The sequence below is a fragment of the Akebia trifoliata genome, chromosome 1 (assembly GCF_017979445.1).
Source record: "Akebia trifoliata isolate Shusen 1 chromosome 1, ASM1797944v1, whole genome shotgun sequence".
NCBI classification, from domain to species: domain Eukaryota; kingdom Viridiplantae; phylum Streptophyta; class Magnoliopsida; order Ranunculales; family Lardizabalaceae; genus Akebia; species Akebia trifoliata.
This window is the reverse complement of record NC_141375.1, coordinates 15,724,899-15,796,987: the sequence shown is the minus strand read 5'-3', so window position 1 is coordinate 15,796,987 and position 72,089 is coordinate 15,724,899. Positions and strand designations below refer to the sequence as shown.

The 72,089-nt window shown below is 34.7% G+C and overlaps 1 protein-coding gene and 1 long non-coding RNA gene across 7 annotated transcripts; both read left to right on the top strand.

Moving 5' to 3' along the window:
* The first annotated feature begins 17,129 nt into the window (after window positions 1-17,129).
* On the top strand, window positions 17,130-49,359 carry LOC147410775 (uncharacterized). Of its 6 annotated transcripts, none has more exons than XM_086439956.1 (7): window positions 17,130-17,526; window positions 18,599-18,862; window positions 31,334-31,420; window positions 36,442-36,624; window positions 36,750-36,836; window positions 36,918-36,989; window positions 47,227-49,359. In XM_086439956.1, exons 2-7 carry the CDS (start codon window positions 18,674-18,676, stop codon window positions 48,985-48,987), a joined length of 2,379 nt encoding a protein of 792 aa, XP_086296082.1. In that variant the 5' UTR covers window positions 17,130-17,526; window positions 18,599-18,673; the 3' UTR covers window positions 48,988-49,359. The 6 variants fall into 6 exon arrangements, with proteins under 6 accessions (XP_086296082.1, XP_086296090.1, XP_086296101.1 ...); XM_086439975.1 differs by lacking the exon at window positions 17,130-17,526 and adding an exon at window positions 24,894-25,381 and having other exon boundaries at window positions 18,763-18,862; window positions 36,445-36,624; XM_086439971.1 differs by lacking the exon at window positions 17,130-17,526 and adding an exon at window positions 24,894-25,381 and having other exon boundaries at window positions 18,770-18,862.
* LOC147410776 (uncharacterized) lies at window positions 37,136-45,585 on the top strand. The gene is made up of 3 exons (XR_015177707.1): window positions 37,136-42,858; window positions 42,977-43,026; window positions 43,142-45,585. It is a non-coding gene; the product is annotated as an uncharacterized LOC147410776 (long non-coding RNA).
* Window positions 49,360-72,089: the final 22,730 nt, after the last annotated feature.

Sequence of the window (72,089 nt, the reverse complement as noted above, 5' to 3'; positions counted from 1 at the left end):
CCCTAATAGAGTTCTAATTAAATAATAACTCTATTTAATAGAATTCTAACTAAAATATAACTCTACCTAAAATAATTCTAATTAAAGTACAACTCTACCTAAAACAATTCTAATTAAAATATAACTCTAACTAAAAGAATTATAATTAAACCTTAACTCTATCTAAAAGGCACTTAAAAAAATCTATAAATAGGGGTCCTCATACCTTATTTTCGTATCAAATAAAAAATCCTAAGAGAAGTAAGTCAAAAAACTTCCCTACCCTCCCATAAATCTTAATTTTGAAGTCCCAACTCCTTACCTAACACCCATACTTCGATTTTAGCTTGAAAAACACTTAAAAACCCTTCAAAAACACCCCCAAATCCATAACAAATTCAAAGAATCCAGATTTAAGAAAGAGATACCTTGCCTCGAAGCTCAGAGATCAGATCTGGAGACAGAACAAAGCAAGAAAAACTATACGAGAAGCTATTCTATCAGATCTGAGGGTATAAAATTGTTGCGTTCGGAAAAGGTGAGTATTTTTATTTTTCTATTATTATTTAGGTCTTGTTAGGATTGTAGTTTTATTTGGGAATTAGTAGAGACCGGCGTTTGTCGGGCGGGGTTGGTGCCTAACACCTTCCAACTCCTTAACGTGATCCCCAGACCTGTATTTTTCTTTCGTAGATTAGTTTATTTGCCTTTTTGAGTCAAAATTTGATTCCTAGACCGTAATAACTAGGTGGCGAATCCCAAACGTCAAAGGTCAAAAGCGGATCCGCGCACCCTGCCGATCGAGGCGCTTTCAGCATGAACGAATAAGCATACTAAATCATTTTAACATATGCAAAATTTTACAGAATAAACTACTATTAACTAGTACATATAGCCAGGGATGAGCAACTAAACATTTTAAAATTGACATTACATCAATCAACAGTACTCACTATAGTATTTTCTTTATATACAGATCTAATAGACCAAATAGAAACATTAAACATGCATTTCATTTTATATATCAAAGTAAAGCAATAGATACATAATACACTATGGTGGAGTATTGAAATTAGAGAGTTAGGATTCACGACTGGATCGCTCCTAGTCAGGACATGATGTTACAATTCTTCTCTGACTTTTAGTTCCTGATTTTGTGGCCGGTCGCTGCACTTACCACGTTTGGTTGACCATTTATCCAGCTCAGGCTGACCGTTTGACGTGACCGTAAGTAATGGACTTCTTTTCGATATGTCAGAACGTTCGACTACTATAGATTGTTAGTGATCATTGACTAATCATCTTCGTCTATACCTATCAAGCGTGCATGTGATTCCCAAATATACAAACCATTCATATATGACCAGCTTTACATTACAAGTTCACTGGTAAAGATAGAGAGGAATAAATCCGGATTCCAGTTGTGATTCCACTCTCATACGTGTCCCATACCACGTATGAGCTTGGTGGTCCCTACTGTACATCTCAGGATAGTATACCACTCCGGATGATATGACGCACTATCCCTTCAGGCATTCACAGACTCTTTAACAGCTTACAAAATAGCTACATCTATATATATATATATATATTATTTGTATTTGAAAACAAAAGAGAAATTAACAATACAAGGTTGAGAATGGATATCCAGTTTCCTACCATGCAAGTGTGGTTACTCAGCCTAAAATAAATAATAGAACAAAAAAGTAAACAACGCCTCGCGCTAACAGAAAGTAAATAAACATACAATCAATAACATTATCCTTAGATATTCATTCACCAACCTACACACAACATAACAATGTAAAATACAGACATCACCCCTCGGGTGTGACTTTGACATTTTACCGTTTTATACCCTTTTTTTCTTTTTTCGATTTTTACCATTTTTAATATTTCAAACAAAATATCCACTTTCTGATATTCATCAACTCAATTTGAGTTCATTGAATATTAAATCATTTTTTCCAATTATAAAATTTATTTTCATCAATAATATCGAAAAAGTACAACACTTAGATCAAACGGGGTCCGAGCGGTGCACAGGACCCAACTGACAGAAATAGGTCGTTGAAATATCCTACCCACGTATAATTTATTAAAAAATACAATTAAACATATCAAATATGTAAGTTCTAGCGTGAATTTGAATTAACCGATTGAATTCTATATTTTTTCAAACTCACCACAAATTTTTAATAAAAACCTAAATGCAATTTTCACAATCTACGATTACGAATAGAAATTGAGAGTTCCTTACTATCTTTATGCGAAAGGATCGAAGCACGTGCGCGAAAATCGATGCGAACGACGTAGAAATCGAGATGGATCAGATTTCAAAGCGACTAATTTTTGAATCTGACCTGGTGGTTTTGAAGATCTCGATGTCGTCGTCATTTTTTCCTTCTACAGCGGAAAGCGGTTTGACACCAAAATAGGCGAAATCTGAGGTTGAAGTTTTGAAACTCCCGGATATGAATATGACTGATTTTTGATAATACGAAGTGAAAAAGAAAGTGAAACGAAAAAAGGTTTGGTGGGTTTTTTAGAGAACGAGACTGCGGACATTTCTCCCTTCTACGTCGATCGTCAAAAGCAGACCGTTTGCGATAGATCTAGGGTAGAAAAGTTGAAAAAAAAAATAATTATTTTTTTAAATTGCGTTAGCTGGTTTTGGGTCATATAAAACGAAGGTGAAAGTGAAAAAAATTATTTATATATATCTTGGGACGAAATCAGTATTTTGCCTATTGTTTCGATCGATGATAAGTTGACCGTCCGGACTCAAATAGTGACGAATGAATACTCTATTTCGCCTAATTTTTTATTCCAGATCTAATGGTGTAGTCAATTTCTATAAATTCTGTCTCTAACAAAAGTTTACATTTTTGGCCTGAGGTAACCCTTGAAATTGACGTCATTTTTATTTTTGATGATAAATCGACTTCCTGATCTCCAAAAATGACAAATAAATATTCCATGTTCAATAATTTTTCATTATGAATCCAATGATGTAATCGAATCTTAATAATTCTTGCTCTCACAAAAAGTCATTATTTTAGCCTGGTCCGACTCAATAATCGAGGATTTTGTAATTTTTATATTCGGACTTGCATTTGAGCTGTTTACAGGCTAAAGTATGTTTTTTGATCATTTTTAATCCCATGGTGAGGTCAGATTTCCTTAAAAATGATTAGAAACCTCTTAAAGTTTTACCTATAAGTCCTACTTTCAAGATTTTCTCAAAATTCCATTATTTATTTTTCTTGAGATACGAATTAAAAACTCGGGGTTTTACAATGGTCCAATCAAGGGTCCCTTTTGGGTGATCTAAAATAAATTGAGTTTTTAATGAATATTGAATCGAGAATAGGATGATAGTTGTTGAGATGGGGAGATGACTCTTTTTGTTCTTTTGTTATGAAAAAACAATTCAATTTTGATTTTACCAAGCAATACAAAAAACCTTTTATTTTACCCAAAATTGATTTTTTTAAACAAAAAAAATGAAAAAAAAGAGAAATTAAAAAAAAAAACTATTACTAATTATAAAAAAAAAACTAAAAACACAGCCTATAAAAAAAAACTTTTGCCACACCAACTTGTTTGCAATCAAGTCAATAATTAAAAAAATATCAAAATATGGTGTGCTGCAAGTAAAGTTGGTGTGACAATAGAGAAAACAAAAAAAAAATCTCCCCTCACTAAAACACCCAAAAATAAAAGATTGACTTTTGTATGGAGGTCTCTTAATCAAAACCAAGAAATTGTGTCAAAGAATCGATTCTTTGATCAGATTTTGGCTAAAAAGATCTGTTTTTTCAAATATTTTCAATCAAAATTTTCAAGATTTTTGATCAATAAAGTGTATTGATAAAAATATTGATCAAAAATCGCATCAAAACCGCCCCAAGATTTTTTATAAATAAATTATAGTCGATTTATGTGGGTTTTATCAAGAATTATAGCCATTACAGCATCAAAACCGCACTAAAATCAGACGAGTTTCAATAAAAAAATAGCCCCTTTTTTTTTCGGCATAAATAGAGTAGCTCCAAATTTCTTAGAACAAAAATAGTGAAAATGGTCGTATTTACGATACAGGTATTGCAATTGTGAGAAACAAATGCATTTGGGCATTGAAACGATCCTCTCACGTCACCTCTCGCTCTTCTCCAAACCTATCGATAAATTCTCCTTCTACAATTAATCGAGGCCGTTTATTTGATCTATCACAACCCCCACCTTTTGGATCGATCTTCTTCAATTTCTTCTTCAAATCTTTATACAGCAAGAACTTATATCTCCACTCTAGTAACGTTTTTAAAATCTGATTGCTCATACTTTTACCAAACTTCATGTTGTCTCGTTGATTTAGAATGAACAGGATATATGACGGAATCTGACACAAACTTTGGGGAAAAACTAATAGCAATAATGGTTAATGGGGGAATAAAGAGAGAGAGAGAGAGAGAGGGGAAGGAGAGATGTTTTTTTCTTGTTGTTTTCATCCTCTTCTTTCTCATTGGAGAAGAAGATAGAAATAGGAAAAACACGTTTTCGCTATTGACACCCCAAGAAAAAAATATTTTTTTATGATTTTTTTTTGAGATTTTTTTTCTTGGAATCCTCTCCTCATCACAAACAATATTAAAAAATATAATTTTTTTTATTTCTTAGCGCATCACTCACAAATAATTTATTTGAGAAGAAGATGAAAAATAAAAAAACATTTTCTGCTAACGGCACCTTATGCATAAAAATACTTTTTTTTTCTTGGAATTCTCTCTTCATCATAAACAACATTAAAAAAAGAAAATTTATTATTTCTTAGCACATCACTCACAAATAATTTATTTTCATAACTTATCACCTATGCATCTTAACATGCTACAAAAAAGATTGTCATTCAAAAAAAAAAATCTTTTAAAAGTCTATGGCTCCTCATCCGAACCACCATCATTTCGTCCTCAATTCATATGTCAATCTGAATATTTCATTATTTAAAGTCATTATAAATGTCCCTCGATTAAATCATAAAAAAATATTATATGTCAAATCAAAGTATCCAAAATCGAACCAAAGGATACCAATAAAGGATAATACAAACCCAAAAATAATTCAAATAAAAAAATGGTCAATACCCATTTTTTCACATCATAATCCTCTCAATATCCTGCATTATTTAGGGTCATCTCAAATGACCCTAAATCATAACAAATGATAGTTCATAATAATACACTAAAAAATGATGCAGGGAGAATAAAATACCATCCCAAAAATAAACAAATCAGATAAACTAAAAAATAAACAAAACAAACAAAAAAAACTAGGTTTAAATAGCAATGTTCCCATACTTGGGGCTTTTCAAGTTTGATTCTCAATAATCCCTAGTGGAGTCGCCACTAAAAGCACCTTTGATCCGCTGGACATACGGATCCGCTTTTGATTTTCGAAGTTTGGGAGTCGTCACCTAATTATTATGGTCTAGGAACTGAGCATTGACTCAAGATGGATAAAAATAACTAATCTATAAAAAGAAACTAAGTCTGAAAATCACTTTACGGGGTTGGAAGGTGTTAGGCACCAATTTCGCCCGAAAAATGTCGGTCTCTACTATTTTCCAAGAAGATTACATTGCTTAAAAAAACCTAAAATAAATAAATAAAATAAAAAAGATAAACAGAAAATATACATATAGGATCACAAAGATTTGTTCCCTCAGAACTGGTAGAATGGTTCTTCGTAAGATACGACTCGTTTTGTTTGTCATTGGATCCGCTTCAGATCTCCAAGATGAAGTGCCTCGTTAGATCTAAATATTTCATAAATCTTTCTTATGAATTTCTGGGTGTTTTGTGAAGATTTTCTGGGAGTTTGTGAACAAAAACTAGGGTTTGGATGATAGGTAAGGGGTTATGGCTTCAAAATTAGGGTTTTGGACAGACTAGAGAGACTTTTTGACCTAATTTTTTTAGGATTTATTTTGACATACGAAATTAGGTTGTGGAGGCTCTATATTTATAGAGTTTTTTTAGAAAAATTAAGGTTTGACTAAGTCTCCTTTTAGATAAGATAAATTAGGATTTTGACTTTAGTCTTATGAGATTGACTTGGTCTTTTTAGATTAGGGTTTTAATTAGGATTTTTACTTTAGTCTTATGAGATTGACTTAGTCTTTTTAGATTAGAATTTTAATTAGGGTTTTGACTTAAGTCTTATGAGATTGACTTGGTTTATTTAGATAAGGGTTTTAATTAGGGTTTTGACTTAAGTCTTATGAGATTGACTTGGTTTAGATTTTTTTTTAAATTAATTTTATTAAGGTTTTACTTTACGTTAATTAATATTTTATTTATTAATTTTAAATTTTAAAATTTTATAAATTAGAAAATTATCGTTTTACCCCCGAAGTGAACTTTTGCGTTTCAAGTTGGTTTTCAATGTTCCAATATGTTTTGAAATCGATTTTTCGTAATGAATTCAATGGGATTATTGGTTTGTGTCATTTACGAATTTTTTGACATGAAATGATCGCAAATCCTATGAGGGGTATTTTCATAATTTTGTCGAATCTGGTGAAAATTGACGAAATAGTTTATTTGGTTTCACTTTGTTATTTTATGTGTTTGGTCATTTTTTAGTGATTTTTATCGTAAAGCTTCTTTTTATCTGTGAAATGATGATTGCTATGTTTTTGGAGTTATATTTTCTTAGCGTAGCATGGTTTCTACAATTTTGTTAGTTTGAGATACCTCATCTGAATTTCTGAAGCATATCTAATAACAAAATAGAGCATTGGATTAATCATCCATCATTGGGAATCGTTGTGATCGGGTTGACGAGTTGATTAATCAGGCAAGTACGAAAATGGGGTGTCTACACAAATCACCTATTTAAGACTTCCATCTTAAAAAACACATTTTCAATTTGAATATCACTTTTGGACGCTTGGCCAAAAATTCACAAGCTTTTGACAACTTTAACCAACCATTGATGATTTTGTCCCGAATTATCTACATAACCTAATTTTGACCAATTATTATTATTATTTTAAATACTTTTATAAAATGAGTTTTGATATTTGAATTTTATTTCAAAAAATTACTTTTATTTCTTCAAAGAATATACAAAAATTTGGTTGAGTTGAGAAAGAAAATGGTTTGAATTTTATAAATTCGTAAGGATCACATTATAGACACGACATCCTTGATTTTGTTAAACAAGGGTGTGGACTCTCTTTGAATGTGTGTGGTAGCGAGCGGATATCTAAGAGTTAATATTTACTTTATGTTATTATGAGGTGATGGTTGCATGTTTATATATGATTCTGTTATCGCGAGACAATGTGTATTATTTTGTTTTTACAAGTTGGGTCGTTGCATGGTAGGAAATTGGATGTCTATTCCACACACTTGAATATTTCATTTTATTTTATTTTCGAAATAAAATATATTTATAGATAGTTATTTTAGGATTTGTTAAAGAGCTTGTGAAAACTTGAAAAGATAGTTTGTCATATCATGATTGGAGTGACATACTATCATAAGATGAATGGTTGCAATATTAAATTCTTATATAATATGGGATGCATAAGGGATTAATATCACAACTGAGATCCAAGACGTACTTCTCTATCTTTACCGATGAATTATGTGATGCAATAGTAGTGGACGGTGTAAAGATGTTTTAGATAACTATATGTTCGCTTAATAGACTTAGATAAAGATAACAAATCATGGATCATTAACTGTCTAATAGTAGTCGAATGTTTTGACACATCATGAAGAAACTTGTTTCTTATGGTTATATAGTCAACGACCAACTTGAGCTAGATAAATAGTCATCCAACTGTGTGTAAGTGCATCGATTGGCCTACAAATCAGAAATTAACGGTGAGGTTTCACGTTGATTAAGCGAGGAACAAAATTCATAATCCTGACTAGAATGGTATCCAATCGTAGTTCTCAACGCTCTACCATTGTTTGTATTTAATTATTGAATCTATTTTATTTTAATTTAAAAAATCTGAATTTTATCTGGTTAACTATTTTAAATAGTGATTGTAATTATATTTCTAACATATTTACTTTATGATTCAGAATTGTTTCATTAAAAGTTGAAGAATAAGGTTTTAAAGTTGAATAGTTATAGGTTGATGAAAAGAGTTATTTATTTTCTAGATTGACTTACATTTTATTTTAAAATGTTTCATAAGATTTTGAAGCTCAGTATTCTATTTGTTATTTTGAAAATAGAACTAGTAAGTTGACAAAGGATATGGATGTTTAATACTTTTTAGTTATAGTATGATTTACTCATTTTGTTATTGTTTACACGGAAAAACTTGCATATCTTTCTAAAATGTTTTAGAATGATTTCTCCCATATTTCAGTGATTTTTAGTTTGAAATATCTATTTCATGTTGGGTAACTCTCCTTTTACTTATCATATCCTTCATCTTTTTATTTTTTACGAATTTTGGAATTACTTTTGAGGAGCAAATTTAGAGTTAACACTTAGAGTTCATTACTAATGAATTACAACCCCCGTTTGCTTAAGGATATTTTAGGATTTAGTTATTTGTTTCATTTTGTTAACAATGTGTATTTAAAATATTGTGAGTGAATCATAGGTTAGAATTAAAGTTGTTTATGCACTGTGATATTCTTTAGTTATATATTATTTTTTTCTCCTACTTATTATTTTTATCACTATAGAATCGTATTTATGTTAAAATCACGTTTGAGTAGAGTTTTCAAAGGAATCATGGGGATTCGTGTTAGATTTTTGAGGTGTCATAATACTAATGCACTACAAAGGGGGTACCCATTTCAAATGAGGGTTTTCAACAATCACTTCATCGCTAACTAGATCGAAAGGGGTTAGGGGCAAAACCCAAAATAAGAAAATTTTGTCTAATGTGTCACCTCAGAATGCTTAAGACTCCAAACGTATGAAGCAAACACACTTTCCAGACAAGAAGGGGAAGGTCGACTATTCAAGGCATATTCATTCCTCATTTCCAACTAGAACAAAGTAATCCAAAGCTTCTGTAGAATGAGGCTTGGAACTAGTTTGCAAGGAAAGAACTGATCAAACAAACATTGAAAGGCACAACGGTCGATATTGTTCATTTGAACGCCCTAATGACCTCGTAGGAAACTTACTAAATGGTAGGAGTTGGCATTGAACAAAGAAACCATTTGCCCTTCACTGAGACTTGCCTTGTTGCTCAAGTCTAACGCAACTTTTTCATTCAAGGTGTATGTAAAGATTTGGGAAACGTCCATCGAGATGTGTACATAAGGGCTAAATATTACACCTTAAGAGTAATCCATGACGTAAGGTCCACAATGGACCTGGTGCCACACCACCTCTAGATGTGAGGAGACTCAAGGGAGTATATGTTAATACGACCCTGCCATCTTTCAAAGTATTGTCAGCTCGCATTACAACATTAAAAGCGGTAAAGCGCAGGCACTAAAGTGTTCTCATATCCACTCCTAAAGAAAATTGTGTGAATGAAGGTTAAAATGATGCAACTGCCATTCGAAACCTTTAGATCAACCTTGAAAGTATCTAAGTAACGATACAAATGTCCCAAGAAGACTATACCAAGTGGGAAGCGTAGTCTTTTAGTCATCTAAATAGTGAGTAGGAAGAGAAAAGGAAGAACATTCTTGTGTGAATCACACTCAGTGACATGGTGCGAGAGCCAATATGCGATAAAGGCTTCAAGGTTTAGCGACGAGTCATAAGTTGTGCCATTTACAAAATCTGAGGAAACTTCTTACCCTTAGAAATGCCCTATGGCACCCCGACAAGCGCTAACACAAATCCTAAGGTCAAATCTCGAGGTATTAGGTGGTACCTCAAAATTTTGACATGGACCCCTCTGTTAATGTTAGTGTTCCACCGAACTTGAAAATTTTAATAAGCCAATAACCCACAAATCCTGTATAGAAATATGCAAACACAGAAATAACAACGGAAGACTAAATACATCGAACATGTAAGTCAATCAGAGTGCGGAAGTTTAACAATATACAAGATTACAAAAATACCCTTACTCTAACATTAACCTAATACTCGTCTCAAAATTTATATACATCCTGAACGAAACTGACAATACTAATGGGTATAGCCTTAATTCTCACCATGTAACATACAATGGTCGTCGATCTGACCAGCCAGATACTCTTCACTTGTTGACTCTGCGCCTACCTTGATAACTGCAAATTCTGAAGTTAAAAAAATAGGAAGAAAAGGGTGAGTAATAATGGTTACTCAATAAGTCCACAATCAATTTCTACTAATAACCTCTTCAAAACATGATTGAGTAAGCATACTGAATATTTTAATACTTGTAACGTTTTACAAAGTAAACTACAATTAACTAGTACATATAACCAAGGATGAGCAGCTAAATATTTAAAAAAAATCACATTACATCAATCGACAGTACTCACTATTATTTTTATTTTTATACAAATCTAATAGATAATATTTAAATAGTAGATATGCTTTTCATTTTATAAATCAAAATAAAACAATTGATACATAATACACAATGGTGGAGTAGTAGAATTAGAGAGTTGGGATTCACGACTGGATCGCTCCCAGTCGGGACATGATATTCCATAATAAAGTAGTAGTTCTTAATTTTGTGACTAGTCGTTGTTTACCACACTTGCAGGACCATTTATTTGACTTAGGCTGATAGTTTGACATGTCCATAAGTAATGGGTTTCTTTTCAATGTCTAGATTGTTCATGATCACTAACTAATCATCTTCGTCTATGCCTATCAGGCGTGCATGTGATTCCCAAAATATGCAACTCCATTTGTGTACGACCACCTTTACAATACAAGTTCATTGGTAAAGATAAAGAAAAATGAACCCGAATTTCAGTTGTGACTCCATTCTCATGCGCGTCTCATACCACGTATGGGCTTGATTTATCCCTACGGTACATCTTAGGATAGTACATTACTCCGGATGATACGACACACTATCCCTTCAAGCATTCACAAGCTCTATAACAGCTCACAATATATATATCATTTTTCTTTAAAAACAAAAGAGAAATTAACATTACAAGGTTGAGAATGGATATTTAATTTTCTACAACATAACTGTGGTCACGTGGCTTAAAATAATAACAAAATGGAAACATAAACTGTGCCTCGTACTACAGAAAGTAAATAAACATACAACCAATATCATTATCCTTAGATTTTCGTTCACCAACCTACACATAACACAACAATGTAAAATGTAAACACCACCCCTTGGGCATGATTCTTACATTTTATCGTTTTATCGCTTTTCCTATTTTTCGACATTTTTTTAAACACAACATCCCTTTCTCAATCTTTCAAAGTCATTTTGATCACTCAATCGAAAAACTACCAAAGTTTACTCAAAACAGGGTCCCGACGATGTACGAAACTAAAACTGTCAGAACGGTGAAAATTGTTGAAAATTGACTGTCGAAAACTTAATTTTTCAAAGTTATTGAAATTGAAAATACAAGTCTTGAACATGAGATTCGACATCATATAATTTTTATAGTGTAATTCAAAGTAATGTGAAAAATATTGACTTTTGAAAATTTGACGAAAATATCAAAATTTACATTTTGTTCTTAAAACTAACAATTGGATTTTGATCATTTGAGATTTTGATCTTGAAATGAGGGGCAAAACCTTAATTTCTTTAAATAAAGTAAAGTAAATGAAAAGTAAAAATTAAAGAGGACATTTACTTAAATATTTTTAATGAAATAAAGGGTGGAAATACACTTACAAGTGAAAGGGATTTCAAAACAAAATGAAAAAGTTGTTTCTGTCAACATTTTCCAAAGCATAGTAGGATCATATTTTTGGGTTGGTAGCACACGGTAGGACCGTGGTTATTGGACGGTAGCACATGGTAAGATCGTTAGCAAGTTGAAATCACGCGAATTTTGGGGTTGTCGTCAATTTTTCGAATTTTTTTCACTCGTTCTTCGATCATTTAACCCACCCACGTATAATTATTAAAATAAGGTGAAAACACATCAAACAATAACGGTCTTGACGTGCATTTAAAATAAACGAAGCAACATTCTACGATTTAAAAACACACCACAAGTTTTGTTAAAATCCTAAATGCAAGTTTTCGAAATCTACGGCTACTAATAAGAATTGAGAGTCCCTTACAAAGTTCGTAGTTGTTGGACACAATGAGTTAGCTCAGAAATCAAGGATTGACAGTGAGGAACTCGAGGTTGGGTGGATTTGGGGACTAAACGATTGGGTTAGTTGCGAAACCCTCGATGAAGGTGTTCTTTTTTCCTTCTACGATGGAGAACAACTACTCCTCTACCCGGATGAAACTTTGAGTGAATGTTAATGAAACCCACTTGCTGGTTTTCGTCTAAAAATGGAAGGAACGAAAGAGAAATGAGGATCAAAGGTGATAGAAATGTAGCACTCGCCATTGACGATAACTTCTTCTTTTTCGTCGAGCCTCAATGATCCCTTGTTCTCAACAAATCTTAAGGGGAAGAGAGTAGAAACCCTTAGGTAGAGAATCTCTTGGGTTTGGGTTCTTTAGAAAATAAGAGAATGAGTTAAAAAGAAAGTCACTTTCTTTTATAAAAGGAGTTGATGGCATTTTTGGTATTTTTCATTTATTTTTATTTTCGACGGTAACTTAATTATTCGGACTCAAAAAATGACAAATGAGTATTCCATTTTAAATAATTTTTCGTTGCGGACCTAATAGTGTGATCAAAATTTTCTGATTCTCACTCTAATATAAATTCACCCTTTTTAGGTCCCACCCGACACAAAATTTGAGGATTTTACAATTTTTTCATTCGAACTCGAATTTGAGTGTGCTTACAGGCTAAAGTATATTTTTCAACTATTTTGAATCTAATGGTGGAGTTAGTTTCTGTTGAAAATGAACAGAAACACATCCAAGTATTCTACTCTAAGTCCCTCTTTTAGAATTTTTCTCAAAATATCACCATTTGATTTCTTTGAGACACTATTTAAAAAACTCGGGGTATTACACATATGCAAAAGGGTTGACTTTGGAGGAAGAAAATGCCTCAAGTAGAGTGACTTTGATTACTTGTTCTTGAGGGTCCAGGTGCAAATCAAACTTATCCAACTCTCCCATGATTGGAAGACTCAATAGTACAAAGATGTTTTCAAGAGTAATAATTATCTCTCCCCAAGCGAGGAAAAATGTATGGGTCTGAACGCTCCATCTACTTATCAAACTAATTAGGCTAGGAGTTTACTTATCAATCTTCAGACAAATCGAAATGCATATGGCATCATAGATGCTTACCTGCTTTAACTTCTAAGTAGACATCTCGTGTTGCATCATGGCCATCACCCAATTTACCGACGCCTCTAAAGGTGAAGTGTAACTATCAAACTTCACTGGTGATAAAACAAAGTTGTTATGACTAGCAGGGAAACATACGATGACTTTAGTAAAAGTAGTGATGCCCTCGTCGTTCCCCAAATTCAAGGAGATCTAGACATGATGATCAGATGCGAGAGAACATAAAATTGGTCTTTTAATGTTCATCGTGTACTATGTCTCTAAAAAGGACACGAACATAATATAAAATTAAAATTAAAATTAAAAACCTATTTTAGATTTGCAAATAGGATCATTCTAGTAAGGATTGAGGGACTAATATTCCAGATTTTAGAAAACCAAAGCAAAATGATGTGATTTTGGAAAAAAACTAAATTTTATCAAAAATAATTAAATTAACTAAAAAAATTCTGAATTGGAAAACATTTAAAGAGATTGAATCCACCAAGAATAATTAATTTAATTCAATTTATTTTCAAGTTCTTTTTTTGGATAACTTAAATCATGAAATCGATAAAGGTTCTTTATTCTACAAGTTTAACAAATAAAACTCATTTTTTTTATAAATCTAAGAATTGACTAAGATTTCTTTTCCTTCAAAACTTTTATCGTCTAATGAGTCTACATTACAACGAGTAGCCAATATAAATTAATTATGCTTGAAATGAGGAATAAGGAGAAATAAATAACAGAATTTTAGAAACAAGATTTGGTGAAGATGAATCTATTAAGAACTTTGAAAAATATGCAAAAAATCTAAAAATAAAAATAAAAATAAAAATAAATTAAACATCTATGCGTCATTAATATTTCTAGATTGAGAGATTAACCAAGATTCATTTTAGAAAATCAACAAATAAACGGATGAAAAATAACTTATCTTTTATGAATCTCTAAAATAAATCTTAAAAAAATATTTGTCTTACAATTTGTAGAAAATAATATATAAAACCTAAAATAAAAGAGAAAAAGAAGATATTATGAGATGAGAGACAGAGACAGGAGTGTTAAATTATGAGAGAATCCAAAAACTTTGAGAGTAAATGTCTTTTTATAAATAAAAACTAGGACTGCTTTGACAACACATTTTTTCTTTTTGTTGTCTAAATTAGATCTCCTTTATGAAATAGAATTATCTTTCCCTCTGAATTAGAATTTTAGCACCTTTGACCTTGTCCTATTTTGACAATTGAATCAAAAGTTATGTCTAAAATGGTGTAACATGATAGACTTGAAGTCTCTAACTTGTTATATATTTTTGATCAATTAAAAATCCCAATTAGCTTTTCTTCGTGAAATACTAATTTGTTATCCTCTAAATCAATTTTCTAATCTCCTTGACCTTGCTTTATTTTGATAAGTGAGCCAAAAGTTATTGACAAAACAGTATGATGTGGCATATTTAGAATGAATGAACTTGATTCTTGTCAATCGGGAATCATTAAATCTCTTGGACCATGCTTTGACTTCAATTTTGACTTTTGACTTTGGTAATTTTCTTACTTTTTGATTATTCAATTCCCATCTATTTTTCCTGCAAGCAATGAACATATAATAAAATCATCGAAATTTGTAAAAATACATGCAATTTAGTCAGTAAAATATAACTTATGATGAATTAACTGTTACGCATGATTTTATGAAGAATTCATAACTCTTAGATTAGAAAATACGATTAAGTACTCTATAAAACAATGAGAAAATGCACACTTTTAGGCACTTAACACTCAACAAGAAAGATGTCGTCTAAACGAAAGAGCGACCTCTGATACGTCGTCTCCTTTTTAGCTATAGAGGGAGTCTTCTTTTTTTGGTAGCTAGCTGGAAGTGCTCGCATAGACTTGTCTTGCCTCGCCATAAAAAATGAGAAAGATGATAAACCTTGGGTTCAGAAAGAAGAAAATGAGACGTCTTGAGCTTGAAAAAGGAAAATAGTTCAAAGAGGAAAATTACGAAAGTATGAAATGAAAGGAAAATACCTCATTTTAAAGCATCAGTATCTTGGGTAGTCATCATGCATTAAAAGAGGCACATGTCTCGAGAAGATCATCATAAGAATGCCGTAATAATGAGTCCAAATGCTTCAAATCTCGAGTTTATACGATGAAAATCATCATCTGGTGCAGTCATTCCAAATTTTTTTTTTTTTGCACAATGAATAAATATCAAATAGACCCATTTATGGGGCATGGGAACTTAAGAAACAAAATGGTTGGAATTGATTCTAAATCGCAAAATGATACATTAGCTGTAAAATAAGGGAGGACTCAAGGCGTTGTGTTGCAAACCAAATCGTAATGGTCGAGGCACATGTCCTAATTGACAAGAAAAAGGACGGTGTCATGATATTGGAATACATATGAGCTCATACATGTGCATAATCCTCAAATCATACACATGTAGGGGGACTAATGTTGATATAGGGATTTACCTCTCGATTGGGGAGTTGACGCATTGGGGAGCCATCATTTGGTGCGGGTGTGGCATTATAAGATTGGAGAGTGTTATGTGGCATCAAGGGGCGAATGGTGTTGTTGACCTGGATAGCAAAAAACAAGGGACTTCTAGAAGGAGAAAGTGTGCGAGAGCATGATTAGACAATGTCATGTGATGAGTCATGTGGGGAGCACACCAGCCAAGTGGCGAATTATCACTAGGCACTCAAGATGGTTGATAAGGTGGTAGGATCAATACGACAAGACGTGAGAGAATATTCTAACGAAATTAGAAGAATCTTGACATTGGGATCCCTAACCCTAGTATTGTATAAAGGGAAAGTGTCATTTTGTCTTCTTCACCTTATCCACCTATCTCTCATACAAGTAAAAGTAAGGTTGTGCTAATCTTGTCTCTTTCTAAGATTGTCCTTGGACTCTTTCAAGGTGACCTATGACTAATTATGTAAAACTCTATTTTTGTTCCTTGGTTTCCTACTCTATCATCATTAGTCCTTTCTTAAACTTTCTACACACATTGAGATACTAAATCTTTATGCGTTTGACATTTGAGTCACACCATCATTTTTTATATATTTGGTATCGATTTTATAATCAAAAGTGACCATAGGTTTGTGAATGGAATCCACAACCTTAATCTTTTCAACAAAGCTCTTACATTACATCTTAGGCATAAAATGATTTGGATTTTATCCAAAATTTGAGTGATTCAAATATGAATTTAGCAGGTTTGGTTCTTTGGAGTATATCCAAATAGAAACATAGGTTGGATATGGGTTGATCTCCATTGACCCGAGTTGAATCCGGGTCGAATATGGATCCACCCTTAATATCCACCTAAATCTGAATGATATATTGTTTTGAAAATTATATTTTTTTATATTTTTCAAGATATCTTACTTTTACTATTTAAATATAATATGAATTCATATAAAGTATAAGAATTATAACAATAAAATATAATGGTACAATAATTAGAAAAGAAATATAATAAAAAAAAGTATTGAATGATTCAAAATTATTCGACCCGAATTAATTAATTAGATCAGATTGAATCTAGATGTAGTGAAAGTAAAATGGTTAGGATATGATTTTAGTTTAATAGGATTTGAGTCAGATTCATATTTGAATATAAATAAAAAATTTGGATATGGATATACTTATATCCGGTCCAAACCCAACCCATTTAAGCTCTAATTACTTCACGTGACAAGACATGCCATAACAACCTATTCTAGAGCTAACATGGTGAATACTTATGGAGCTAACAAATCATACATCCAGAAATAGATTTCAGACTTATTCAGCTTAGTCAGAACTCAAAAGACTAACAACCTCAAGCGATATCTCTAAAATCCAAAAGAGAACATTTCACCTTTCCGAGGGATATGCTTCATCAATTTGAGATGGTTGGAGTATCTTAAATAGTCGCAACGTGGAGGGGACACGTGTTCTATATAGAAGAAGGTTTCTTCAAAACTTTGAATCAGCTGTCCGCTTCAAAGTCTTCCCTCTTCTCTCTCCGCAATCTAAAGCCATCTGCTGAGACGAAGAACTCGAACTCGAACTCGAATTCGAAGTCTTCTTCTTCTTTTATGTCTTTGAAACCCTAGGGTTTCAGAACTCAATCTTCGATTCTCACTCTGAGATGGAAGATAAAACCCTCGAACATTTCGAACTGATTATGAAGCCAGTCTGACACATGGTTTTTAAACTCGGTATTTGGTCTCGTCTCGTTCACCTCTGATACCGAGTTAACTCGGATGATACGTCTCGTTCAACATTAAAACAATGGTTTTTAACCATTTAAAAAATCTGAAAAAATCTGAAAAATTTAGGAAAAATTCAGAATTGATTCCTATTAAAAAATGAACCCCTCAAAAAAATATAAAATTAAAAAAAAATTTATAATATACCTATCAATCAAATTCACGGTAATTAAATAAGGGTCCCGTTCAATGGCTAACTTTTTGGCAAAACATTTTTCAAAACATGAGTTAGAAGCTTTGGAATGGGCTGATTTTTGGTGAAGATGATCTCTACGGTGAGGAGATTATCATCACCAAAAATCAGCCCAATCCAAAACTTCTAACCCCATAAAAAATAGTTTACAAAAAATGGACGGTCCACGATTTTTCAACTTGTAAACATGAGTTAGAAGTTTTGGAATGGGCTGATTTTTTGTGAGGATGATCTACTCACCATAGAGATCATCCTCACCAAAAATCAGCCCATTCCAAAACTTCTAACTCATGTTTTGAAAAATGTTTTGCCAAAATGTTAGTCATTGAATGCTACCCATTAAATAAAACACATGTTTCCTAAAGATTAGTATAAATTTCTAATGAAATTTTCTTCAAAAAGCTTCTAAAGAAAAAATAAAACAAATTATTAAAAATACATTTAAGTATTTATCACAAGAAAATAATAATATCAATCAATAGCTATTGCTTGTAAAAATAAAATAGAAATTTTCATTTTTAACTTTTTTTTCACAAAACTCGGTTGTCTCGGTTAACTTGGACGAGATTTTGAAAATCTCGTCCTATACAACTCGTTTGTTTCACGAGTTAATGTAAAATCTGTAATATCTTGGATATCTCGTTTGTCTCGGACGAGTTTTGCGAAAATATCGTCCGAGACGACTCGCATATCTCACGATACACGGTTGTCTCATGACTCATTGTGAGTTGGTATCGTTAGGCTGCGATACCGAGTTAACTCGGACGATACGTCTCGGTCTCGGACGAGTTTAAAAACCATGAGTCTGACATCATTCGAGCTCTGATTCATCAAATTGTCTAGTTTAATTTTTTTTTTTTCGATTCGATCTTGTACGATCAGAAGAATGGATTCGCAAGATTCATCTTCATCAGCGGTTACAAGTAGAAATGGTTCTTCCGGGGACGAAGATGGGCTTCTCTCTATCATTTATGGCCTCGCCAAAGACGCTGCTTTTCTGTTTCAATCGCGGAGATTTTCTGAATGCATCGATGTGTTGAATCAGTTGTTGAAGAAGAAAGAAGATGATCCAAAGGTTAGGTTTTCTGTACTTTTAAGCTTTCCGATTTTTTTTTCTTTACCCGCTTAATCACTCCACCTCTTTTGATATTTGAGTCGATTTTGACAATTTGATCGGATCCAGTTTTAAATCAATCAGATTATTTCGAGAGAGCATTGCTTCTGTTATTGGACTGTTTCGTAATTAGTTCAAAATTTTAAACTGTAATTGCAGTTCGAAATATGAGAGCTACACAATACTGAAAACCTAACTATGTGGCAAACCTTCGATTGAGGTAATTGTGCAAAAGAATAACGAAAGATAAAAAAAAAGCTACCTTTATTAAAGGGATTGATACAAATGGTCTAATTTTCTTTCCTTTGACCCACCTTTCTTTTTCAATCCACTCATGGTTGAGGTATATTCAATCAAGTGGGCTATGGGCATGATCCTATCAAATGACCTTGTTATCTGCTAGAAAGAAATTTTATTTCCTCAAATGTTAGTTTTTTTTTTTATAAGTGTATTTCCTCAAATGTTAGTAGATTGACCAACATAGTTGTAACTGCCAATATGTGATTTCCAGTGGTAACCCAAATATGTTGTAGGGAAGGAATTCACCCTACAATCCATGGTATTAACCAAGATAGATATGTTAGGAGCGAAACTTATCCAAAGAAACTACATTTTACTATATTAATTGCTAGCCACAAAACCGCCACGAAACACTGTAATAGCCTATGTAGAAAATAAAGATGATCAAGGGAAGTTTTTAGGAGAACTAGAGAATCATCGGCAATCTGCAAATGAGAAATCATAGGACCCCTAAGACATGCACAAAACCCACAAGGGGTATTTCTGGACCTCAACTCCTCATCATCCTAGCTCATCATTGATGTTAATGGTAAAGGGGAATAAGTGAATTATGATTGTTAATGATTTTATCAAAAGCTTAAATTGGGACACACTTGAATTCATTATACCAATGGACTTAGCCCACAAAAACATTTTATTTGTGCTTCCTTGTAGTGGGGTTTGAGGATGGGGATCATGCTTACTTCGCTTTTCGTCTGTCCTAAGAATTCGGGGAAGCTTTAAATTTGTTTAAAAGAGGTTGATGTAGGATGGAGAGGGAAGAGGATGAAATACTAGGAGGTTAGGGAATTTGATTTGAGGATTTGGGTTAAGGATCTTGGCTTATAGTTAAAGGAAAGGATTAACGGTTGAGGGAAAGGGGTTTTAAGTCCCAAAGGGTTTTATTGGCCATTGTGAAAGGTATCAATAAATGCCAATGGGGTATGTAAAATATAAAATTTTGTAGTTATGACATTATGCAATAGGATATTGTAATTAGGTTTAAAGGTGTGGAATAAGGTTATGTAAAAGAATATATGCTAGGTTTGGAGAAGAGATTTAATGGTATAGGTGTTTATAGTTTAGTAAGGATTTGATGGTTTCTTGTGGACCAAGAACTGCTTTGGATGGGTTGATTTCTCACAAATAAACAAAAAAAAAAAATGTAGAAAAAGATGGATTGAAGGAGAAGATAAAGATAAAAAGAAGATTAAGTGTATGTTTGATTGCACATGGAAAATAGGGTGGAAAATCAATTTCCATGGAAAATGACATTTTCAAGTGTTTGATTGCACATGGAAATGGAAATTCATTTTCCACCCCATTCAAAAAATCCACTAAATCATGGATTTCACTTTCCCATCCATATGGGTGGGAAAATGAAATCCACCCATATTTTCCATCCTCAATTCTTCCCTACCACCACCACCACCACCACCACCACCATTACACTAACCTTGTAGTCGTCGTCATCGCCGTCGTCACCATCGCCGTCGCCTTTGGTTCCGTCTCCGACCACCTTCTCTCTCTCTCTTCTTCTTTTTCTTCTTCTCCATCCCTCACCTCCTCCACCACCACCACCACTATGTTCTCCCCCCATCTTCCTCACTTACCTCCGTCGCCCCCTCCACCGTCTCCGTTTTCGCCGCCGCAGCAGTCGCCGCCACCGCAGTCGCCATCGCCGTCGTCGCCGCCGCCACCTTCATTGCCAGATCCTCCCCCCTCCCTCTTCCTCGTCATCTTCTTCTTCCTCTCCCCCTCTTCTCATCTTCTTCCCCCTTCTCCTCTTCTTCTTTTTTCTCATATTTTTCCATGATTTTATCCAAGTGAAATCAAACAATGGAATTTGATTTTCCAACCCTACCTATTTTCCACAACTAATTTTCCATGGATTTCAAATTCCATGGAAAGTGACTTTCCATGCAATCAAACATACCCTAAAGAGAAAAAAAAATGGTAGATTTACCTTGTAATCACCCCAATGATTTCCATGGCATCACCACATTGAATGCATTAACATTAAAACAAAAAAAAAATAGAGATTTTTGTAATTTTTTGAATTCCATAAAAAACTTTAAAAAATAAGATGTGTTTAAATACTAAAATAAAATCCTAAAGAACCAAATACTTAACTTAAAGATAAATTACAAAAATATTTCAATTTTTGAAACTTTATCTCTCCTAAAATTTCAACCCTTATAAACATAATAAAAAGAGTTTATGTTGTCTGAACCTAGGTTTTGATATCAATTTGGTGCAGGACAAAGATGGAAGATGAAATACGGATGGTAAGGAATCTGATTTGGGATTTTGGTTAAGGATTTGGGTTATGATAGGGTTACCCTAAAGGTTTAGGATAAACCCAAAATTATTTGGGTGCAATTATAAGATTTTACAATTATGGTTAGGAATTAGGTTTATAAGGTAAAGGAAACGTTTAAAGGTTAGGGTTTGTATGTTAAGGATTAAGGGTTGAGTTCAAGAAAATCAAGAATAAAAAATTCATGATTTCTTGAAAATCAAGAGAGGGTTTTATGGGTTGGTTTTTTGATGGGGTTTGAGGATTATCGATGGTTTCTTTTGTCCTAAGAAGGGTTTGGATGGGTTGGTTTCTCACAATTAAACAAAAAAGATGGATCGGAGAAGAAGATAAAGATAAACAAGAAGATTATATAAAAAAGATGGTAGATTTACCTTGGAATCACCCCAATGATCTCCATGGCATCACCACGTTGAATGCATCGACATTCAAAAAAGAAAACAAAGACTTGTCTATTTTTTTTATATTCCATTGTAAACTCTAAAATAACCTAAAGATATGTTTAAATACTAAAACAAAATCCTAAAGAACCAAATACCTAAGCTACTCTTAATAATAACTTAAAAGATAAATTACAAAAATACTTCAATTTTCGTAACTTTATCTCTGCTAAAATTTCAACCCTTCTAAATTTAATAAAAAATATACTAAAGTTACCAAACAGTTATACTAAGATCATGGGAAAATAACATGAAAATAAGTCCCAAAACAAAAAAAATAGGTCCAAACTAAAAGCCTAATGAACTTGTCTTCAAACTTTGATGTCCCCATTGGAGGTTTTCCCTCAACCCTCATCCAAACACACCATTGATGTTAATCACAAAGACGGGGGAGTCTATGCATTAGGATTCTTGCTTCTTTCGTGGTCTATGCACTTTGGGCACAACTTATGAACCAATGGTTGTGATTCGAACCTTTGTATCTCTCAAGTTTTAACTTTTCTATTCGTTGCATTAAGTGGGAGTGAATTTGAGTGTGAATATGTGTACTGCAGCTAGCTTGTTTGTACAAAACAAGGTAAACATAAAATGAATACAATGCTAATAATACATTTGAAAAAATAAACAGGTGTGATACTATACATAGCCCATTTTGAAATAAAGAGAAAACAAGTGGTGTCTTATTTACCTTTAAAAAAAAGAGTACTATCTTGAGCACACCCTAAACTATAATGTTGTTGCCCAACATCCTTGACCATATCGTGTATACTTTATGCGCAAAGTGGTATCAAAGAACTTAAAATATCTATTTATATGCAAAAAATATGGAGTATCTTTGTATGTAGTGGTTGCGTCTGTTGAAACTTCTTTGGAATGTTCTAGGTGACGCTCACAAATATAATCTTGTAGTTGTGTAAGCTAAAGACTTAGTGGGTCTTGGTTTGAGATCCTTCAAGGAAACAAATATTTGAGTTGTTGGGGGAGTGGCTTTGGAGATTCATTGAGGAGTTGGAGGTCTTTTTAGAACGTCGATAGAAATCAGGCACTGTAGTAGGAATCATGATTTAATATTTCATTCTGTTCGCAAATTTTTCGGCTGAGACATTTCGGTTTCACCTGAGATTGGCAAGAAACATTGACCAGTGAAACATTTAAGGGGGACATGTGCCTCTTCATGCTCTTTGTCCTGATAGTATTCTCTTCCCCCTTACACCTAAAATCTTTGAGTGCATTTGTTTTTTTCAGGATAGGACCACTCATCGTAAGAAATTAAATGACAAAGCCACTTGATGTGTTTTCTTAGGTTACTTGTCTATGTCAAAGGGGTATCGCTGTTATGATCTCATTTCTCATCGTGTAATTCATTATTTGAATGTCACTTTTTTTGAAAATGTTCCTTACTATGTTATATCTTCTTTGCAGGACTCTTTTTCTTTGTAAGATCCTTCTCCTATAGTGTTATCCTCTCTGATTTTTTCTCTTTCTCCATCGCCATCTCTAGTTTCGCAGCCACTAAAGATTTACTCTCGTCGCCCCTCTCCAATCTTGCCAACCTCCTCCTTGGACTTAGGTATACCCTCACCTACACCCACTCCTATTCCTTCTATTTCTGACTCTTACTTGCCTATTGCGCTTCACAAAGGTAAGCGGGGATGTGTTATTGATTATCCTATTGCTCAGTTTGTTTCATATTAGGGATTCTCTCTCTCTCATCGAGCCTACCTTGCTGCCACTGATTCTATCCGAGTTCTTCGGTCTGTATCAAAGGCGTTGCGAGATCCTTAATGGACTGGAGTCATGACTGCTGAGATGGATGTTTTGCAGAAAAATCACACCTGGGAGCTTGGTCCTCTTCCCTCTAGGGAGTAGACTGTAGTCAAACTCTCTACTGTTCGCCTCCTTATCTCTTTAGTTGCATGGCACTCGTAGGTCCTTCACCAACTTGATGTGAAAAATGCCTTTCTGAATGGTGATCTAACTGAGGTTATTTTCATGGACCTCCCTCTTGGGTTTCAGCTTCAGGGGGAGTATTCGGGGAAGGTTTGTCGTCTTTTCAAATCTCTGTATAGCTTGAAGCAGTCCCCGCAAGCCTGATTTCAACATTTCTCTGAGGTTATTTTATTTATGGAGTTTTTAAGATGCCATTCAAATTATACTCGCTTTGTTCGTCGAGGAGTAGATGGTCGTTGTACCATTGTTTTGGTTTATGTGGATGATATTATCGTGACTAGAGATGATGCACAGCGGATTGACATAGTTAAGATGCTATTGGATCGTGTTTTTGAGGTTAAGGATTTGGGTCCTCTCAAGTACTTCGTGGGGATAGAAGTGGCCCGTTCTCGTTGTGGTATTTCGCTATTTCAATGTAAATACACATTAGATCTTCTTCAGGACATTGAGATGTTTGGTTGTCGTCCTGCCTCCTCCCCTATGGATCAGAATCATCGTCTTCATGTTGAATCTGGTGATCTTTTATCTGATTCTTCTTCTTATCAGAGACTTGTAGGTCGTCTGATTTATCTGACTAACACCAGATCGGATTTGACCTTTGCGGTAGCGTAATCAGTCAGTTTATGCATGTTCCATGTACCTTTTATCTTGATGTCGTTAATTTTATTCTTCGCTACTTGAAGTCTCGTCTTGGTCTTGGACTTTTTTATTTGTCTATTGCTCAACCACATTTGTCTTGTTTTACTAATGCTGATTATGCTGCTCTTATAGATAGGAGATCTACCTCTGGTTTTTATATTTTCCCTGATGGTAACTTGATCTCATGGAAAAGTAAGAAACAGAATGTAGTTTCCCGTTCTTCTGCTGAAGTTGAGTATCGGGCTATATGGTCTTTGGCATTTGTGAGCTTATTTTACTTAGATCTTTATTGATGGAGCTGTCTCTAGTTCTTCCACTTTATTTTATGATAACAAGTCTGTCATCATGTTTGGATCTGACTCAGTTCTTCACGAAAGGATCAAGCATATAGAGGTTGATGTTCACTATCTCAGGGAGAAAGTTCGATCTGGTGATCTTCAGACAGTCTTTGTGTCTTCTTCAGATCAATTTGCTGATATGCTTACAAAGTCTATTCGTCTTTCTATCACTAACTCTCATCTTGTCAAGCTGGGCTTAGTTAATAAATCAGTCCCAGCTTGAGGGGTAGTATTGGAACTAATGTTTATTGTTTTATGTTTTTTTTTCTATTATTTCTATGTAAGGGTGTTTACGTCCATTCACACTTTTATTAATATACATATTTCCCTAGCTCTCATTATGAGATTGGAGAACTACTTTCTACAATTCTTCTAGAAGGTTGTCTTTCAAGGTGGCGAAGAAAAGGCCACACTAAAGCTTATGACTGTGCATGCCTTTCAACGATTCTTAAAAAAAAGTACACATGGGTTAATGGGTCACCTCTTCTTAGTAGCACCTGACCCCACACCTGAGGTAACAATACATCCCTCCATTTCTGACATGCTCCACAACTTTTCTGTGATCTTTCAAGAACCAAAAAACCTACCCCCTCCCAAACAACATGACCACTCCATTCCTTTAAAGCCTGACGCCGAACATAAAAACCAGAGGCCTTATAGAGTTCTTTATATCCAAAAATTTTTCATTGAGAAGTTGGTCCACGAGATGTTACTTCCAGGTATCATCCAACCCAGTCCAAGCCCCTTCTCTTCACTAGCTCTCTTAGTTAAAAAGAAGAATGGCGATTGGAGGTTCTGTGTCGATTATAGGAAACTAAGGGCCTGTGTGGATTGACTTTTCTAAGTACTTCTGACTTTTGCGGAGAGTCAGAAGCACTTTAAATGTGTTAGGATAAATAACTCCTGGAAATAACTACTTTACTGTGGAGTCATTTTAGTGCTTTTTCATGGAGTACTACTTCTCTAAACTACTCTTGCGCGGAGCCACAAAACATTGTCAAAATGACTGGATTGGGACAAGTATACCCCTCATAAATTTTGAAAATTACAAATCTACCCTAAAAAAGGCAATTGGAATAATATTATATTACTATCCATTGATATAATGGTAACCTTTTGGTGTAACATTTGGGACAAGTATACCCCTTATAAATTTTGAAAATTACAAGCAAACTCTCAAAAATGCAATTGTAGTAATACTATATTACTATCCATTGATGTGGTGGTAGCTTTTTGGTGTAGCATTTGGGACAAGTATGCCCCTCATAAATTTTGCAAATTACAAGCATACCCTCAAAAATGCAATTAAATAATATTTTATTATTATCCATTGATGTGGTGGTAGCCTTTTAGTGTAGCATTTGAATTTGGATTTCTAGCTCCCCCAATTGCTCACTCAATGATTTATCCATAAGCATTCCAACCATGGTAGAAATTTTCTTATTGCAAGATTAATGTGAACAATTACACTCAAATTTACGATCTATTGATGTGGTGAAAGATTCTTCATAGTTTTAGTGGTTGTATATATTTGCTCACAATATCTTCTATTTGTTTATAATTATTGGGTGTTTATATTAGTTTTTATGAATAAAAACAATAACTTTATTTCTTTTGATGAATAATTTGTTGAGTTATAATGTTAAAAATAGTAACTAATACTTATAAGGGCATTTTAATCATTTTAACAGAATCCAAAATAGTTTCCAAACACAAAACTCTATCAAAAGTACTTCTGACATTACTTTTCAGAACTTGCATCCAAACACACAACAGTTATCCACCTACTCCAGACAGTACTTCAAAAAGTACTTATGAAAGTACTTATGTTCTAAGTACTTCTGGCTCCTGTATTCACACAGGCCCTAAATGACCTCACAATGAAAAATAAGTGCCCTATGCCCGTCATAGAAGAGTTTCTCGATGAGCTTCATGGGGCTCAGACTTTTTCCAAAATTGACCTCAGGGCAGGGTACCACCAAATCAGAGTACATCCCTTTGATACATACAAAACAACCTTTAGAACCTAACATGGTCACTATGAGTTTAGGTCAGGCCAAAACCTTTAGAACCTAACATGGTCACTTTGAGTTTAGGGTCATGCCTTTTGGCTTGACCAATGCCCCCGGTTCCTTCCAATCCCTAATGAATCATATTTTTCAATCCTACCTTAGGAAATTTGTATTAGTTTTTTTATTGTGACATTTTAATCTACAACCCTTCCTTGGAACCCATTTACAACACCTAGAAACAACTCTCTCAACCTTGAAACAACACACTCTTTTTGCTAAGCTTTCCAAGTGCTCATTCGGCCAACCACAGATAGATTATTTGTGGCATATTATCTCCGGTAATAGTGTAGTTGCTGACCCTGCTAAGATTCAATCCATGTTGAATTGGCCAAGACCGAAACACGTCAAAACCTCAGGTGCTTCCTTGGGCGTACAGGTTACTACAAAAGATTTGTCCACAATTATGGTCTAATTAGCAAACCCCTCACTGATTTATTAAAAAAGAATTCCTTTGCTTGGGGGGTTGAGGTTGCGTTGGCTTCCAACAACTCCAATTAGGAATGACGACTACACTAGTCCTAGTCCTTCTTGATTTCAATAAAGATTTCGAGCTAGAAGCGGATGCTTGTTCTATTGGGGTAGGAGCAGTTTCAATGCAAGAACCGACTATTACTTATTTCAGTAAGGCCTTAGGACCTCGATTTCTTGGGCTGTCCACCTACGAGGAGTTACTAGCCATTGTGAGGGCAGTCACAAAGTGGAGGTCTAACCTTATTGGGACCCATTTTGTCATCTACATAGACCACCAAAGCATCAAATATTTTCTGGAACAAAGGATTCACACCTTGTTACAGCAAAGATGGTTATCTAAACTCCTTGGGTACAATTATGAGCTGAGGTATAAGAAGGGGAGCGAGAACAAGGTAGCTGATGCCTTGTCTAGAATGGCTGCAGATCAAGCCCATTGCAACTTGATTACTACTGTCCAACCAGCCTGGATAAAGGAAGTCATTGACAGTTACATGGGTGATCCTTTAGCTCAAAAGTGGATTCCACAACTCCTTATTTCCCCTACATCGAATTCTGACCATACCTAACAGCAAGGTATACTCCGATTCAAAGGAAGGATTTATGTTGGGAAAGCACTTATCTATGGGATAAACTCATGACTGCAGTGCATGCCTCTTCGATAGGAGGACATGTGGGACACCAAGCTATTTACCAAATAGCCAAAGCCTACTTCTACTGGTTCGGATTAAAGAAAACAATTACAGAATTCGTGCAAACTTGTGATGTCTGTCAGCGACATAAATTAGAGCATACATTTTTAGTTGGGTTGCTTCAACCTTCAACCATTCCAGATCAAGCTTGGGGCCACATCACAATGGATTTCATTGAAGGTTTGCTGAAATCTGAAGGGAAGGATGACATTATGGTGGTGGTTAATTGATTTACAAAACATAGTCATTTTATTGCTCTAAGTCACCCTTTTACTGCTTTGTCAGTGGCTCCTACCTTCATGAATAACATTTATAAATTGCACAAACTTCCCTCTTCTATTGTATTTGACAGAGATCACAAATTTGTTAGCGTGTTTTGGCAAGAGCTATTCAAGCGACTGGGCACTAACCTGCACCTCATACCATCCCCAGTCCAACGGACAAACGGAACAGGTAAATGCATGCTTGGATCTTATCTCTGTTGTATGACCAGTTATAGACCCAAACGATGGGCAACTTGGCTAAATGGTGGTTCAACACCAACTATCACTCAGGTCTTAAGATGTCGTCCTTTCAAGCCTTGTATGGCTATGTTCCCCCCCCCCCCCAATTGGCTCTTCCCCCAGCTCTTCCAACTCCAAACACTGCTGTGGAAGACTATTTACATCAGAGGAAGCTTATGACAACAGTCTTAAAAGAGGCCCTCTAAACAGCCCAACATTGAATTGAGCAACATGCTGACAAGAAGAGGATAAAGAGGAGTTTTGCTGAAGGAGATTGGGTCTATTTGAAGCTCTAGCCATACCGTCAATCTTTCGTAGAATTATGCAAAAATCTCAAACTCGCCGCTAAGTTCTTTGGTCCTTATAAAGTGCTTGCTAAAATAGGCTCTGTAGCCTATCGATTGGAGCTCCCACCTGGCCCCAAAATTCACCCAGTTTTCCATGTCTCCCAACTCAAGAAAAAGTTTGGCCACCTCTAACTTCCTCTGCCCCAGCTTCCATTATAGACCCCACAGGCCACATGTGTGTCGAACCTCTCCAAATTCTGGATCGCCGAATGGTTGACAAGAACAACTGTACTGTCACACAAGTTTTGATTTAGAGGTCTAATTCTGTTATTGAAGATGCAACTTGGGAAAACTACCGTCCTCTCAAGACTCAATTCCCCAACTTCGATCCTTGAGGACAAGGATCATTTTGAGGAGTGGGTATTGTCATGACCCATACCAGAAGCAAAGAAGACCAGTAGCTGAGTTTGTGCTATCCCACAAGATCATTTCTTACAATTTAATATTGTTAATAGGTTAAGAGTTTGTTATGACCCATGCCAGAAGCAAAGAAGACTAGTAGCTGAGTTTGTGCTATCCCACAAGATCAGTTCTTACAATTTAATATTGTTAATAGGTTGAGAGTTAGTTATGATCCATGCCAGAAGCAAAGAAGACCAGTAGCTGAGTTTGTGCTATCCTACAAGATCATTTCTTGCAATTTAATATTGTTAATAGGTTAAGAGTTAGTTAAAGAAAGTTGTATTCTTTGATCGTGCAACAGTTGAGGTGTCCAAGTCTGTTATTAGTTTTATTCTCTAATTGGCTAAACAGGCCTATAAAACCGGTCTTGTAAGGATGCAAAAGGCAATGAGAATCATTCTATAATCCCTTGAGAATTAGGCTTTGTTGCTGAGTTAGCACAAAGACTCCCTCAAGGCTTGTAGAGCAATACATGATTGAGTTAAGGATTTTAGATTTGGAAAATTTTATTTCAATTATTGTAGGATAGAGAAAAGGGTTAAGGGTGTTTGTAGGTTTCAAGAATCAAGAATCAAGAATCAAGAATCAAGAAAGGGGTTTCAAGAATTCAATACTAAAAGAAATCAAGAATTCAAGATTTTTTGAAAAAAATCAAGAAAATAAAATTTATGGGTTGAGTTCTTGAAAGGATTAAAGGTTTCTTGATCTCACAAATAATAATAGATAAAAAAATAAAAAAGATGGATTGAAGAAGAAATAGAGGATATGCAGAAAATTAAAGAAAGAAAAAATGATATTTATCTTAGAATCACTCCAATAATTCCATAGTATCAACCATGTTGAATGCACCAACATTCAAAAGAAAATAAAAACTTTTTGTTTATTCCATTCATTCTCTATAAGTAAACCCTAATACAATGTATAAATAAAGAAAATCAACTAAGAGTCCTAGTAAAATTAAAATACCTAATTTTTGTAACTTTCTCTCTCCTAAAATTTCAAACCCTAATGAACTTAAATAAAAGACAAAGTAAAGTTACTAAAATGCCTATAAATATCATACTAAGACCATGGGCCAGAAAAACATGAAAATGAGCCTTAAAAACATAAAATTAAAGTCTTAAAATATAAATCTAAATAAAAACTAAAATTTACACTTTAAGATTTGATGTCCCCATCAATTCTCTTTGACTAGGAAGATTTTGTCACTGGGGAAATAAAATTGTAGTAATTCTCATCATCGGTTGCGTTCTGCATTACTAGGGGTTAATTCATAGGCTATCATCAACATTGATCCTTCTAAGGTGACATTCTTTTTGTTTGAGGACTTTGTGGTTTGTTGGGATTTTATTTGTAATTTGGAGGCTTCTTCAAGTCTCCTTTCCCTGCTTTTGATAGGTTTTTTGTACTTTAGGGGCCATGTTGACCCCCTTTTTTCTCAATAAACTTTCAACTTATAAAAAAAATGGATGCTGTCAACAAGATTCTTACCTTGATAATCGATTAGTATACATAGTTCAAACATGTTTTATCTATGCAAATCTAGTGAAGACATCGTCAATGACTATATCGTTATTCTATGAATGCAAGGTGATGATTTTCCAGGTAATTGTCCTTACCTTGGCATACACTTTGGAACCAAATTTGGACCATCCAATGACAAAGAAAGGAGAAAATGAGATAAAAAAAGAGAAGAACTTCAAAGAATAAAGGGGAGAAAAATAGAAAGAGAACACAATCACTGACATTTGTCAAAAAAGGAAAAAATGATAAAGAAATATTATGAACAACTAAGGCTTTTTGACATTTATTTGATACACCCTGTCGTCTGTCATTTGTGTTTTCAGTGACTCATTGTTCTACTAGTAATCTTGTTTGTTAGCATGATTTTGTGGGTATATTAAATAGGTGTGGCCTTGTTTCCATTCCTTCTACTAAAATAATATGGTTTTTTAATTATCTTAAGGATGCATATGTTGCAGGTTCTTCATAACATTGCTGTTGCGGAGTACTTTCATTATGGTTGTTCTAATCCAAGAAAGCTACTTGAAGTGCTCAATAAGGTTAAGGTATGTCATGAAATGGTGGTTTTTATTGTGTTGTTCAAGTAAACTATGCTTAGATAGCCATTTTATATTTGGTTGCTTCTGCATGTGATTGGAAAAAGTGAATGTTTACACATCTTTTTATTTTTTGGAGAAGTAAGAAATAATTTAATTAAGAAAACCAAGGAGGTGATGACGATGATTTAGATAACCATCACTACAACAAGTGTAAACAGTTACTGTCTAACCTACACATCTCATCCCATCTAAACAGAAAAGCTAGAAAAGACTCCCTAAATTCCACAAACAATTTGTCCCAAAAATTAGAAACCCAAAATACTGATAATGAGTTCTTGTGTCGACTATTGATTGCTTCTTCACCTCAAGCATGTGGCTGTTTCTCTCCTTTTAGATCCCCAACAAACAACAAAAAAAGCAGTACACAGTACGTACCAAAGGATCCTTTCTCCCTGGAAAAGTCTGTGATTGCCAGCTCTCAAATGGGGATCAAACTGAAATGGGGAAGCATATAGAGAACTGAAATAGAGATAAGAAATGGGTCCAGACACACCATGTGACCTTACAATCCATTGGTATATGTTCGACTGGCTCTATAAAAGACTTGCACTATGAACAAAAGTTGACCGAGATGATGCCACAAGCCATCTTATTGTCCAAAGTTAGAATTTTATTCTAAACTGTGGACAATATGAAAAAGGAAACTTTGGGCGGGATTTTTTCCTCCGAAAGCCTGAAGTTGAAAAACTGGACTGGGCATAGTTCTGAATTAGAAAATTGTAAAAAGATTTGACCAAGAAAGCCTTATCCCTAGTGGTGTCCCAAAGTCTATGGTCTTCGTCTAATGATTGACCATGAGCCATGGCATGCCATGTGAGAGGCACACATTGTCTCTCTTATTAATTTATTGTTTAAAGAAAATGAGAGGCTGATGTCACATGACATGAGCCTAGCATGCTCAAGTCTTGATGTAACATCACTCTGAGTCCTAAACTCCTAATCATGATTAGCCCTTAATCATGGTTTGTGACGATAGTCTTTCACGTGGGCTAGGTGACATTTGGCTGGCTCAAAGACCAGCCCATGACTGGAACCTACTAATGGCTCCTTTGACTTGACCCTGGTCCAGGTTGATTGATCCAGATGACTTGTTCAACAAAAACTTGTGCCTTTTGATCAAGATCAATATTAGTTGGGTTTTTACGCACAGGTTGTCTATTCCTAATAATTTTTCGAGCCCTATCTAACGGAATGACTTGATTTCTAGAATTCCTTTTCTATGAAATCTCGACTCCAATGACTCAACCTCATTTACATCTTGTTTTTCTACTTTTTGTTTGACTTTCGACCTGTTTATGTTTTCGATCTATTCGAAGTCCTCCAAAGCTTTTAAAGTCAATGGAAATGAATCTTTTTCTTTCAATAATTCTCATGATCAAAATTGGGAAATCATGGTAGTAATTCCTCAGTTTTCGTGATGACCGATCTGGTCATCATATTACAACTCTTCTTCCTTGATATAGGGCACTCCAATCGAGCTTGCGTTCTCGATAAATCGTTTTAGGGGAGATTATCCAAAGTGGGTTGAACCACTTATGTCTCTAAGTATAATCTTTTATAATACTCTACCACACCCTTCCTAATCCTCTCCTCATTTTCCAAGATTTCTTCATTGACTTTTAGTTACGATTATTCCTTTGGAGTTGATCCCGACATGGTGTATTTGGGCCTTTGGAAGGAAAGGAGTAAGTGGATTTTTGATAGAGAGGAGCAGTTAGTTCATGAAGTTATCATAATTATTTATGTCTCCTATTTGAAGCCCTTTAAAGAATTTCGAGGCTTCCTTTTGAAGAACTTTGTTTTTCGGTGGAAGTTTGTGATAGGGGAGATAAATAGTTTTGTCATTTCTTTTTTCTATTTCTATTGTATCTTTCTTTCGGTCTTTTGGCTGGTGTCCTCAACCTTCTTTTTTACTTCTTTCTTTATAAATTCTTGTTATAAAAGTAGGGAGGGAGAAATTACGAAGTGTTATCCTAAAACTAATGGTTCTTATATAATTAGGACTAAGTAAAATGCTACTTTAGTGATGTCATTTATAGGGACGAGAAGCTGGTTATTATTATTGGGAAAGTTCTAAAGGCAGCTTTGGAAGGCTAGTTGTCTCGTAAGAAAGCTTGGCTTGTGCAGCCTTGCGGAACGAGCTGAGGCCCTTTGCTTTAATTATTTAGGTTCGAGTATTCATGAAGACGAAGAGATTGATGAACACGACGGCTAAAGGTGGATACATGCTTGTTTAGTGTCATGTGGTTGATGTGTATGGTCGAACTAAAGGGAAAATTTACAAAGGAATAAGAATTGTATGTTTAATGGAGTTGAATGTTAGTTAATCAAGAAACATGTTTTATAGAAGTATAACTTGGATGAAGATGAGGATGTTGGAATGGTTTTGCGGGAAGACTGGGACAGTAGATTTGACCATATACATCAGCCATAGGACCTCCGTTTTTTTTAATGGAATTATCTTTACCTATAAAAAAAATAAGTAGATTAAGGGACCGTCTAAGAATGGCCCCAATAGTAAATACAATAAAGCGATTCTCATACAATAAATGACATTAGTGAGAGCAATGCTTTGGCGCAATTTAAAGGCTTTGAAAAGGCAAGAGGAAGGTCGAAAATGACTTGGATTGAGATAGTAAGATAATATCTGAAGAAACATACCTTGATAGAAGATATAGCTTGGGATGGCCCTAATAGTAGATAAAATAAAGGAAAGTAGATTCTCATACAACAAGCGACATGAATGAGAGGGATGCTTGGGTGCAAGTTAAAGGCTTCAAAAAGGCAAGAGGAAGGCCGAAAATGACTTAGATTAGGATAGTAAGAAAATATCTTGATAGAAGATGTAACTCTGGATAGAGTTGAAAGGTGAAGTAAGATTTATGTTTCCAATTCCAGCATATGGTATATGGACAACACATTAATGACATAATTATTGAGCAAGGTGCTTTGGTGCAAGGTAAAGGTTTCACAAAAAGGCAAGAGGAAGGCTGAAAATGACTTGGATTGAGATAGTAAGGGTCTGTTCTTTACAGAAGCCAGCTCCAGCTCCAGAAGCTGACTTCTAGAAGAAACAGAAGCCTAGAACTTGAAAAGCCACATCCAGTAGAAGCTTATTCGTTACAGAAGCACATAAGCCTGAAATTGATGTTTGTTTGATAGTTTTTTATTACTGGATTTTGATAAAATGACCAGAATACCCTTAATGTTGATAATACACCCAGAATGCATAAAAAATGAGAAGAATAACTTAATAAATATATATATAAATATAATAAATTTATATTAAAAAATTATAAAAATAATTATTTTCAATTTAATAAATTTATCAATTTTATAATTCTATCGAAATTTCAGTAGCATCTTTTCTTAAAAATGAACATATGATAAAGAAAATACTTGCATAATACACAATCCAACATCCACATAAAGATGAAGGGTGTTTTGGTAATAAAGTAGTGATGATGAATTGCTTTTAGTCTTGGTAGTAAAGATGAAGGGTATTTTGGTAATTCCCTTATATTTATTAAGGTTAAGTTTGATTGGAAATTTGATTAAAGATGAAGGGTATTTTGATAATTCCCTTTTATTTTTTAAGGTTAAGTTTGGTTGGAAATTTGATTAAAGATGAAGGGTATTTTAGTAATTGTTAAAAATGAAGGGTATTTTGGTAATTCATTTTTATTTTTAAGGTTAAGTTTGGTTGAAAATTTGATTAAAGATGAAGGGTATTTTGGAAGATGAAGGGTATTGTGGTAAAGATGAAGGGTATTTTGGTAAAAATGAAGGGTATTTTGGAAGATGAAGGGTATTTTAGTAATCTCATTTCATTTTTTAAGGTTAAGTTTGGTTGGAAATTTGATTAAAGATGAAGGGTATTTTGGTAACTACACTTGAACCGTTTTACATTTTGGCTTCTCACAAAAGTCATTTGAAGAAGTCCCTCTTGGACTTCTTTTAGGAGCTACTTTTAGACTTCAATTGAAATCCACTGAAGCCGAAAAAAGCCCAAACGAACATCATTTATCTGGCTTAAAAGCAAAAAAAGCTGGCTCCTGAAGCTGAAAAGAACAAGGTTTAAGAAAACATTTGAAGAAAATACCTCGATAGAAGATAAAGCTTTGGATGGAGTTGAATGATGAAATAGGCGGTAAAGACATACCTTGATGTAGCTCTCGATTGAGCTGATTGGTGAAATAGGATTTTATGTTTCCGGTCCGGGTATATGACACAAGAAGTAGATCATATAATTTGGGGATAAGACGACACATCAATGACACATTATCATTGGGCCCAAATTGAGATGAGTCAAGCGCTCATTTTTGGTGGGAGGGATCTTCTTGCCTGAAGACCATCCTTAAAAAGACGGGCTCATTCTCATATGTCCGCCCTAATGAAAAGTCTCTTGCAATTGAAACATTATGGGCTGTCTTTTTCATCATTACACATTGGTTGGGCTAAGTTTCAAAAAGTCTTGATTTGAGGATGATTTCCATTTGAAGGATCATCCTCATAAAAAATTAGCCCTCAACTCATTTTCACATGGGCTTGATAACCAATTATTTTTTTTTGATACATAGTGGCTTCATAATCACGTTTCATCTATAATCTGTCATCCTATACTAACCCTATCCATATTATTTTCAATATATTTCTAGTAGTCCAGTTGTTTTTGCCTTTGTACTCCACTTTTTGAACTAATATCAAGTTATTAACACAAGATGTATCTTTCTACACTAATAAAATTATATAGAGATTCAGCATGTTAGTTTTTCAGTATCACCTTGTGAAACACATCGAATGTCTTACATTTATAAACCTGTCTATCTACTTTAAATCCACTTAGGTTTAAGATTTGGTTGGTTCTTAGAACATAGTCTTGTTTTTTTAGTATATGCTTATTGGCATATTTATACTCTTGGTCACCCTTTTTGTTTTCTTTTTAATTCTTGTATATCATGGTTTAGAAGAGAAGCGAAGACCTTGCTTATGCAACCAGAGATCAAGTGGAGATTGGTAGCAACATCGGGAATAATGTTATTTCAGGATCTAAAGGGAATAACACTATGCTACACCAGTTTTCTGCTGCAAGTAGTACCAAAATTGGCTACACAGATGAATTTGAAACTTCTGTTGCAACACTAAACATTGTACGAGCTCTTGATCTCTGCGCAATTGGAAAAGCTTTTGTATTGGCATGTCTTGAAGAAGAGTTTTAATATGTTTATTGGTTATTGTTCTGATGTATTTTTTTACTCCAATCGTGGCTGTATAGGCAATTGTCTTGTTCCATCTTCATGAATATGCGAATGCGTTATCACTCTTGGAACCATTATATCAAAAAATAGAACCCATAGATGAGGTAAAATAATTTGTAGCAAGATTTCTTTGTGTTGGAGATTGTTGTACTATGTTAACTGTCGTGTCAATAATTTGTATGCAGACTACAGCTCTCCGCATATGCCTTCTATTACTGGATGTTGCACTAGCCTCCAATGATGAAACAAGAGCTGCAGTAAGTTCTAGTTTCCATGATGTGATTCTTTGCCTCTATTGAAAGAATTGTATGTTTGAAAATGGTTATGAATATTTTATAGGCATTTAGACTGAAGTGTAGACTGGTAATATGTGGGATTGAGGGCGTCTTCTAGCTTTGTGAGTTAAACTTAATTTATTATACTAGATTTATGTTCATGGAATGGATAATAAGAGAATTTCTCTGCAAACGTTACTTTCTTGTTGCACTTATTGGCCTCATGTCACTAATAGGATTGGATGGAACCTTTGGACAATATGACTTTGCTTTGGGCAAGTCTGTAGCTCAGTTGATTGACATTTTGCATGAGAACATGACGTTGTGCTAACCGGCCTAGCTTACAAAACAAAAATATAATTAGTTTAGGTTAAGAAGACTCTTTCATCAAGAATGTGGTGTAAAATCTCTATTTTCCAATCTAAGCTTTGGTGTGATATAGTAGAAAAATGACATCTATTTCAACTTATTAATTAGAAGGTACACAGAGAAGAAAACTTATGTATATAAGGTAGCTGGATAATCTAAGATCTTTCCTCGTAAGTTTGAACAATCCTTGCTACATGCATTAGAATTTCTCAAGATTTAAAAAGGCTTGCCTTGAGGGACTAGAGGCTTATTACTTGAGGTGTGGCCTAGGGTCATAGTTTGAGGCTATATCATCGGACATGTAGAAAGAGCATGTGCCTGCACGGCTCTGAGCCTCAAATCTAGCTCAAGGCCAACTTTTTTTTTTTATAAGTAAAATTTATTGAAGACGAGGACAAGTAGTCCACGGAAAAGATACAAAAACAAAGAAGCCAAAGGCAAATAAAAACAATACAAGCAACTACTCCCTAATTACATTCTCCCATTTAAATAAAAAGTCCTCAAAAAAGAAACTCCTAAAATCCATAAATTGCTTATACCAATAAAACAACAAATGAAGAATATTGAAGATTATCTTGTGCAAGCTACTTTCCTTCCCATCGAACATGTGCGAATTCCTCTCTTTCGACAAACCCCAACGAATCGTAAAGGGCATCAATTTTCACAAAACCTGACTTGCTAGAAAGGGAAACAAAGGAGCCAATTCGGACTTTATATTATGTTACATTATATCATATTATATTACTAGTGAATACCCGTGCCTATGGCACGGATGAATCACACATGTATGTGTTCTTTATAAATTGGAAAGTTTTTGATGAGTGGAAACCCCTCACCCGTAATAAATGTCCAATTGTTTTATTAAATCTATACTAATTTTCTATAAGCCTATTCGAGTTCCTTAGTCTGTATCTGAGGCTTTGTGAGACTTTCAGTGGACTAAAGCTATGACTGTTGAGATGGATGCTTTATAGAAAACTAATACTTGGAAGCTAGTTACTCTCCCATCTGAGGAGTGGACCGTTGGTTGTAAATGGGTCTTCACTGTGAAATATCTTGTCGATGGCACTGTTGATCGGTATAAGGCCCGTCTAGTTGCTAAAGGGTTTACATAAACTCTAAGAAAAGATTTTGGTGCTTCCTATTATCAAACTTTCCATTGTTCGACTTACTATCTCTTTAGCTACGTGTAACTCTTAACCACTTCATCAACTTGATGTGAAGAATGCTTTTCTAAATGGTGATTTGATTGAGATTATTTATATGGACTCTCCTCATTGGTTTCATCTTCATGGAGAGTATTCTGGGAAGGTATGCCGCATTCTTAAATCCCTTTATGGCTTGAAGTAGTCCCACGATTCTGGTTTCAACAGTTTTCTAAGGTTATTTTATTTATGGAGTTTTCCAGATGCCACTCAGATCATACTTGCTTTATTCGTTGAGGAATGGATGGTCGTTGCATTATTGTCTTGGTTTATATTAATTATATTATTGTGATTGGAGATGATGCACAATGGATTGACAAAGTTAAGGTGCTATTGAGTCGTGTTTTTGAAGTTAAGGACTTGGGTTTCCACGAGTCTGGTTTCAACGGTTTTCTGAGGTTATTGTATCTATGGAATTTTCTAGATGCTACTCAGATCATACTTGTTTTGTTCGTCGAGGAATGGATAGTCGTTGCACCATTGTCTTAGTTTATATTAATGATATTATTGTGATTGGAGATGATGCACAATGGATTGACAAAGTTAAGGTGCTATTGAATCGTGTTTTTGAAGTTAAGGACTTGGGTGCACTGAAGTACTTCTTGGGGAGAGAAGTGGTTTGCTCTCGTTGTGGTATTTTGCTATCTCAACGTAAATAAATGTTGGATCTTCTTCAAGACACTGGGATGATTGGTTGTCGACCTATTTCCTCCCCTATGGATTAGAATCACCGTCTTCATGCTGACTTTGGTGATCTTTTATCGAATTCTTCTTCTTATCAGAGACTTGTAGGTCGTCTGATTTATCTGACTAACACTAGACCGGATTTCTCCTTTGCGGTCAATGTGGTCAGTCAGTTCATGCATACTCTGTGTACTTCTCATCTTAATGCCGTTTATAGTATTATTCGCTACTTAAAGTCGCGTCCTAGTATTGAGATTTTCTACTTTTTGACTGCTCAGCTGCATTTGTTTTGTTTTACAGATGTTGATTATGCTGGTTATCTCACAAATAGGAGATTTATATCTGGTTTCTGTATTTTTTATGGTGATAACTTTATCTTGTGGAAAAGTAAGAAACAAAATGTGGTTTCTCGTTCTTCTACTGAAGCTGAGTATCGTATTATGGCCTTTGGCACATGTGAGCTAATTTGGATTTGATTTTTGCTGACAGAGTTAGGATTTCTTGTTTTTTGTTCTTCTATTTTATTCTATGACAACAAGTCTACTATCATGCTTGATTATGATTTAGTTCTTCACGAAAGAACTAAGTAAATTGATGTTGATATTCACTTTCTCATGGAGAAAGTTCGATTTGATGATCTTTAGACAGTCTTCGTACCTTCTTCAGATCAGCTTGTCGACATGCTTATGAAGTCTGTTGGTCCTTCTATCACTAATTTTCACCTTGTTAAATTGGGTTTAGTTGATATATTTGCCCAAGTTTGAGGGTATTGGAAATAATATAGTTGTCTAGATGTTATTTTAGTCTTAGTTATTATTTTAGTAATAACTTTTATTTATTTTTTATTTGTAAGGGTAGTTTTGTCTTTTGACTATTATTATTATAATTCCTGCCAAGATCTCAGATTGAGACTTGACTATTATTTTTCTCAAATTTTTCTTTGACGACCACCAATTACAAAAAGTAGATCGTCAACAATGACACAAGTCCTATTGGAAAAGTAAACTTCAATAAAAAATAAGATAAGATTGCGTAATGTAAATTGCATCACAAATATGGCTCACTTCTATTTTGCTGACCAAACAATTAAAGGTAGCATTAAATTAATGATATTTATCCATCCTCGTAAGACCCTTTGCTAATTTAAGTATTACATAGAAATACATGTTAAAATTCCAGCAACTATGATGAATAATACGATAAGCAAATAGCAATGATGATCACGTAATATTAGAACTTGAACATAAATAAAATACAATACTCAAAAGAAAGGTATGCAATACTTTAAAATTGTTGACTAGAAGAAGAGTCACTGTGTGGTTTTTCTTAGCAATGGTGCAGAAGCTGCAACACAAATATTTATACAATAAAACACAACTTAAATTGGAATTGGAAAAAATAAGGGAAGCAAAAAAAAAAAAAAAATTGAAAAGGGAAAAAACATTGCCATACCTGTACACCTGTCACATTATGATAAATGCAATAATGAAAATACAAATTTAAGAGTGATAAAGCTTGTTATTGAATAGTACCTCATTGAAAAATTGTATAGTCCCTTCAAGCACTAAAGTGGCACATGGATGCTACTACCACTGACCACGACAAAAACAATGGATTTCAGAACACAAAATGAATTAATTGTGTTAATTTTACTTATTATCGGTACTTAATAAATTCCTGGCAATAATACTTTTATCCAGAGAAACTAAAACCTAAATTGCAACCCTAGGCTATTATAGAAAACACTTAAAACGGTTTAGAAGACACATTTTCCGTTCTTTATATGACAAAGCAAGAAGCCGGGCCCCTGGTCACACTTGGAGTAATCATCAAAGGGGCAAAAGTTATAGTGCATGAGCTCTGAGAGCACATGGAGCAAGTGAAAAAAAAAAAGAACATAAAAATTACATATGAAAATAAAATAACAAGGAATGGAGCTAAATAGAGACGTATTACTTACATTTCGGATCTATAGGTTAATTATTCGAGAATCAAGCAAATAGACTTACAAAACCTGAAATTATAGGTTCTAACAATAATCACACTGAAATTACAAAAATCAACAAACATTTGAGTATCACTTCAGAAGTTGAATCACAGATTCTATAAGAAATAATGATTCTTTGAAGGTCAAGACATCAATTCAAGAGGAAGGTCCTTGTTCTATTAAATCTCATATATACTAAATTTTGGGAACTGATAAGGGACCTGCCTTACTGTTATGGCCGTGTTCTTTCGAAGCGAGGTCGTGCGGCGCTTGGGGTGTTAATCCACAAGCAAGCCTGTCAAAATTATCTCACACTACAAAACGTAGCTAGCAGGCAAGAGAACGGGGGTAACACGATGCAAAGTCTAGAAGTAACTTTGTTGACATAGTATGCAAATTATACGGAGTAACACGTTACAAAAACAAATGGGTGTGCACAAACAACTAGTGATTTATGACACGCGGGACTCCACGTAGCTTGGCGCGAGGGCTTGAAGTCAATGTGGGTGTAGACCGGAGATTGGGACACTAGACACCCTTTCTACAAAGAGTACGTTAAGTCTTTCTTAGGTTTCCAGAAGGAAATATCGAAAGTAGACGCCGGCCATACTCTTTACATTTTTATTACTCAAATGCCACTAAACTAATAGATATGCCCTGGCACGGGGGGCTAATATGGCTTCATATGTGAGCCTTACATAAGATTACATGGGTGCTCATGGGTGACTCCGGGGCGAGCTACACTTAACTCTAGGTGTCGAAGTGCATGGCCTTTACACTTTGGCAAGGTCTTGCCAACTCCTTCCTGTGTTATAATGGAGATAAAATCCTACAAAATTGAAAGCCCTTTAGTTTCCTTTGGTAAATGTTCAATTGAAATTAAAGTCATATTAAAATCAAAGTGAAATTCATACTAGTTATAGGTTCTTGAAATACAAAGAGAGATTTACACTTAAGTCACACTGATTACAAATTCTTAAAATACAAAGAGAGAAACTACACTCAGTCAGAGAGAGAGAGAGAGAGAGAGAGAGAGAGAGGAGAATAAAAAACACATACAAGTATGAGATGGCGAGGTATGAAAGGGAGGATGAGAGAGACAGAGGTTGTGGGTTCTTGAAATGAGAGAGACAGAGATGAGGTGATGGAGAGTTGGGCAGGAGAGGAAATATTTGGGAAAAGTATGGTCTCGAGATTCGTACAAAGATTGAATCTCAGCCCTACTTATGTTGGGGGATAAAGAGGGCCCTACAATTGTGTTTTATTATATAGATATTATCTTATATTATTATTGTTTTTGTTGTTACTATTATTACTATGATTGTTGGTGGTGGTGGTGTTCTTCGTCTTTTATTTAAAATTTCTCTTCCTAATACATTTTTTTTTTAATGTAAAAGATGACTTTAATGGTTTGATCCTTTGGGTTCATTCTCTCTTATTTGAGAGAAATCATAATTCGACCTATTTGGGATTCTCTTGAGAGATTTTTATTTTTATTTTGATCTAATATCAACTTTGATTTCTCTTTTGTCGCTTCCTATGGGTTTCTTGCGACAACACTCTCATTAAATACAAGCAACCAAACAAAATTTTATTTAGTTTTGAGGTAAGTGCTTATAATTCTAAACATAAGTTTTTCCTGTCTATTAACAAAATCATACAAATTAATGAATATATATGTATTTGGTTTGTTCTTATTATTTTCTTTTGGTATTTGTTAGAAGATGGTGAGAGGAGTTGGAAAATACCAAACAAAATTTTATTTAGTTTTGAGGTAAGTGCTTATAATTATGAACATGAGTTTTTCCTGTCTATTAACAAAATCATACAAATTAATGAATATATATGTATTTGGTTTGTTCTTATTATTTTCTTTTGGTATTTGTTAGAAGGTGGTGAGAGGAGTTGGAAAATGGCAAAGGGTTGGAGGAAACCCAAGGAATCCGACTTGAAAGGATGGATTTGAGGACAGATTTCAGACTTAGCAATACAAATGTACACGATGTAAATTTTTGTGGGTTTAACTATTTGATGAGCTATTAAGAGAATGCATGTTCATCTTTTACGTAACCATAACAATGTTTCAGGAAGTGTTGGAGATCTTATGAGAGTAGTGAAAAATTTATAGTAGATAAACTTCTTAGACAATGGTTTAAATAATATGTTTGTGGCTTTGATTCTGAAAAAAAAAGAGTAGGAGCTATGGACTTGTGTTGTATGGTGTTTGGGGGAAGGTGGATATATTGGATAATGAAGTGCGTGTCTTTTGTTTCTTTTTTAATCCTGGTCAACGGGAGCCCGATGGGTTTCTTTAGAAGCTCTCGTGGACTCAGACACAGGGACCTATTCTCTCCTCTCCTCTTCATGATAATAATGAAATCTTTGGGGTGTTTGTTATAAAAAAAACGGTGAGTTTGGAGAGCTGGAAGGTTTTGTGGTAAAGGAAAGGGTAGCAAGTGTCTTACCTGTAGATTGTGGATGATACTTCGATTTTTTTGGATGCATCTTTGGAGTAGGTGAGATTTTTGAGGGGTCTCCTTTGTTGTTTTGAGGCGATTTTTGATATTCGTATCATTTGGGGAAAATATATTTTTTGGCGTAAGCGAGGATTTGAAATCAATAGATGGGCAACAATGTTTGGTTGCCATCATGGGTCTTTTCCATCCACCTACTAAGGCCTTCCACTTGGAATAGGCTTCAAGAGTATAGTGATTTGGGAACCAATTATTGAAAGGTTGGGGAAGAGATTGAGCTCTTGAAAAGCGAAATATTTGTCTAAGGGTGGGAAAGTGACCTTGATCAAGAGCAATCCGTCTAGTATTCTGATGTACCAATTATCTCTATTCCCAATTCCAAAAGCATTGTCTAGGAACTGGAAAAACTAATAAGGGATTTTCTTTGGAATGACAAGGATGGGAAGATAACATTTCATTTAAGGTGGTCTGCTCCTCGAAGAAGAATGGGGGTTTGGGAATTAAAGGCTTTAAATTGTCAAATGTGGTCTTGATAGGTAAGTGGCTTTGGAAGTTTGGTTAGGAGAAGTCAAGTCTGTGGAGGAAGGTGATCATGGAGAAGTACAATGAAAAGTTATTTGCCTACGAGAGTAAGGAGGTGAATCTTCCTACGGATGTAGTATGTGTGGAGGTATAATGAATGTGAGTCACGAGTTTAGGAAATTGGTGGCTTTTTATCTTGGGGGTGGAGATAGAATTCGATTTTGGGAGGATCGGTGGTGTGGCAATTCATCTCTTTCTATTCAATTCCCGGGTCTCTTTGAGTTTTCTTTGAGGAAGAACCTAACTATTGCTACTTTCTTGCATCACTCGAGTAACAGGTACTCGTGGGATTTAGGATTTAGAAGGGACTTTAATGAATGGGAGATTCAAGTGCAAGTGCTTGCAAATTTGACTCACAAAATTTGATCAGGTCCCCTTGGAGCCATCAAGAGTTGATAAAAGGGAGTGGATCTATACTAAGGACATACTTTTTTCAGTTAGCTCTTTCCGGTTAGCATTGGAACCTCAAGGTTTGATCCCTTTCTCGATGGGCCCAATTTGGGGCAACAAAGTGCCTTCTAATAAAGTGGCTTTCTTTATTTGGTTGTTTGCCTCTGGGAAAATTCTTACTCTTGATAATCTAATTACTAGAGGTTTTGTTTCGCCAAACTTTTGTTTCTTGTGTAGGGAGTTCGGTGAATCGATTGATCAATTTTAGTGTTTGTTCTAGTTGTCCTAGGTGCTTTTGAGGGTCAATCTTATCCCTTTTCCAATTCTGGAGCCATAACGTGTTTTTTGGTAGAAAAAGAACCCTCTGGGCCATTATCCCTTTTGATATTTGTTGGGTCATTTGGTGTGAGAGAAATCGTAGTGTCTTACAAGGGGTGGACAATTCTTTTCATGTTCTTGTTCCGGAGATTTTAGGGTTGCTCTTTTATTAGAGTAAGTTAGATCAGGACTTTAAGGGGTCTTTGTTAAGGAGTTTGTCTTCAAATGAGAGGCTTTATGTTCAGGTTAATGTTTTTTTTTCATGTCCCTTTGTAATTTGGTTGGTATCTCAACCACCGTCTTTTGTTCTAATAAAATTTTACCCATCAAAAAAAAAAAAAAAAAAAATTTACCGAGGAAGAAAGAAAACATTTTTTATTGAAGGGGTGCTAGTGGAAACATATAACGCAAGGAAATTTTGATTAAAGGCTAATTTGAGGGCTTACTATGTTGTCTCTTTAGAAGATATAGGTTTTGCACTAGGTGCTGGAGGTCCTAATGGTGGTTGTCAATGTGCCATTTCATCTCAACAAATCAAAGGACCCCTGGACCAATTTTTTATTTTTTAATTTTTTAATTTTTTTGCCTGTTTTTAATGAGATCAGTAATTCGGTGGTAGTGAGAATTGAACCCAGGTCTACAACATCATTACCCATAGACTTTACCAGCTAAGCTAGCTGGCACCTACGACCAATTTGATTTTGTTGATATGAGGGACATGGGGTTGGTGTCTTCTTTCCCTTGATAGTTCTTTGATCCTTGTAAAATTAATGGAGTAAACTCATGCAACCGAAAGGGTTATCCTCGGGTCCTCTGGCTTTTTCAGGCAACCAGAGCTGAAGATAATCCACCTTTGGTGATGTTGAGGTCCTCTGGTTTCTTTGTAGTCTTCGATATATTGTCTTGCACAGTGGTGGACTTATGTATCGATCTCATAGTCACCATAACATATTAGGATATACAGATGCAGATTGGGCAAGTTTTGCTAATCATCGCTCGACATTTGCATATTGTGCTTTTCTCGGGGGCAACTTGGTTATTTGGAAAAGTAAGAAATAATCTGTTGTTTCTCGATCTGGTACTGAAAAAAGTGTCGGGCCATCCCATATGGTACTTGTGAGCTATTATGGCCTCAATTCTCTTATTTCTAAGTTTGGACTTCCTTCTGATCCAGTGCCTCTCCAATGTGACAATGAAGCTGCTGAGAAAATTCTCTGATTCAGTCTTGTATGAGCGAACCAAGCATATTGAATTGAATGTGCACTTTGTTAGGGAAAAGATTTGGGATGGCTTACTTGTTCCTCGTCACAGCAGCTCGCTGACATTTTCACTCTAGCTATTGGACCTGTGCTTGCTTATTCATGATTTGTCTGTCAAGCTGGGCATGGTAGACATTTATGCTCCAACTTGAGGGGAGTGTTGCTAGAATGGGATATAATATATTTATATTACTTGTAAGGATATTATTGTAACTCTTGGTCTCATATATACTAATAGCAAAAGGTTTGCTTTAGCCTCTAATCCTTTTAGAGCATTCTTCTGTTCGTCACTTCTTTATTTCTCTCCCCATCTCTATTTTCTCTCAAAAATATATTTCAAGTCCCAGGCTTGCTCTCCTCCTTTGGCCTTCATTTTCTCTTAGCCTTGCCCCCACTCCCTGTTTTCCCATTGGTGGTTCTGCAGGGACTCAGGTTCACTGAACTCCTGATCACTTCAGCACCTAGGGCAATATTTTGCATTGGCCTTGAGGCTGCACAACATTATGTAGGGACATGGTACTTTTGTTGTATTATAATTCTTTCCTTTTTTTCTATTAAATTTAAGTTTTTGAACTTTGTTATGTTGTATTATTTTTGGCATCACAGTCTGCTAAAAAATGTCATCAATTTTTTCTTGTGGTCGCTTATATGATGAATATCATAATGTTAAGAATTCACAATCTTTTATTTAATTACTTTTAGGCAGGTCAAACTTTACACTTGACTTTATTGGCTCTCATATTGGGATTATCAGGTTTTCTTCAGTGATCAATTTGATACAATAAAATCAATATTCTAATAGTTAATTGGTTCTGCTCATTCATGTCTGTACATTTCAACAAATGTCTCATTCCTTGATGCCATGACTTTCTGTTTCATATATAATGTTTTCTATTTTATTTGGTAGCCAATATTGCATTGTTTTTTTATGGGTGATTCTTTTCTGTTCAGGATGTAATTCAGTATCTCGAAAAATCTTTTGGTGTTGGTCAAGGTGAAAATGTGAGCAACACACAACATCAACCTTCAAACCCTTCAGTTAAAACTTCACTTGAGTCATCTAACTTGGATTCCAAAGCCAGCACGAATTCTTTGGAAAACCCTCTTTCAAGAATGTTATCAGATGAGTCTCTTGACTATGAAACACTTCTGTCAACACTCGACAGTGGTGGGCAGAACCTAACAAGACCCGTTTGTCTCCCATCTTCAAACGATCTATCAAGAACATCAGCTGATCGACCGGCTCCCGCCGTTGATCTGAAGCTGAACCTTCATCTCTACAAGGTCCGACTTCTGATTCTCACTCGGAACCTAAAGGCAGCGAAGCGCGAAGTTAAGCTAGCTATGAACATCGCTCGTGGTAGAGATTCATCCATTGCATTGCTCTTAAAGTCCCAGCTAGAGTATGCTCGAGGAAATCACCGTAAAGCTATAAAGCTCTTGATGACATCAAGTAATCGGATGGAATCAGGGATGCCAATTGTATTCAACAACAATCTTGGATGCATCTATCATCAGTTAAGGAAACACCACATGTCAACTGTATTCTTTTCCAAGGCATTGAAAAGTAGCTCATCGCTTAGGTCTGAGAAGCCCTTGACGCTTTCAACTTTTTCACAGGAGAAATCCCTTCTCATTGTGTATAATTGTGGTTTGCAATACTTAGCCATTGGGAAGCCATTAGTGGCAGCTCGTTGTTTCCAGAAGGTTAGTTCGGTTTTTTACGGTCGGCCTCTACTCTGGCTACGAATCTCCGAATGCTGTTTATTGGCTCTAGAAAAAGGGCTTCTGAAGTCCTCTAGGGTTCTTGCTGTTGAAGAAGTTAGGGTTCATGTTGTTGGCAAGGGGAAATGGAGGCAACTAGTTGTAGAAGATGTTGCCTCAAGAAATAGAAATTTGGATTCCATGGAGCAATGTTGCGGGTCATTCGATACCGATGGCCAAATGAAGCTGTCAATATCCTTTGCTCGGCGATGTCTTCTCAATGCTTTGCATCTATTGAACAGTTTTGAGTTGAAATCCTTGAAGGCTGGTTTGAGTGCAAATGGAGATTCGAAAGATCTCAAGGGAGGAGTGAGTGTGAATACCACTCTACAAAGCTCGATCTCTGCTTACAAGGATATATGTAGAAGAGAGGACCACATGATCAAGCAAGCTGTTTTGGCTGACCTAGCATACATTGAGTTGACTTTGGACAATCCTTTGAAAGCACTTTCAGCGGCTAACTGTCTTTTAAGGCTTCCAGAATGTTCTAGAATATACAACTTTTTAGGTCATATATATGCAGCCGAGGCCCTTTGCAGTCTGAACCGGCTAAAAGAGGCTGCTGATCATTTGTTAGTCTACATGTTGGATGGGAACAATGTTGAATTACCATACGGTGAAGAAGACACAGATAAGTTGATTGCTTACAAGGATGGAGATGTCGAGGAGTTAAATGGTGGCCCACCCATGGAAGATTCTCAGGATATTCTATTCCTCAAGCCCGAAGAAGCACGTGGGACCTTATATGTGAATCTTGCAGCTATGTCCGCTATTCAAGGCGATCTCTTGCAGGCTCAACAATTTGCAACTGAAGCTTTATTAATAATACCCAACAATCCGAAAGCCATTCTTGCTTCAGTTTATTTGGATCTTTTACTTGGGAAATCACGAGATGCTATCGTCAGGTTGAAACAATGTAGTCGTGTTAGAATCCTTCCCATCAGATGATGTAACAAACATCGAATGGCTCTTTTAGATGATTGTGTCAATTGCTTCGTGTTGACTAAATGTTAGCCAACCTGTCTGCTACATAGTATAGTCCAGGAATGTTTGAGAGTTTCTGTAACATATATCCGATGATGAGTCATAGAATAAGGTGTTTTTTTTTCTTTCAGGTTTAGGGTTTGGTTGGATGCAAAAATGTTTTTGGTTAGAGCGGTTACCTACCTTTCAGCTTCAAGATGTAACACTGATTGGGATTAATGTTTTGTGGTCAACACCACTACAAATACGGATTGTGAGCTCTCCTTAGAAGAAAAAAGAGAAGGGGTACATTCATTCTGCCATAGTAAATTCAAAGTCTATTTTCATTCAAATGCATGTTAACTCTCTCTCTCTCTCTGGACTTTGTAATAGAAGATTTGCTTCTGTTGGTATGAGTTGCAATTTTGGCCCCATTTGATAATGTTGTCATATTCTGCCGATTGGAAACAATTAGACAAAGTAGTTATAAAAAATCAAAACTCTGAATAAAAGCACTATACTGTTTACCAAAATCTGATAATTGTTGTTTGATACTGTTCTTGGATTCTGCTGTGTTTTTGGTAAAATGGTAAGAATGTCTTTAATGTTTAATAATGCAGTTAGAATGTATCGAATTAAATAGAATAATCTCGTTAAATATATAAATTTAATAATTTTATATTATTTTTTAAAATAATTAATTAATGATAAAAATTTATTATTTGATTAAATATTATAAAATAATGAAAATAATTACTTTATGTTAATTTAGTCAAATTTATAAATATTATAATTCTGTTGAAAGTTCGACAACATCTCCTCTAAAAATTGACTTATGAAAATTTATTTGATAAAGAAACTAGCTGCATAATTCACATAACACATTCACATAGCATCACATACAATACAATTGTATTCTAATATCATTTAAACATAATAATTATAATTAGAACTGAAATAAATAAAAATAGGAAAAATATGCATATAACATGTAATTTAGTCAAATTTACAAATATTATAATTCTGTTGAAATTTCGACAACATCTCCTCTAAAAATTGACTTATGAAAATTTGTTTGATAAAGAAACTACCTGCATAATTCACATAACACATTCACATAGCATCACATACAATACAATTGTATTCTAATATCATTTAAACATAATAATTATAATTAGAACTGAAATAAATAAAAATATGAAAAATATGCATATAACGTGTATTTGTTATTCTTTTTCTTTGCCTCAATTATTTTACTTTGAATGACATTATCATCGATAATGTTAATTTCATCTGCCCACACAAAAGATTATGCAATGCTTTTATAAAATAAAAAATAAAGGAATTAATATTATTAAATTAATTATTTATCACAGGCACCCAACATTAATATCAACTAGATATTACTTGCTAAGATGGACATCTATGTAACATCCACCTATAATTTTCCTTTGTTTTAGTTTTCACTAATATCATTATTCGACCACATAAACAAAATGATGGATATATATAGTTTGTATCAATGCTATTTATTATGCACCAAACAAATTTATATATAAACTTGAAATCTTGGTATTACACTTAATTTAAACAAAGTATAGTATCTTTCCCAACATCGAATAATAGTGTCAAAACCTACAATACAATGTAATAATTATAATGGACCAAATAGCATTAAAGAAGGAACCCATGATAGTTTCTATCGTGATTAAATTTAAAACACTTGGATCAAGGGGATTTGTTTTCTCGATTGAATCGATACTATCAGTGGTATCACCATCTGAATTCATATAACCTGTATTTGAATCCATAATAAATTAAATATAAACCAATCAAGCATAGAATCCTACTAGAAAAATAGTAGCAAGCATTGAAATTTAACAGTAATGTAACCAGTTTATCTTGCACTATATTGGTGCCATAACCATCAACAATACACAACATCTATCATCATCCACCACATACAATACAAAGCATAAATAATAATATCAATCAAACATACAAAACATAAATAAAAATATTCATCCAACATAAGTATATTACATTCTACGGGTGCAAAATGTAACCATAACTGTGGCGCCCCGCCAAACGCTAACACAAATCCCCATGTCAGATCTCGAGGTACTAGGTGGCACCTCGAAAATTTCGTCATAGTCTCCTCTGTTTATGATAGCATTCCAAGGCGCATAACCTGCACCTGATAAACGACATACAATCCTGCATATATACACATAAAATAGAATACTAGCGGAAGTTTATATACATCTAATATCGTACGGTAGATCAGAGTGCGTAAGAAGAAAAATTATATACATGATTATACACAGACTCCTCACTCTAACAGAATTCCTATCGCTCAAAATAAAAATCTATATTACTCTTGGACGAATCGACACCACTAGAGGTAATAACCCCAATACTCACCAAGTGATGGACTCTGACTGTCTACCTAACCCACCAGATGATTCTCACTCGTTTTCTACACTTGTTTCGCCAAGCTTCGGATCTGAAACTAAAAAATTGGAGAGTAAAAGGGTGAGTAACAATGGTTACCCAGTAAAGAAACAAATAATTTCTGCTAATAACCCCTCCTAACATGAACGAATAAACATACTGAATCATTTTAAAATATATAAAATTTTACAGAAGAAACTACGATTAATTGGTACATATAGCCAGGGATGAGCAACTAAACATTTTAAAACTGAGATTTCATCAATCAGCATTACTCACTATAACATTATCTTTTTATACAAATCTAATTGATCAAATGAAAACATTAAACATGCATTTCATTTTATATATTAAAATAAGACAACAAATACATAATACAGAATGGTGGAGTATTGGAATTAGAGAGCTGGGATTCACGACTGGATTGCTCCCAGTCGGGACATGATATTACAATTCTTCTCTAGTTTTTTAGTTCCTGATTTTGTGGCTGGTCGCTGTTTACCACGCTTGGTTGACCATTTATCCGGCTCAGGCTGGCCGTTTGACGTGACCGTAAATAATGGGTCTCTTTTCGATGTGTCAGAACGTTCGACTACTATAGATTGTTAGTGATCACTGACTAATCATCTTCGTCTATGCCTATCAGGCGTGCATGTGATTCCCAAATATACAAATCATTCGTGTATGACCACCTTTACATTACAAATTCACTGGTAAAGATAGAGTGGAATAACCCGGATTCCAGTTGTGACTCCACTCTCATACGCGTCACATACCACGTATGAGCTTGGTGGTCCCTACCGTACATCCCAAGATAGTACACCACTCCGGATGATATGACGCACTATCCCTTCAGGCATTCACAAACTCTTTAACAACTCACAAAATAGCTATTTATATATATTATTTTCATTTGAAAACAAAAGAGAAATTAACAATACAAGGTTGAGAATGGATATCCAGTTTCCTACCATGCAAGTGTGGCCATCCGACCTAAAATAAATAACAAAATGGAAACGTAAACAGCGCCTCGCGCTAATAGAAAGTAAATAAACATGCAACCAGTAATATTATCCCTGGATACCTATTCACCAACCTACACACAACACAACAATGTAAAATGCAGACATCACCCCTCGGGTGTGAATCTGACATTTTACCGTTTCATACCCTTTTTCCCTTTTTTCGATTTTTACAGTTTTCAATCTCTTCAATAAAATATCCAATTTCTGATATTCATCAACTCAATATGAGTTCATTGAATATTAAATCACATTTTTCAATTATAGAATTTATTTTTATCAATAATATTGAAAAAGAATACAAATTTTATATCAAAACGGGGTCCGAGCAGTGCACAAGACCCAATTTATGGAAATAACCCGTTAAAATACCCTACCCACGTATAATTTGTTAAAAATACAATTAAACATATCAAACATGTAATTTCTGGCGTAAATTTTTGAAATAACAAAAGAATTCTATATTTTGAAAATACATCAAATTTTTTTTCGATAAAATCCTAAATGCAATTTTCACAATCTACGATTACTAATAGAAATTGAGAGTTCCTTACCATCTCTAGGCGAAAGGATCGAAGTGTGTGCATGGAAATCGAGGCAATTAGCGCGGAAATCGAGATGGATCGAATTTCAAAGCGGCTGATTTTCAAAACCGACCTAGTGGTTTCGAAGATCTCGATGTGGTCGTCCTTTCTCCCTTCTGCGGTGGAGGACGGTTTGACCCCGAAACGGATGAAAACAAAGGTAGAAGTTACGAAATCTCCGTATAAAAATACGGCTGATTTTTGACTATACGGGGTGAAAAAGACGAGAAAATGGAAGGAATTTAAGTGGGTTATGTAGAGAATGAGGCTGCGAACGTTTCTCCCTTCTGCGTCGAAAGACGATTTGACTCAGAAAAGGACGAAATTCGAGATCAAAGTTTCAAAAATTTCGTATATAAATACGGCTGATTTTTGACGATATCGGGTGAACTAGAAAGTGAAACGAAAAAAGGTTGGGTGGGTTTTGTAGATGTCGAGGCTGCGGATCTTTTTCCCTTCTACGGCGGTCATCGACGGTGAACCGTTTGTGAGAGATCTGAGGTGGAAGATCAGAAGAAAAACAAAATTTTTGTTTTTTATAATTCTCGGCTGTTTGGACGGGTTGGGGAAGACGAATTGAAAAAGAAATTATTAAAATTTTATTTATATAAAATTTGAGATAAAATCGATATTTTGTCAATTGTTTTGATCGACGATAATTTGATCATCCGGATTCCAAAAATGACAAATGAATACTTTATTTCGTCTAATTTTTCGTTCCGGATCTAATTGTAGACACGGTATTTCGTCATTACGATGGCCACATCTACTATGATTTGGAGTCGCCACCATTCATATTGTAAGTGGGTGTGAATGGTCACCCGATGTGCATTTTTGAAAAAATGACATTTTGGCATTTTAGTGACTCACATGGATAAGGTACGGATCAAACCTTAAGATCCGGGGTAAGCGGCTCGGTTGGAGAAAAGGGAAGGTGTTAGGCACCCTTTTCTCCCCACTAAATAGTGGTAACCTCAACTCAACTCGGTCATTTGATTAAAAAAAATACGAAAAATGATGTGCCACGTGTTGTGCATTTGTACCCTAGATAGGGGTTCATTTTCGGCTTGATCATAGGGTCATTCCATTGATGGAAATGATCCTTATAGACCTTTAGCCTTGGGGTCCATTCATCCTAAAAAATAAAATGAAGGGGAGAGGGGTGATAGAAGAGGGAGAAGGAGAGGATGTAGAAGAGAGAGAGGGGGGGGGGTTGCCTTGAACCCACCTTGTATCTTCTTTCTTCTTTTCTTCTTCTTCTTTGAGTCTTCTTGAGTCCTTAGTATTTTAAGCAAATACAACTCTTTTTTTTTTTTTTGGTTGAAGGAGTAAAGAAGAGATGATGAGTATGTGATTTTTTTTTTATGAGACTTGGGGAGGATTAGTTTGAGGGAATTGATGAGGATTTTCTTAGTGAGAGGGGTGATAGTTATTAGTAGAGAGAGAGTTGGGGAGAAACTTTGTAGTGAAAGTTGGGCCATTTTTGGGAAGAGGAGGAGGGTATTTATAGATGTTGAGGAGTTATTTTAGGGATATAATGGGGTGAAGTGAAGAAAAATGGTAGAATGGTTATGAGTTTGAGAGAGAAGTGAGTGTAATTTAGAGGAGATTGGAGGGTATTTAGGGAAGGGGGTTAAATGGGTGAGTTTTGACCCAAATGGTTTGGATCCTACCCAACCCATTTGGGTGGAGTGTTTGGTGAGGTGAGTTTAAGATGGTGGTTGTGATTAAATGGTATTTGATTTAAGAGAATGGAGGATTTAAAGAGGTGGTTGATGATATTTTGGGAGGGTGAAGGAGATGATGCCATGTGTTAAAGTAAGTGGAAATGAAGGGTTGGGATAGGTTGATGGGAGAGGTTGAGTGTTTGACTTGAGAGGATGGTGTAGGTTTAGGTTGTAGATATAGGTTTTGTAGGGAATGATGAGGGTAGATTAGGGGAGGTATAGGTTAGGGGTGTGGGTAGATCTGTTTGATTTGAGAGAAAAGGTGATGGGTTGATGTGTGGGTAGATGGGATTTAAAGAAAATTAATGGGGTAGGTAGTTGGGTGAGGGAGGTGAGATGGGGTGATGACATGTGTCATCTTTTGATGATAAAAGAGTGATTGGTTGATGTGGGTTGTGGTTTATGGGTTAGGGTTGTGGGTTGGATAATGAATTGGATATGGTTAATGATTTGTGGGCTTTGTAGTGTTGGGCTTGGGTTTTAGAAATGGTTTTGGGTTTTAGGGTTTGGTTGAGGGTTATTTTGGAATGGGTTTTGAGGGTATAGGTTGGTTTTAGATTTTAGGTGATGTGGGATTGATTTTAGGCTAAGGGTAAGATGAAAAATCGATTTAGGAAAGTGTTGAGGGCTCATGGGCCTTAGGTGGGCCTATGGTTTTTTGCGGATTTGGAGGCGGAGCGGTGGTAGTAGAGGAGGGGTAGGCATCCCAAGTCTCACATTTTTAATTTTTTAATTTTTTTAGATTTTTGCAATCATTAGTTTGATCAAAAATGCCACGTGTCGGCGAATCTGGCTTTTTAGGCCCGTTGGTGAAATTTATCGAAAATTTGGCGTTTTTTATTTTGGAAGCGGAGCGGTGAATATTGGGAAGACGTAAGGTAGGCCAAGTCCTTTTGGTAGGTCTCCTAAACCATTGAGAGGTCTTAGGGGCCTTGGGTTGATAAAAATGTCACTTTTCAATGACTTGGGCCTTTAAGGCCCGTTGGCCCATTTAATTAGAAAATCGATATTTTTGGGCCCTTTCGAGAAGTGGCCCGTTCAAATTGAGGTGTCTACACTAATGGTACAGTCAATTTCTACAAATTATGTCTCTATCAAAAATTTACATTTTTGGCCTGATGCGACCCTTAAACTTGATATCGTTTTCATTTTTGACGATAATTTGACTTCTTGATCTCCAAAAATGACAAATAAATAGTCCATGTTTAATAATTTTTCGTTACGAACCCAATGATATAATTTAATCTTAACAATTCTTGCTCTAGCAACAAGTCACTATTTTAGCCCCGTCCGACTCGGTATCGAGGATTTTGCAACTTTTATATTCGGACTCGCATTTGAGCATGCTTACAGGCTAAAGTATGTTTTTCGATTATTTTGAATCCAATGGTGAGGTCAGATTCCATTAAAAATGATCAGAAACATCCTAAAGTTTTACCCCTAAGTTCCACTTTCAAGATTTTCTTAAAATTTCACTATTTATTTTTTCTCGAGATACGAATTGAAAACTCGGGGTTTTACAATAACACCCTATAGTTACAAGATGTAATAAGAGTATATTGCACCCTATAAGTAAATAATGAAATCAAAGTCTACTACACCATATAGGCAGGGTTCCAAACAAACACAAAGTTATATAGACATGTTCATGAAACAAAGAGAACAACTGCCCATCTATAAATCAATCATCTCGCCCTCTAACCACTCACAACAAATAATTGTCAATTGTAGCCTATAGAAAATCTCCCTATCTACGAGCTTGAGACTCTGGAGTAACTCCACCTCTATGATGAATGGATTCTGTGAGTGTGGGTGCAGCAGGAGTAGCATCATCCTCAAACTTGTCGACCTCATTAAAAGTTAGGTCTAGAGGTGTTTGAGACTCTGGAGGTTGGGTCGATGAAATAATCTAGATTGTCATCATCAAGGTCCTCCTCGTGAGCTCTTGATCTACTCGCATGTGGCTTTGTACCAGATGCAGGTGACCATATACAATCACCATTAACATATGTGCATCTAAAGATGAAATCCAATTTTTTAGCAAATTTCAGAGGCTTCCTTCAAAATTCTACATCTTTTGGATGATGCTATAAAAAAATATTAAACCCTAAATTATATAGAAAGACACAAAATTCTGAAAAAAAAAAACCTATGGAACATTATATATTTTTAACCACCCATCCCTCTACTCCTCGGTTGTATCTAACTTATCGGTGTTAGAATCATAAGTCACGTCAGTATTCGAGCAAATTCCAACGTTCCCAAAGGCCCTTTTGTCTATCTCATTTGCCCTCTATTATAATAAATGTCGGTTTTTAAAAAAAAAAAAAAAAAAAAAAAAAACTCCCTCATTAGGATTCCATAGGCAATTTTGTCAAAAAGTTTATGTGGTCTTCTTCTCTTCTTAACTAATTCGTAGTATATCTTGACCCAAATTTTATGTTGTTTGGGTGTCCAATCTGCTATCATACCTTTTGAATTGTTATCTTTCATTTGACGATGATAAAAAAAAATAATTATGAAACTCACCACCCCAATTCAATGCACATGTTCACAATACCTAAAAAATCCAGACTTTGGCTAGATATATCCTCTTGGTCGAAATTTCAACATATTAATTTCAAACAAAAATGACTCATAAAAACCCATTAAATCCTATTTAAAAAATGATCACATATAACATTTAGGAGCATTTACAATATCATGATTAACAATCCACTCAACAATGTGATAAATTTGAAAAAAAATTCCATCAATCGAACTAAGATTAATAATCATTAAAGCAATATTCGTGGTTCATTTCGATTTTTTATAAGTCGACCAACAAATTTCAGATTGTTTTCACCAATCAAACTAAAATAAATGATTTTTGGATTGGTAACAGTTGATCCGGTATCAATCTGATCCATTGTCAGCCCTACAAACAAAAGCCTTAAACAAAAGGATAAGATCGAAGGAAAAGACATGTTTCCAAGTTTGAAAAGGATAGTCATTCGAGTTTAATGTTTTCAACAATTTAATTAAAGTTTGAAAATAACTAACCTCAAAAGAGATATCTGAGGTTTACAATCAAACAATGGTTGAAATGGGAGAATATCAATCCATTGGGATTCCTTAAAAAATAGATATATTGGAAAATTGTTCAAATCTCTAGGAAAATAATACTATTCTCTAAAAAACATGTCTCTAGAGGTGTTAATGGGTCGGTTCTAGTTCAGTTACTAAAGGAACCAAAAGCATAATTGTTAATCGATTTCTATATTAGTTGAAGACATAATAATTATGCCAACTTAATTCGAATTTGCTCCTCCATAGCTCCAATACTAATATCCCATAATCTTTCAAAATGAAAAAGATTATTTCCGATGTATTTTTGTGGAATGTTTAACTAATCTATCCTGGATCGATCGAATTCATACAAAACTTGTAACATGGGACAACCATGGATAACACAGCATCAACAAATCCTTATAAGTCAAGTCAATAAACTATAAATTGATGAATGTGCGTCTCATCCATTTCCCCTAGCAGCTTCGATGGTGAGTAGTACCTGAGTCCACCTGTCTTCAAATCACTCAAAATGACAAAACTTCACGTAACTCTATCATATGTAACAATCATCAAATAATGTGAACCTTTTACGTAGAAAGCATTCTCATTTTTCTACAAACATTTCTTCTATAAGATGAATTAGATACATTGTATCATTGTTAATGCATCTCACCACAAATGGAAAATTGTGATAGAGAATGACATATCTAACAATATCAGTTATGATATTATAAATTAGAAATTATTGATTGTTAAAATATTTATATTAAGATACTTTCTATACCTCGATTGATGTGATATTTATAAATTTCATAATTAGGGTTCGTGTAATAATCATCCAAGAATCAATAATAAAATTAGTTCATCTTCAAGGTATCAAAGCCTCTATTGAGCATAGTAACCAAAAACAGCTATTTTTTGTTTTTTTATTTTGTTTTTGTTTTTGTTTTTGAAAAGGTCTTGTTTTAAACGCAGTATGCAACTCTAACAATTAAAATAATTAAAAAAACTCATATTTAAAAAAAAAAAATGTATTTTTATGTTTAAAACAAGTGTTTTACATTTTAAGCACAATTTTTAAAGAAAAAAGAAAGAAAACCTACTAGTTTATAAGCATTTGGTTAATTCTTATAGCCTTATGGTTGTTTGTAATTTGGTTTATAAAGGTTGTTTGATGTGGGATTTGATGATAAAATCTTGATGTTATAATTTTTTAATTTTTCCAAGTGTCTTATTCTGCTCAAAAGATACGTTGATGGTTAAACTGTTTTAACATTATAATATGTATAATTATAACCAACTAGTGTTAGGTGCAGTGTCCAAAACGGGAAAGGTCTTGAGTTCAAGCCCCTTCGTTGGCCACTCATAAGGATTTATCCATGCTTATTTGGTATGTGTGATTGCATGTACCCAAGGGGATTTGGACGATATATAATGCTCTAATAGTTTTATGTTTATCGGTTTTTTCCCGTTTCATTCTCATCTTTTCAATTTTTTTTTGCGAAATTTTCTCTTACTGTTTTAAACCCATATTCCAACTTGATAACTACGCTAATGATAATAAGATCTTGGTGTACAGTTCTTTGGCTATGGCGCCATTGCCAAACCTAATTCCCTTTTCTTATTCCTCTCCTTCTTCTCCTCTTTTACTACCAATTTTGCCCCATATAGAAATCCAGCCAGGACTGAATTTCATTTTCCCACCTGATGCTATGAGAAAATGAAATCCACCCATTACATCCCGACTTTTCTTTTTCCCACTATCCTCGACCACCATGAACATGCCTCCATTGTTGACCGTAGGGGTGGATCCGGGATTTTCTATTGATGGGGGTTAAGTACTAATGATGATCCATTGATAATCTTGGATTTCTTAATATGTCAATGTTGGGTTTGTCATTGTAACCGATGATTGGACATTAATCTCCATAATTTTTTTACATGTTTTTTCATTTAAAATGACAAAACAAGATACAAATTAATTTCTATTGAGTATCATTAAGAAAGGGGAATAAATGACCCTCAAGGGATGCGTAGGTCTTTCTCTTTATTCTATTAGTCAAGTGAGGCATTTCATTAGTTTCAAAACACAAATATCTTTTAGTATAATTTTGGAGACCAATATTTCAACGATTGTAAGAGATCCACATTCACGTGTATTGATTGCATACTCACCATGCGTATTTTTGTAAATTGAAGATGCCCTAAGGTGGGTATTTTTGTAAATTAAGGATGTCTTCAATACATGTGGACTGATATGCATGTGAGGTCTCTTGCCATATCCAAAATCTCACTCCTCTAATATTCACCAAAACATGGGGGAACATGTCTAAATCGCTAGGGCTGGCAATGGGTCGAATGTGGGTTGGATGAAGCATATATCATATCTATATCCAGATATTCATATCCGATTTTACCCGATTTTGTTAAGGATAATTGTATCCGACTTGTACTCAAATTTTAATTGATTTTTCGAGTCGGATATATATACCCATGCATACATTGTTGTGAATTTATTATTTAGACTCATATGAACATACATTCGGATGGGATATGACTTACATCCATATCTGGTCCTAAAAAAATCAGATAAAATAATTATGAATAATTTTACTGAAATTATTATTATTTTACCTTAATCGGATAAGAAATGGACTCATACATGAATAACTCAAGTCGGATGAGTCGGCTATGCAGATTTTATCTGATCCCTTGTCGGCCCTATAAATCACCATTCTTTTAATTAATAAAAACACTTTTTTTTTTCATACTGAGTTAGTAAGAAAAGTTTCCTAACTGCATCACCTTGTGGCATTCAAAAATAATCCGATGTCACATAGTCGTAGAAGACAAACTTATAAGAACATTGTAAAAAACAATTTTGATTATTTTTCACTGTTGAATTTTAATTTTAAATTTGAGTGGTTTGTTAGTCATTCATTTTTAATGACTTGGATCAAGTTCAAAAATGATTTTTTTTTTAATCTGAATTTTTCAATGAAATATAAAAGGCCGTGGTGTTGGTTTTCCAATGTGATAATCCGTGTGGACTCAATGACTCTTGGTAAGATTTGAAATCTGCTAAGTTGGTCCAGCTAGCCTAACTCTCTTTTAAATTATGTGCTAGGTTGTATGTGGTTTGAAATTCAGGGTATCTCCAACATTTACCAAAATTGATGAGCAGTACATCATAATTCTTTGTAAAAAAAATAAAATTGAGTGGGATCTATAACCCCCACTGAGCCCTATGTAGCTCCGCCCCAGGTTGACCGCTACTTTCATCGACCATTCCTCTTTCACCTCCTCCTCCCCCTCATTCACTGCTTCTTCTTCACCTCAATTTCTTCCTCCACCTCTGCCTCCCTTACTCTTTCATCTCTTTTTCTCCACCTTCGCTCTTGCTCCACTTGTACCATTTGCTTTGCCCTCTCAACCTCATTTTTTTTCAGTCTCTCTCCACTACATGAAAATTGGAATTCGATGGGCTAAGGCTCACCAATTTTAGAAAATGTATTTCATTGGTCCAAGACCTTTGAAATTTTTTATGTTCCCCGAATTTGACGGCTTAGAGTCGTTGAATTTCCCCCATCCTCCGTTAATTTGACAGTTTCTACCAATCGAAAAAAGATTGGATAATGAAAAATTCGATGCCTTGGACCGTGGAATTTTATGAAATTCGATGATCTTAGTTGTTGAATATGAATTTTTTGTTTTCGTTGTGCTTTCTCTCTCTCTTCTTCTTCTTCCTCTTCCTAATTTTTCCTTGATATTTTCTAACAATCACACATGATTTTATTTTTCCACCCTTCCATTTTTCCCATGGGTTTCAAGCTCATGAAAAATGAATTTCATCCAATCAAATATACCCTTTGTGAAAAAGAAGAGTATGACCTCACCTTTTTAATAAAAGACAAGTATTTTTTATGTAAAAGATCAAAATACCCTCGTCTTTTTAGTTATAAGAAAAAAATAACTAATGATATTATTGGAAAGTACTTGTAACTAGGGGTGCACATGGTTCGAATTAGTTTAAATTTGTGCAAAATTGAAATGGAGCCAAACATGATTGGTTCTACAAATTTAGAACCGAACCAATCTAATTATCCTATAGAACCAAACCAATCCAAACCAATCTTGATTCGGATCGGTTCTCGGTTCTCATACTTATTATTTTCAATAGTAAAATTAAATTAATTAAAACTTAAAACTAAGCAAAATAAATATTAAACAAAGCATCACGCATAACACATAACACGCATAAACAAAGGGATTTGAGACTTTGAGTATTATTTGAAAACCTTTTACCTTTAAAGATTATATATATATATATAAATTGGTTCGGTTCTATTAAACCCCTAATCCGGAATTGAACCAAATCAATCGATTTTTTTTACAATCCGTACCCAAACCAAACCATGCTCAATCCAAACCAGTCCAATTCAAAAGGCTTAGAATTGATTCGGTTATTGGATTTTCCCGATCCAGTTTGCATCCTTACTTGTAATGCCCCTAAGAGATCTTACACACACACACACACACATATTACAAGACTCCTCTTGTCTAAATCTTTATTATCTATAGAGAAAGAATCTTGAGGTTTACTTATTACTTTTTCTCTTTGCTCCCTTTTCAAGAATACTCCAATTTTATTGTCTTTCCTCTTTTGCCTCTCTTTTCAAGAATACCCTTTCAACTTAATATATTGTCTTTCTATTCTTTACCTTCTAAACCTCAACAAGGATGCACATGAGCAAACTCTATTATATATGCACACACACACACACACACCACACACACACACACATTACAAGACACCTCCTCTTGACTATTTCGAGGATTACTTATTACATTTTCTCTTTGCCCTATTTTTCAGATCTTCTACCTCTCTTTCCAACAATATCTCATCAACTTTATATATTATCTTTGTAAAATCCCGAGTTTTCAATTCGTATTTTGATAAAAAATAAATAGTAAAATTTTGAGAAAATCTTGAAAGTGAGAATTAGGACAAAACTCTAAGATGTCTCTGATCATTTTTAATGGAATCTAACCTCACCATTAGATTCAAAATGATCGAAAAATATACTTTAACCTGTAAGCACGCTCAAATGCAAATCCGAACAGAAAAGTTACAAAATCCTCGATTACCGAGTCAAACTAGACTAAAATAATGATTTTTTACTAGAGAAAGAATTATTAAGATTCAATCATACAATTGGGTTCGTAACCAAAAATTATTGAACATGAATTATTTACTTATCATTTTTGGAACCCAAAAAGTCGAATTCTCATCAAAAATGAAAATGATGTCAATTTTAGGGTCACATCAGGCAAAAAATGTAAATATTTTTTAGAGATAGAATTTATAGAAATTGACTACACCATTAGATTCAGAATGAAAAATTAGATAAAATAGAATATTCATTTATCACTTTTGGAGTCTGGACGGTCAAATTATCGTCGAACGAAACAATAGGTAAAATACCAATTTTGTCCCATAATTATATAAATAAATTTTTTTTTATAAAAAACACTATTCATCTTCCAACTCATCCAAAACCAGCCAACGAAATTTAAATGAAAATTTTATTTTTCTTCAAAACTTCAACCTCAAATTCGTTGCGAACGGTTTACCTTCGACGACCGACACAAAAGGGAAAAAAGTCTGCAGCATCGACATCTACAAAACCCACCCAAGATCTCTTCATTTAATCTTCTCTTTCATCCCGTATCATCAAAAATCAGTCGTATATATATATACAAGGGTTTCGTAACTTCAACCTTGAAGTTCGCCTATTTCGGGATCAAATCATCATCCGTCTCAAAAGGGAGAAAAGACGACGGCATCGAAATTTTTGAAACTACCGGGTCAAATTTAAAAATCAACCGTCTAGAAATTTGATCTACCTCGATTTTTGCATCAATCATCTTGATTTTTGCGTACGCACTTCAATTATTTTGCACAGAGATAGTAAGGACTCTCAATCTCTATCGGTAACCGTAGATTTATGAAACTTACATTTAGGATTTTATCGAAAATTTATTATATATTTCCAAAATATAGAATTCTTTTTCGTTGTTTTAAATTCACGCAAAAAATTGCATATTTGATATGTTTAATTGTATTTAATAACAAATTATACGTAGGTAGGATGTTTCACCAGGTTATTTCCGTCAGTTGGGTCATGTGCACCGCCCGGACCCCATTTTGATCTAAGTTTTATATTTTTTAATGTTATTGAAAAAATGAATTTTATAGTTGAAAAAATGATTTAATATTCAGTGAACTCATATTGAGTTGATGAATATCAGAAAGTTGATATTTTGTTTGAATGATTGAAAACTGTAAAAATAAAAAAAAAAGGGAAAAATGGTATAAAACGGTAAAATGTTAGAGTCACACCCGATGGGTGATGTCTACATTTTACATTGTTGTTTTGTATATAGGTTGGTGAACGGATATCCAGGGATAATGTTACTGGTTGCATGTTTATTATTTTCTACTAACGCGAGGCGCTATTAACTTTTTCGTTCCGTTATTGATTTTAGGCTGGGTGGCCATAGTTGCATAATAGGAAACTGGATATCCATTCTCAACCTTGTATTGTTAATTTCTCTTTTATTTTCAAATGAAAATGATATATATATATATAGGGAGCGATTCGGCGGCAATAAAAAATAACAAGTTTTGCGCCAAGTTTTGGAGGCCCTTAGATATGGACACATCGGACGGACTCCAAACGTCTCCAGTTTAAAAGTAAAAACTGTAAGTAATTATAAATTCCCCCTGTTCAATTTTTTTATTCTTTAAAAAATCCCTCACAAAAACTCTCTTCTTACTTTCTCTCCCTCTCTCTCTCCAAACCAAGTTACAGAACTTGTAACTAAACTCTTTCCCCTCTCTCTCTCTCTCTCTCTCTCTCTCTCTCTCTTTCTCTCTGAAGTTAAGTTCGAACGACTCGACGCCATCGCCGTCTCTCTCTCATTACAGACATCTGTTCGAACGGTTCTCGCCATTGTCGTCTTCACAAATCTCGTCTTCTTCAGGCGAACGACACCCGAGAGAGATCTTCCTATTTGTTTGATTCGAGCTCTGCTACCAAGCCAAGATCTCTTAGGTATTTTTTTCACTCTCGGTCTCTCTCTCTCTTTGAAATTAGTTGTCTTCATCCATCCATTCTTACAGGTTTTTAACAAACCCTAATTTAATTTTAAAACATATATCTACAATAATGAGATTAGGGATCTCCTAATATGTAGCAAAATCAAAATTCCTAATTTTTAGGGTTTTAACCACATCAATTTCACTAGAAGTTTTAATTTTTCGTGTAAGATTAAGCATTCTTTTATTCTAAATTTAGATGTTTCGGCATGGATCATATATAAGATTATACTTTTTGTGATTTTTGACTTAAATAAGTGCTTAAATTGATCTTGTGTTTTGTTCGATTATCTCAAGTATTTTTGGCCTCTTTGATGTTTGTAGGATCATTTGACATGAAAATTTGGTGTGTTTTTGGGAGTAAGTCATTGGATGAGAAGATGGAATGAACCTAGATGATGATGCCAAAAATTATATCACAGGTCGAAATGATGGTCTGTCATACTTATAAAAAATGAGATGCTCATATGCATGCAAGTATTTATACAATGAAAGGACATGGATTATGTTAGGAGAAATGAAATTTGTTAAAGGTTCATCACATGGAGTTGGTTGAGTAGTGGCTAATGTTGCATTACTGAGAAGCCTTATGTTTCAAGCACATGAGATTTTCTCTAAGTTTTTAGTTTTATGCCTCGAAAAATAGGTGAAAGTGGAAAAACTAAGTTTTAGAAAAATTTCAGATACAACTATGGTTGTCAATTTATTTGGTAAAGATGTAATTTTTATTGGGAGGGGTGGAACTCCTGAAGACAATGAAACTTGGTAAGATTTTTGGATGACTGTGACTTCACCTCTTACAATTGCAAAGCGAAGCAATAAATGTAAATTTACATAGAAGAATTTGTGATAGGTTACTGTGATGTTATGCTTGGATACAAGCATGATAGATGATTGCTCATGCAAAAATCTTGTGTTATAATCACTAATGATTTATGCCATCATTTTAGATATGCCCTTATGTTACTGGTTAGAACTTGTTCGATGTACTTTATAATAGCCACCTTATAGTTTGTGAGTTCAGTGTTATCCACTTGTAGTATGCTTAGTTTTTCTTTATACATTTTTCGTTTACGAAATGAAAATTGAAGTATGAATATGGGGAGTGATTGGAAATGATATTTTCTATTGGTCATCTTACTCTTACCTAGTTACCTTGAATCCTAAAGGGTGATACGTTGGATTGTTATCTTGTTTTGGTGTTCTTCATCTTATTATATTTTGTGACCTACAAATGGAAAGTTCACCATCCCCCCTACTTGCACAATATGTCCTCAATGTGCAACTAACCTCTTCCTCTTAACTTCCACAACCGTTTCCCTATGATAGCCACACAACCGTTTCCCTATGATAGCCACATTCATAACTTTTGTGATTCATGATCCCCAACCAACCCCTTTTACAGGACCTCACACGACTTTTTCTCTTTTTTAATAAGTTGAACATGACTTGTGCTCTAGCAAGTAATATTTTGTAACTTCTTTATTATTGTTCCACAAGATTTGAAATTGTTTTTAAATAAAAAAATGATGACAGATAAATCTAGACCTTTTAGATTGCTTTACTCATATTAGATTATTATCTTGGGTATGTAGGGAAAGAAACCACAAAAACAAACAACATTGTTTTTTCTTTGTTTTTGGAAAGTTTCAGTGTCAATTGAGGCATTAGCCTTATTGTAGAGTGCTGAGGCTATATCCTTGTTTCCCCCTCCTTGATGTGTACACCTTAATGACCTTGATTCTCGCCGGGGATAATTCTGAAGTATTGAATGGAGATTGCATGAGGAGTTCAGATTATGAAAGGCACTCTAATATGAGAGACTAGCATTTATATATTGTAGGACTAGACCAAATGATTTTCTAATGGAGGAATGTAGGGAAGAAGTTGAATTGTGATGATAACTAAGCTGTTAATCAAGATTTTGGAAATAAACTAATGATGAATGGAGAAGTGTTGTGGAATCTGTTTACAAGAACAAAAAAGGATGTACAAATTGCACCTAGTGTTATGGGGTTTGTCAGCCACCATAGAAAGCTTGTGATGGAGAAAGTTCAAAACAAGAAGTCATACTATGCACACTTAACTAAGTGTTCCTGGTTCCTACTTACAAAATAGTTTTAAATCTACATTGTGAAGGTGAATGCCATTAGTCTAGAGGAATCATTGGCCAGAGGAAAATGAAGTTTTAATGTGCATTCCTTATTTCTGAAGAGTAGTGATATAGTTCACTAGTACTTGTGTCTAGATTGTGATTGGATTTGCTCAATGTTATATTAACCGGATATCACATGTAATTGGAATTTCTATTTTCTATGCACAGGTTTGGCATGGATGGCACTTTCTCAGCCCTTCATGTACTATGCAAACTTCATATCCTCTCCCGAAGGTTACTTCCACACTGTCATTTGCAACGCTCAGAAGTTCCGCAGCACCACTATCAACAATGACCTGCATTTCATAATGTGGGATAACCCCCCGAAGCAACATCCGCACCACCTCAACCTGAATGACATGTCAAAGATGGTCGACAACAATGCTCCATTTGCGAGGAAGTTCCACAGAGATGATCCAGTACTCGACTAGAGCTTGATGGTATCCATTACGAGGTTCAGGCCACTGATCCCACTGAGATGGATCTTGAAGTTCTTAGAGACTACAATTGAACATTTTCCCTCATTGACTGAAGAAGAAAGTGGAAATGAAGTGTTGTTTCATGCGGCGGACATCATATTAGGATGTGTTCAAGTGTTGTTTCAACCTTCTAGTTTGCCTCCACTTGTTATTCTTTGTTCACTTTTTCTTTTTCTCTTTTACATTTTTCTGTTTGGAAAAGAGAAACTGTATACATTTAAATTGTTACTATCATCAAATTTAATGTAGTTTCTCATCCTTTATGAGGGAGGTGTAAATCTCCTATAAACTACTCGGATTTATCGCTTGAAATTGCATCAGATTCTATTTTCTACATCTATCAGGTAAATAGCCCTTATGAAATCTCAAGGAATCATATATTTTTTTTCATTGACAGTGGTCTAATTACTTAATTGTGACTAAGAAAATGTTTTGTCAATTGGCTTGCTTTATGACATGCAGTGTGTCAATTGTGGGACCCAAATCTTTGCCAATCAAATGGATAGATCATCTGGTCCTACAATACACCCATTAGATGATACTGACCAATGAAATGTCACTATCTTTTTGTCCCATTTGTAGTGCTAATAAGCCATTCATTATAGCTAGTTTTGGCCAAGGTGTTCGCTAGGCGAAGCTTGAAGAATATTAGATGTGTTCCATCCTTTTACATACGCTACTTCGTAATGTCTGGAACCCTCTATTTGTTAGCCTTAGTGATGGTTTTACTCCTTCAAAGTAGCAGCTTTTTAAGTTTTTGAAGTCTATGATTGTGATATACTACCTGGCAATTTGTATTTAATTTGCACTTAAACACAGGTAAATTCAAGTTTTCCAAGGCAAACTATTTTCCTTAAAGTTTAACAAATACTTGCTGTATATTGGGCATGGTTTCTTTTGCCTGCTATTTCAATCAATTTCCGACAGATGTACAATTCGCTTTCAATATCGTCAATACTCTCTTCTTTCACAACTTTAACAAATACTTGCTGTATATTGGGCATGGTTTCTTTTGCCTGCTATTTCAATCAATTTCCGACAGATGTACAATTCTCTTTCAATATCTTCAATACTCTCTTCTTTCACAACTTTAACAAATACTTGCTGTATATTGGGCATGGTTTCTTTTGCATAGTAACCAACCACTGATATATTTATAGGAACAGGTCTCCATCCTAGAACCTCAAGACCTTTTACAACAACTGCACAAATAAAAAGCATTTGCTCTTAGAAACAGATTACACCAAAAAACAGAATGATGACAGGCATACTAGAACTTGCTGCAATAATTACAAAAAGCATAGAACCAAGCACAGAAATATGTGAAAGTTGGATGGTTAAAGTGATGTCACTATAATTTCCACATTAAGAAAAGAAAAACAAACACAGAAATATTTTTCACCAATACATAAAAGAATCCTTTTACTGGGCAGACTCCAAACCCACGTACTATTTGCATATTCTCTCATAGTTGAGATAACTCTTAAAAAACCTTACTTCTTCAACTTCGTTAATTTCTCCCTTCACAAAACCATTTATTATTAGATAGAATATTTTAAATAAATGACTACAAATAAATAAAATTGAAACTTAAATAAACAAAGTCTAGCAAAATCCCTAAACACAGGATATAATAAAGGGGCTTCAAATGGAGCATAAATGATAATACATATAATTTACTACACGATATGATTTGCTACATGATATTACCTAACAACAGGTGTGTGTGTGGCTACGCTGTTGAAAACCACCACTATTAACCTGGACAGAGTACGTTTTTATGATAATACCTATAATATACCAAGTTAAAAACGAGAATAAAAACTCAAAATGGTTCTTGGGTTTTAAATTCACAATCAAAATGTTTAATATTTTAAGTCATCCACATTGCAAATAAGAATTTCAGAATTTTACCATATATATACAAGATCGTATATATATGATGAAACTTGAGAAGTTTGGTTTGCAAGAAAAAGAGTGTACCGTAGGCAACCATAAGGATAAATGTGAGCGATTAGGACAAATAGGTTGATGGGTCAAACAAAAGGAATCAGTTTATTTGCTCGATTTCTAAGAAACTGAAGAATTTCATAGAAAAAGAAATTAATCTCAATTTTTTTTTTCATTCTTCCATGAAATCTAACTCACTCACCTCTTCGATTATAATTCAGCGATGGGCCCAGAAAAGAAGTGGTTTCGACATTGATGGGTACAAATTAGCAGAGGAGTTGAAGGAATTGCGAGAACACATAGGAGACGGTGTATATTTGGGTCTCTAAATCTTCATAGTTAAACACTTATTTAAGTCAAAAATCACAAAAAGTATAATCTTATATATGATCCATGTCGAGACATCTAAATTTAGAACAAAAGAATGCTTAATCGTACACGAAAAATTAAAACTTCTAGTGAAATTGATGTGGTTGAAACCCTAAAAAATAGTAATTTTGATTTTGCTACATATTAGGAGATCCCTAATCTCATTATTGTAGATATATGTTTTAAAATTAAATTAGGATTTGTTAAAAACCTGTAAGAATGGATGGATGAAGATGACTAATTTCAAAGAGAGAGAGAGAGAGAGACCGAGAGTGAAAGAAATACCTAAGAGATCTTGGCTTGGTGGCAGAGCTCGAATCAAACAAATAGGAAGATCTCTCTCGGGTGTCGTTCGCGTGAAGAAAACGAGATTTGTGAATAAGACAATGGCGACCCTATAGACCTAAGATGAATGGAACACTCGAGGCAGCCAACAAGAATATTAGGAAAATCATCGAGAAGATAATAGTTACGTACAAAGACTGGCACGATATGTTGCATTTTGCACTTCATGCCTATCGAACCTTGTTTAGGACTTCGATTAGGGCAACTTCGTACTCACTAGTATACGGAATGAAAGCAGTCTTACCCGTAGAGGTTGAGATTCCCTCCCTCCAGATCTTAAAAGAAGTAGAGTTAGATGAAGCTGAATGGGTTCAAGCTCGGTTCGACCAGTTAAATCTAATCGAAGAGAAGCACCTCGCAGCCATTTGCCATGGACAGATCTATCAACGATGAATAGCTTGTGCCTACAATAAGAAAGTCAAGCCTAGTGGTTTCTCACCAGGAGACCTTATATTGAAAAAGATTTTGTCAATCCAAGAAGATGTCAAGGGAAAGTTTCGACCAAATTATAAGGGATCATTTATCGTGAAGAAGGTAATGACAGGAGGAGCTCTAATCCTTACAGAAATAGACGGACAAGTCTTCCCGCAACCGATCAATGCTGACACTGTTAAGAAGTACTACGCCTAAAAACTAATCCTGAGATTATGAAAGGCCATCTTTGCTATCCCAAAATAATTATCTAACCTTAGTCAACCCTTTTGAGCCATCACATTCATTTCTTAACCTAAGACTAGGGCAAGTCAACAATTACAGAACAAAAAAAAGAGAAGAAAAAAAAGTGTAAAAAAAAGTGTAAAAAAAAAAGAAAATCAGAGAGAAATAGAAAAATCATCATCAAAATACTCCTGGCTCGCATGAGGATAAACTGTGAATGGCTAAAAATATAAAAAAAAATGTCAAAAATTCGGACACTTGATCTAAGTTCGACCCAAATCTCCAGCCTAAACAAGTTCGAGAGACGTTGGGAGGAGACATAGATCACCTTTTCGAAATAAAAAGAAACGAACCCCATGTCTAGCCTACTTTAGATAAACTAAGACCCTACTTTAACCTTTTGGTATCCTTCTACTACCATTAGCCTAAGCTAATGTTCGTCCCAGCAAAAGTCCTTTTTGATCAGGAAATGTTCTAGGGTAACACAATGACAATGGCAGCACCAACGATCTTACGACTTGGTCTGGACCTCAAAGTCTTGTTAGTCGTTGGAAAACTCGAGAGGGGAATCCATGTCAGATATTCGAAAAAATAGAGTACTCAAAGTGTAGAATAGCCGATCTCGCGGCCCAACTTGAGTTGTCGAACTACGAATAGTCGTCAGCAAGCCTGAGAGGGGAATTTAGATCTGTTACTCAAGAAAGAGTGCCACTACTAGAGTAGAGTCGCTGATCTCGCAGCTCAACTTAAGTCACCAAGCCACAAAGACACAGAGACTACGAACAAAAATCGTAATGTAAAAAATCCAAAAATACAAGCATAGTCTGAAAGGGCATAGTGAAAACCCGAAAATGGTACTATGAGTAAAAGAATCAAACTATGGCAAGATCAAAGTCATCGGCATAATGAAAATCCCAAAAAGGACGTCGATGCTTAAAAATGTGAAACCTGGGTCTAGTAAAAATCGTAATTGGCACCAGGGGCAATAAGGGCAAACAAAAAAATCATGTCTCGAGCAGATAACAATCCTCCAAATACTAGGGTACTGGGAATGACTCTAAAGGGATCAAAAGAACAATTGACGCTTGTATCCCTTATATTTGGCAAAAGCACAAAAATTATCACAACCAAA

What these genes read in the sequence shown, in the direction of transcription:
- LOC147410775 (XM_086439956.1), top strand. Translation starts at nt 18,674, where the DNA reads ATGGATTCGCAAGATTCATCTTCATCAGCGGTTACAAGTAGAAATGGT. An exon ending in AAGTGCTCAATAAGGTTAAG is followed by an intron (nt 31,421 to 36,441) that starts GTATGTCATGAA and finishes ATCATGGTTTAG; the next exon opens with AAGAGAAGCGAAGACCTTGC. An exon ending in AAATAGAACCCATAGATGAG is followed by an intron (nt 36,837 to 36,917) that starts GTAAAATAATTT and finishes ATTTGTATGCAG; the next exon opens with ACTACAGCTCTCCGCATATG.